The 51546-nt window shown below is 47.5% G+C and overlaps 1 protein-coding gene across 1 annotated transcript; it reads left to right on the top strand.

The window, feature by feature from the left end:
- Positions 1–6560: 6560 nt before the first annotated feature.
- LOC144172723 (trafficking protein particle complex subunit 9-like) lies at positions 6561–47204 on the top strand (the record flags this gene model as incomplete). Its single annotated transcript, XM_077701335.1, has 12 exons — positions 6561–6920; positions 8029–8152; positions 10616–10718; positions 11824–12005; positions 14644–14912; positions 16754–16950; positions 22789–22860; positions 26279–26398; positions 36035–36104; positions 37623–37719; positions 39374–39520; positions 46967–47204. Coding segments are annotated over exons 1-12 (1884 nt in total), but the record flags the coding sequence as incomplete, so codon positions are not given.
- Between the last annotated feature and the right edge of the window lie 4342 nt (positions 47205–51546).

Here is a 51546-nt window from a genome sequence, read left to right as displayed (position 1 = left end):
AGGGTATTGTGTCATTCCATCGTTGGTGCACCAAAAACGACCTTATTTTGAACCCTTCAAAAACTAAAGTTGTCTCCTATAGTAGAAAAACTCAACAGCTGCAATACCCTTATGAAATTGCAGGCACCACACTGCCGAGGGTGACCGAAATTCGGGACTTGGGAGTACTTTTTGATTCTCCTCTGACTTTCTCTTCCCACATTGCACAAATTACCCGTCGGTCTCTTCGTTGTCTGGGTGCTGTTTGCAGGTATTCTAGAGAGTTTAAAGGTCCGCTTCCTTTCTTAAAGTTGTATTCGGCTCTCTGCTTACCTCTTCTTGAATACGGGTCTGTTGTCTGGAATGGAACTTGCAAGTCCAATAGTGACCGTATCGAAAGGGTTCAAAATAAGTTCCTTTCTATCTTTAAGCACCGCTTCCGTCATGTGCAAGACGACGCAAACGGCATCATGTCTCTTCTGAAAAGCATTCCTTCCCTTCGGTGTCGACGAATGCGAGCTGATATTATCTTTCTCTATAAACTTCTTCATGGTAATATTTTGTGTGACGATTTGGTTACACTTATCAATGTCAATTTGCCAAATAAACTTTTCAGAAAATTTCCAGCTTTCAGACCAGTTGCTTTAAATAGCCGACGCTCGTCCATCTGCCGAATACAATGTGCATATAATGAATATTCCTTTCGGCTTGATATATTCCAGAGCTCCTTTACTTTGTTCTCTAATGAGTTGAAAACTGTTGTAGCTTAAGTCCTTTATGTCATTCCAAATTTATGTACCCTATGTATTATGTGCAAACTGTTCTTGCTTGCTTTTCACTTTTTCTTGTTTTGTGTTGCTTGAATATTTGTACGTTTTAGTGTCAGTGTTGGTAATGCTGAAGCTTTTCCCCCTTTTTTTTCGGAACTTCCTAATATGTTGTTAGAAAACCTTGGTTATATACGTATACTCTATGTCATGTTGATTCAATATTTGCTTGTGTAGTTCCTATTTTTCACATCTACTGAACGTTTCGCTGGCCGAGTGGCATGGCTTGCAACTAGACCTGTGCGCCGCCGCGCCACGCCGCCGCCGCCGCCTGTTTTGGTCGCGCCGTCTGCGCCGCCGCCGAAGTCGCGGGAATGAGCACGCCGCCGCCGCCGCCGGACAAAATTTTCGGCGCGCCGCCGGCCTCCCGCTCCGCCTATTATTCTTTTCTTTGAGGGGAGCTGCTGAAGGGCGACTCTTCTGAACAACGAAGGAGTATGAAAGGAAAATATGTCGTTTCGCTGGAAGTTGTCGTTTCTCCCTCTGCAAGAAATGCCTCTCTCAGCGGTGCTGTTCGTCGGGAAATAATAGCAATCCACCATGCATCAACGGATGATTTGTACTTTCTGCCTGTAATCAGCTCATTCTGCTGCTCGTGTGGGGAGACTTCTAGTCCCCTTCCTTCTCCTCCTTCTCCGAATACCTTTTCTTCTCGGCCCGTCCCATACCAATCCTCTTACATTGCATGCATACCGCGACCTTGTTAACAAAGGATAAATGCGTGATTGCCTACCGTCTCGACGCGCTTGACTCGGAATCCTCTTGAAGCACCCCAGCTTCTCTCGCTGCTTTCTTTCTTGTTTTAGCCGCTTTCTCAGAAACTCTAAAATGACCAGGCACCCATGTTGCTACAGGCATCCATGCATAAACAGGCCCACCTAACTCTCTCTGAGTCAATAGCCCCCTTTTTTTCTTCTCCAAAGGGAAGTAGGACGGAGGACAGGAGCGAACGCAAACTTCAGCCCTTCAAGCCATATTCGTTCTGCTGTACAAACATGAGCAAATGTGTTTGAGCACCTTCCTTCTTGATAAAGGCCGGCCTCTTGGCGTATTAATAACAACATCATCCAACGGGGATAAAGGTATACACTGCAAGGAAAATAAAACATTAACATAAAAGTAGCGGTCGCAGAGACTGAAAAGAATACATGCGGATGAAAGGGAACGACCGGAGTACACAAGTCTCCAAAATCAGTGCGCCAGCTCCTCCCACCACTCGTCGATTCTCTCAAGGGGACAAGCCGCTAACATCGAAGAATGAAACCCCATAATCAGAACGGGAACAGCGCACAGGAAACCGCCGCAGTAGCGCGCAAGCTTGAATGGTCAGTGTCATTACGGGAAGAGTGCACGGGAAGTGGGTCAATAAATGAACTGTCCAGGTACGCAGGAAGGGTCAATGAAAGCGCAGCTAGGATCTCCGGAACTGTGAGCCTGGCACAAGCATTCTCAACTCATTAACGTCAGCAATGCATTACTTAAACGAATGTGAAACACAAAATTGGAAGGAAATTCTAATACCCGCACAACTTCAGACAACCAATGTCGTATTCGAGCACTGTGATAAAATAGCGTCCCAGAGGGCAGAGGAGCGTACGTCATGCTGCCCTTTCTCGCTGGAGGCCAGTTAACTAGACGATTTGGAGAAAAAGAATTCAGAAATAATGGTGAAAGGTACCATAAGAAAATCTACATAAAATTCAGAGGGTTGTCTGCCAATGCATTCTTACTCCTCTTGCCTTCATTGTGAGTTCTTTACAGCCGAATTAGGCTATGAGTGCCCAAACAGAGCTTCGACGAGCAATGTCCACGCTTCGCAAGATTCACAAAAGCTATGATTTTGAAACGTAAACGTTGTATATTAATAGCGCGTGCTGCGTGACGTGAACGTGATTGATTGTGGGGTTTAGCGCACCGAAGCTACACATGGGCTATGAGAGCGAGAGAGAGAGAGAGAGAGAGAGAGAGAGAGAGAGAGAGAATAAATTTCGTCTGCACAAGAATTGCGGAGTCGTGTCCTTTTTTCAGGACCCCATTCGTGGTGCCAGCTGCGACGACCATTTCCACCAACCGAAGCTGGTCGTCCGCACTGGATAAAAATTAATCCGAAGCGCCTCATAGGCCATGTGTTTTTTGACACGTGTGAGTAAAAAAAAAACCATGGGCTACAGGCGCGCTGTAGTAGGGGGCTCCGGATTAATTTTGATGCCCTGGGGATTTTTACCGTGCGCCAAAATCTCAACACAATTTGCCTTTCGCTTTTCCACTCAATCTGAAAAGCAGCCACCGTGGCTGTGATGGGTGAACCCCGAAACGGAAAAAATGGTCCCAGTAACCATATAGGAAAAAATGGTCCCATACTCCAGTCGACGTGTTTCCCTTCAAGTTAGATTTGAACTTTTTTGCGGTTTTTATTTTATCCCTTTGCGTTTTAGCCAAAGGGATGAGGAAGAGATTGAATGCTTTAATATTCCTATAGGGGCAGAAATTAACGCCTCTGGAGGCTAAAACCTAACAAACCAAATTGGGTCGACAGACGGACGGGTTGATGAATGGATGGGTGGATGGATGCACGGATGGATGGATGGCTGGTAGGGCTGAGCATCGATAAAAAAATTTAATGCAAGTAATTGGATTAAAACCGCACGAACAACAACTGCGAAGCCAGGAAGCCTGGAACCGTCGGCTTAGTAGCTTAGTCGGACACAGCTACCCATTTCAGTGTCTGGAATGTCATAGAAACTTTACGCTGCGAGGTTTCATCAGTATCGCTGAAAATTGCACTAGAAGCCGTGGGAGCTCCACCAAAGAAGCGCACAGCGTCGTCCCTGGTCTAGGACATTTCGTTGCTGGACATTCTAGTGCAGGACGTTTCGGTGCGGAAATTTTGGTGTACGGTCGACATTTCGGTGTATGGATATATCGGTGCACGGACGTTTCGGTGCACGGCATTTCCTTGCGCGAACATTTCGGCGACCGTCTCATCGGGTGCTTGTTTGTTTGAAACAGCCGTTATATTTTTATTTGCACTTAACATGGGTTTTGGACAACAATCTAGGGCAGAGATTGCATTTTAATATTGATGCCGTGTTCGCGGTTTCTTGCCAGGTATTTTTAGAAACTGAACATTTGTGTATTTTTCTTTGACACCTAGTTCAGGGAACACCTGTTTTGCAGCCAGCTGATTGAATTCTTTTGCACGTGTTTTTTTTTTATTTGCGACAAGACGTTATTTATATTCGCTCTTTTTTGGGGCATGCTAATCAGCAAAGACAATTAGCCGATGTTTACGAAGGGTAACGCATTCTGTATCTAATTTTTTCTAAATAAAATGCACACTCTCACAATCCAAAACTTTACAAACATTCGGTTGCCCCTGAAAATGCCGGCAATCTTATGAAGAGTTTATTTTGACTGCGCTGTCATGTTTAAATGAATTTGAAGACACTGTCCTCGCCAGCTTTTTTTTTTTACGTACAAGTGTAGGATACTGTCGCGGAGGAAGAGCGGGCCTTTTGAAAACAGCTACAGCTTCATTTTGATCAAGCGCGTACAGGTTGTGCGTATACAAATACCACCAATTCTGTTCGGTCAAACCAACCTCCGTTTTAGCTTTACATGCTTACTTCTTTCATTTCATTTTATTCTCCCAGCCCTCCCCCTTCTCCGTCTGTAAGTTTTAACCTCCCCAGATTTCTTTTCAGTAATATTATGTTCAATTTCCCGTGGAAATCTTACAGGCATAGCGGCGATCACCTTCTCCAAAGAGTCACCGCATTGATGCAAGAAAGAGCGATACATTCGGCGTGAGCTCACACAACCTCTGTAGTGCACAACAAAAAGCCACCCGAAAAGCGGCTGAGGACACAATGACCAGGGTCGTTGGCGCCTGTCGCCCCCATCGAGGAAAGCTCGATGGCTGCAATTCTTCCGCGCGTCGTGGCCACACGGAAGGCGCCCCTCTCCGGGAATCGCTGTCTTTCCTTTCAGTCGCCCCACCTGCTATTAACTCTTCAAGTCGCGCATATCATGGACACCGCAGACATTCCTCCATTTATTCCATTGTTAGAGGGGGAAATTTTGAATAGGCTGGTTTTGCGAGAGCCGCGACAGTCGTATGCCCAGTTTACACTTTGAAGAGGCACAAGTGACACCCCCCTGTCTCTACCAAGAGGGCTGGTGCGATCAATGGCTAGTTTTTCAGTAGAACCAACACTGACTGCAAGAATAAATCGATAGAGAAATTTATTAATTATTAAAATGAATGCACGCGCGCTTAAGCTAGCTCGTTTCATTTCTTTTTTATCGAGGCGGTTTGGCGGAAGGGGGGGGGGGGGGGAGATAGGAACGGACTAAAAGCAGCAGCCTCTTGCAGCGGTGGGTGAAGTTAAATCAAAGCCTTTCGGTATAATTGAATTAAAATATTAGAGTTCTTCACATGAATGCTAAAATAAAAAAGAGGTAGAAGGGAAGTAAATTAACATGTAACGTGAATTTTTAACATTTAATATCAAAATTGGGTTTTAGGCGCTAATGCTCCGCTTCGGTTTAGCGTTCTTTTCCTTGCAGTGCAGACGAAACACAACTCTCGAACGTAAAATTATATCACCTGACGAAACTAAATTATTAAAGCTAAAATGTTTAAAGAAATGCCTGGGACATCCCGTGCATCGAAATGCCCGCACCGATACGTGCTACACCGAAATGTCCTACACATAAATGTCCGGATCTCCCACGGTTTTTGCATATTTTCTTTTCCCCCAAATTCCTAACTCTCTCTCTCTCTCTCTCTCTCTCTCTCTCTCTCTCTCTCTCTCGCTCTCTCTCTCTCTCTCGCTCTCTCACCCCCACCACCACCCCCTATTCCGCGCCGCGCCGCCGCCGATCCGGGGACCCCCGCGCCGTTTACACGCCGCCGCCGAAGGTGGGAACACCGGCGCGCCGCCGCCGGCGATTTCTGACCGGCGCACAGGTCTACTTGCAACACTAAGCCTGCCTTTTCTTTTTTGACTTTCTGTTCTTTTTTTTTTTCCTTTTTTGCTTTCTAAGATTTCTGTAACTATTTTTACTTTATTGTTTATGTCATACATATACTTTTTGTGTGTTGTCTTGTCTTAATTGTGGTGTTTTTTTTTTTATGGTGTACCAGTACCAAGACCCTAGGGTTGTTCCTGGGCACCGAAAATAAAGGTTGATTGATTGATTGATTATTATTATTATTATTATTATTATTATTATTATTATTATTATTGCAGTACACAGCCAGAACTGGTGAGAACCGGAGATGCCAACGTTTGGAGATGCCGAGCGGCACAGAGTTACTCGCTACTCGCTAGCAGACGACGCTCGACTCGCAACTCGCAACCGCAGCTCCGCGGTGGCGAGAGTCGTGGTCGCGCGGGGAGTTACGGAACTAGCATTTTCGGCGCGTTTGAGTCGGAACTTCGGTTGAAAGCAACCGATTTGCGTGTTTTATTTAAATACTTATCGTACCCCTAGAAAATCTTATTAATTTGAGTCCTCGCTGTATCCGACCCTTCCTGCCCTCGCGCTCCCGCCTACACCAGTGGGAAGGAATGAGGCGCGCCTAGCGGCGCTTGGTCGAACTAGTACAAACGGCGTGCGGATAAATCCGGATTAAATGGGCAGCCGTATCAATATACCCAGCATCTGTTTTTGATCCCTTTCGGCGTTGCCTCCTCCTACCGTTTGCTTTCGTTTCGTTCACAAACCTACAGGTTCCCCGTTCGTCGAAACTGATACGCGTTACGCGTCGTCCTAAACGCTCGAATCCCGGCGTGTGTCGGGCAGCCGATGCGCATGTCTAGTGCGAGCTGACGGCGGGTGACATGAGCGGGGCCGTGGACTTCGAGGCCCGGCTCGAAGACCACCACTGCCTGCTGGTGCTGGTTCAGCCGCTGGTACCGGCGGGATCGCTGTGGGAGCGGGCGCTGGGCCACATACGTCGTGTCCGCTGGACCCGTCTCAGCGACCAGCAGCAGCCCGACGGCAGTCGCTGCGTCTGGCTGCGGTATGCCACAAGTTACCCTGCCGACGGAAGCCTCTGGGGCGACTTCCAGGCCCACCGGCGGGTCCTGGGAGTGCTCACTGTCGGTGAGGCATTTCGTCTCTTTTTATTTGCCTGTGCGGAGTAGTTACTGGGCATCCCGAAACTGCTCCCGCCGTAGGAATTGAATGGGATCATAAAACGCGGTTTTGGAGCATTTCTGAACAGTGCTGCTCAGAACAAGAAGTTTCCAAATGACGTCTCGCTTATTTGACAAATAAGCGAGACCTCTGATCGGATATGCTTGGCCGTTCGTGCAATATATGTTCATTGGAAGTAACATACAACAGAAAAGGGGGGGGGGGGGGGTCGCTGCATTCGCGACTAGCGAGGGGATGGGTATATACACTTGTGCTTCGTTTTCTGAGGTTTTGTACCAGAGAAGTGGTCTGGTTGCTGGCAAGAGTTTGCATTGTGGCCGTGAAGGCGCATGAATCAAGCTCCATTTTATCACTCCTAGCGACGTCACGAAGTTCAGTGGCAGACCATCGCATGCTGTGTAACACCTCGTTCTGAGAGCTCAGGAGCAGGGGCTGTGCTTGAGCAATGACTTCTTTGTGCGAAGTTAGATTGTCAGTTCTCAGCGTGTCCTCAGCGTTGTTAATGAACACTGCACCACCTCAACGTGAATCATTTGGCAGACCCCACATTGCAGCGCATAGTGGAACACTGCGCTGATGCATCAGCTTTTTCGAGAGACGCTGTCATTTTTGTTTGGACGCCATATACTGACGCTGTGTGGTGCTAGCTTCGCATTCTACCAAAAGTAGAGGGGCAAGTGATCCTTTTAATGTCTGTCGTTTATGCCCTTACCAATTATTCATAGGTAATGAGTGAATTTTGTGAACTATACCCTCATGCATAGCAAATGACGACCCCGCAAGAACAGAAGGATACGGACGTTCGTGGTGCATGGTCTATAGCAACTGAGTCTCGTTCACACCCCATACATCTCGAGTTTAATTCTGATTCACACACCCGAAAGCTCTTGTACGCTTCTATAGTATTAGTTTTGAGATTAATGGCTCACTTGTCTACTTTCTCGTTGTACCTGTACACACTTCGCCCTCACGGCCATTCTTTCAGAGACACCCATTCATTGTGCTCCGTCATTGTGTGGCTGCGTTTTTTCTCTCCCTCTCTCTCCTTATGCAGGTGAGTGCAGTGATTCCCACAGTGTGGAGGCATTGTGCGGCCTCCATGAGCAGCTTCTGCATCAGCATCCGACGGCGATTGACTCCCGCTGCTTCCTCTTTGGGTCCCGTCCCACGCTGTCTGCGTAAGGGACCTCTTTTAAAGGTCTTTCTTGGGCTACTTAACGGCAGAAATTTTGGTCTGTCTGTATGTCTGTGTCTGTGACTCGATTCAGCCACCCGGCCAAGTGAAACAAGAGCTACCGAATAGTCTTGTGTACCCACAGCCAATTGTAAACGTCCAAGTCTGGTGGCAATGTTCATACTTGTCAACAGTGGTGAACAAGAACAAGGGTTTATGCAAATATAAGGAAGAAAATTAATACATGAGTGATATTTGCAATCTTCGTTTATTGAAAAATTCCTGGATGCGTGGTTTTTGCGATAGAAAATGAAATACTGCATCAACTGCAGAAACCCGTCGCCTGCTGTTGCCCACGCTACTATAGCTCCTGGTGAAATTTAAAGGGACCCTGCAACATCCTTCGTGCAGTGCAAGTAAACCTGCGCGACGTTCAGATTAGACGTCCAGGAACACCCGAGCGAAATATTGCACGGGCACGTGAAGCGGTAACCGTGCAGATCGCCATGAAAGTCGCGGAAAAACCAACCGCTCTCTCTTCAATTCGCCTCATTATGCACCCCTGGCATGGCCTCTGCGACGTCAATCGGGCCATGGCTGTCCTGGCTGTCCTATTGGCTGTCGCCGGTCAACTTTGCGGCTAAAATCTGGCAGTTCCTGTGACGATCAGCCGTCGTCGGCGCTGTGTATGAACCTCTTCTATGTCTGAACCTGTCCGCATGCTTTTGGTGTTTCTTTTGTTTTGAGTGCGCGAAGTTTGAGCGACGAAATGAATATTCCACTTTCAACGAGCCCACTCGACAACAAACGTTTTTTGCTCCAAAAACGCCCTACCAGCCTGAGTGCTTGCTTGCGAGCAGGCCACCATGCCTGCTTTTTTTGTGGCACCAGACCGGAAATAGGCCCGTCTACGTTGCGGGGAAAAGGACGAAACTCCCCGGCTTGTGACATATCGAAGGCCGCCGAACAGAACGCCGCGTGCCGCCCCCCTCTCCGGGAGAGAGCGCGCAGCTTTCGTCGCGTTGTCCGCGGTTGAGTTGAGAGGGAACATTTATGCGCGATTTTTCATCGCGCGTAGTTTCAGTGATAGTGAACGGAATTTCATAATTCTTGCGGGAGGAGATTGCTGGGACAATAGACTTTACCCCAAAATACATTCCGAGTAGTCGATGGTAAGTGTTGCAGGGTCCCTTTAAGAAATCAACGGCAACGAAAGATTGCACTAGATAGGTTCCACATTCCGCATGGAACCCTCGTGGAGTAGGGCAATGTGGCTTGGTTCTATAAACGTTGAAGTAGGGTGCCTTGATTCACGTGCGTCTCCGCTGTACGGTGCTGGCATCGAGGCTTCTGACTTGGGGCAGTGGAACGCGGTAAATTTAAATTGACTTGAGCAAACCTCTAGTGTGTAATCTCGGGAGGAATGAGACGGGAGAGGAACAGCATGAGAGGTGAGTGGGAAAGAGAATATTCTTGGCAGGGGTGCCAGTCGACTATCGTCTTTCATTGGAATTTGCAACGAAAGGAGCCGATAAGCGGTATTTTTTACATTTTTGACCGAATCACAACTGTATGCCAACATGTGGGGATTATCATGTTGGAAAGGTGCAGAAATGCGGCCATAATTAATGGAGGGCCATGAAGACAAAGCACAACTTTGTTGTCAATGGACTAGCCTTTGGTAGCTGACTCAACTCCATTCCAGCCACGAAAGATGTTCTTTAGCCGAGAAAAATGCAAGAAATGTCGAGAAACTGTCAAATGTCGCGTTGCACTGACCTAACATAGGCCAGCACTAAAGACGTAGTCATCAGTGTTTTAACTGCACGTTAACATTCATGCAATATGATCAAACGCAACTTGAGGCCTCACTAGAGTGATCGAGTCATGACTCTGCTGCGGAACACGAGGTCGCGAGTTTGATTCCCGGCCACGGCGGCCGCTTTTCTGATGGAGGCGCAAAAGCAAGAAAGCCCGTGTGTACGAGATTTCAGCACACGTTAAAGATCCCCAGGTGGTCAAAATTAACCCGGAGCCCTCCACTACGGCGCGCCTCGTCGCCTGCGTTGCGTCGGCGCATTAAAACCCTACAATCGATGGAGTCATGAGTCTTGGTGGGCAGCTGCATATCGTACAAAAATATTCTGTGACATCGTAGAGAAAGTTTTGGAAGCGGACTTTGCCACTGCTTTGTCTGCTTTCCACTATATCTACGCCATTTTTTTGGAGTTCGCTGCAAAATTGGTGTCATTGTTATGGGGGACAGGGCAGTGTTTTCAGTGGACCAAACTTCTGTTTCCTCTTCGTGGCCCCTGTAATAATTTGCCGAGTGTTCACTTACCGGCTCAAGAGACGCCTTGTAGATGTCTTGTAGACGTCTTGTACAAGCGCCACGGTTGGTGTCATTTTGCTGCACACCCATTGGTGGACGACGCGGCTGTGATGAGTGGGGTGGACGTGTGTGCAGGGGAGATGGAGAGGAGGATGGCTCCACCAAGGGCCAAGAGGAGGGGGAGGAAGCCAGGATGGTGGCGCCCTCCATGGGAAAGCTGCGGAGCACCCAGTGCCTGGTAAGGGGGGCCCAACCAGCCCGCGGTCTGAGTGTGGCCTGTGCTGAGTTGAGGGGAGGCTGTACGTCGACTCTGTCGTAAGATATTAGGAATGCCTCATCTTTGAAGAGTGCATCATTTATTGAAGCGGACGCTTTCATAGTTGGACCGATGGCATCCGGTCAAGAAATGAATGCATTGCCCCACAGACTGGTCAATCAATCGAACATCTCTGATAAGATCTCTGGACACAGGGTGCGTGTTTGAAACCGGGCTTCTGTCGTGTCAAAGCGGTTGCATAAAAGAATCACGAGAAGGGAACAGTTTTAGATAAGCCGATGCACGCATTTGGTTATGGAGGAGGACTGGGGTACTATACCTTCATCTTATAAACCACTAAAAATCGTCACACTAGAAGTTGTTGCATGGGTTCATCCTTCTTTTGCGATTTGGTTCCTCGAAGGTTTGACGATCGATTGGATGCACTTTTAGTGAAGGTTGGACGTACGTTTTGTGGAGGTTCTGACGCAGTTTTGATGCCCGAAAGCCTTCACGCTTGTGTCAACTTTTTTTAGGAAGGGTCAGTGAAGATTTTTGTGTGTAGTAGCTTTCCGCATAAACATTAGACAGGAGGGCCGCTTGCACAGAGGGTGTGCTTAAATGTGAAGCAGCGATTGGTAGTACGTCAGCTGACTTCCTCTTTTAATGGTACAAGAGCATTAGCTTGTATGCATTGTACGATATATGCAGGGAGCAAAGAATGTCAGTTGGGGATGCATAATTGGTAAATCTCAGCTACTGCTTTTTCAAAAGAAAGAAAAGTAAAAGCAAAAAGGGTGCTGTGGCAAAGAAGTTGAAGTGTGTGCTTTGTAAGTTGTGTCCATTTGGTGGAGCAGTTTTGAAAGGTAAGATATTGTTACTTCTTGCTCTACAGGAGTGCATTTTCGAGCCACGAAGCTCTCTGCACTTGCAAAACATTGACTGATGCTCCTTTCAGTGAACTGTGGTTGAAATTTCGTGGGCATGGCAGAATGCTTGCGGGTAACGGGAAAGCAGTTTGAATGGTGTGCGGAGTTACCATGATTAAATGAATTTGAATTTCCCGCCCTTCCTCCTGTGGTGCCAGCTGTACCCGAGCCTGGACGGGGAGCAGGTGGAGCGCGACGTGGCGGAGTTTGCCGCCTCGCTGGCCTGGGTGCTGGAGTCCCGGCGGCTGGAGCGCTCCTTCGACCGGCCCTCCTCTTCCTCCGCCCTGCCTCTGCTCAAGGCGCCCTTCGAGGACTTCGTCGGACTGGACACCGACTCCAGGTGAATGGTCCGGCATTCCTTCGGCGCTGCCGAAACCGGTCCGACGTCCGAGGGAGAAAGAAGCGGCTTCTTTTAAATGGAGACAAAACACAACTGGGCAATTCACTCAATCTGCACCATTTTGAATCCACAAAAGACATTTATTACTAACTAGAAAAGCCCAAGAAATGCTAAAATACTTTCAAATTTTGTGCAGCGGTGAGGCACTAGGGGCATATTTTTTAACCTGAACTGGTGCAGATTAGTGCAGTGTCGTGCAGACCAGTGCCAAGTGCTACTGGGGATATCAATTAGTAAAAAAATGAACGTATGCCGCACTGCTTGCACCAGTGTAGCCAGTTCAGGTAAAAAAAATGCCTCTACTTTGCTGGGAGGGACATAATGTGGGCCAGTGCTGAAAGCCCAGTTATCAGGTTGTTAGTACCTGCGCGGTAGCATTCAAGTGATGCAATCAAACAGAACTGGAGGCCCCACTGAAATTGCCAACTATGTTGATTCGACAGCTATTAATTGGGGAGAATCCAGATCCTGTCATGTTGTTATAGACCTTCCCAGACGGTGGTTGGCGAGTTGCCACTGCTGTGTGTGTTCTGTTTATAGTCTCAATTAGTTGTTTGAGGTTTGTCATACGATTTGTGCCATTGTTGTCGGGACAAAGCAGTGGTTTCGTGGCCTCTTTGATATGGAGCTGGAGGAGCCGTTTCTTGCCCTTTATTTTTCGGTTAAAAAGCCTTCAGTTACAACTCAAGAACGGCACCACCTCATGTAGTGTATCACTCCGCCAAAGCGCCGGACTCGTGACGTCAGTGCGCGTGCGTTTTGAAAGGGGTTTGCTATGAATGCGTGATATCGTCTGCCTTGTCTCACGCAGTCTGCTTGTCGTCACTGGAGTCGTTTATAAGCACATTAAGTCGAAAAAATCATGGGAACGGCTCACGCCATGTTCAAAATATTCCCATTTACGCCCTACTTGCGCCGCGCGGAGAAACATCCGGCTACGGTGATAAGGCACAGCGGCAACTTCCGGCGCCGTTTTTAAGTTGTCATTGAGTATAGCTAACTGAAGCAGACTTGAGTGGGTTAGTTCTCTGAGATTAAACCAGGCTCTACCTTGTCCAAGAAGGCACAGCAATTTATGCTGCCTGGTACATTTTCAATGACAGCAGACAGAAATAGCACAATAGATGGGACCAGAGAGGACAACAGGACGATGCGCTGACTAACAACCAAATGCTTTGTTTCCGTGAATGGCTTATAAGGGCATGAGGAAAAAATGACTGGAACAAACAAAAAGCTTGCAGACATTACCATGCGAGGGAGTCCGATAGATGTCTTATTGCTTGTACTCACTGGCGGGGTGCGCATGCAGGCAACCATGTGAGTGCGCTCACGGCCTCCGCGATCGGCTGCCGGCGGCGCGCCGCCGGCAGCCGATCGCGGAGGCCGTGGTGCGCTGTCACTGGTTACGTCGGGCTCCGCGGGATGGCAGTACTTGTGCGTGCTAAGCACATGACTGTGTTGCACGTTACAAACTCTACCTCACTGAATGCAAAGTAGTGCCTCGAGTACAATGTGAGTGCGATTAATAACATCTATGTTGACACCACCGTTGAGAATCGGGTTGAAGCAGTGCAGACGACGCATGCCGGCTTTTCTTTTTTTTTTTCCAAGTTGCGCCATGCCCGTGGCACATCGGCCATGTCTGTGGCCGTTTCCAGTGTTCCCAAGCGAAGAAATTGACAGCTAAACTTTATAACGAATACCACCTATACCTTCTGATTGTGGCGCCAGTGATGGAATGGTCAAACAGATGTTCGTGAACGCAGTGGGCATCACATATTCCGCAAAGTCCCATCCAGTGTGCTGTTTTGTGCTGTCTTTAAAAATGTACTATTGGCGTCAAATAAACGCAAACACAAAAATATGAACCAGAACGTGCAAAATTGAAAAATACTGTTCGTAGAGTTCATATAATGGCTTGCTATTGGTATGTGTAGACATGCACTTTTCCCAACTTTGTTTTTGTAACTAAGACACGCATCATTTCGGCTTGCATGGAAAATGATCGCGCTATTTGTGTGCACAGGTTCATATTTTTTGTGTTCATGTTTTATTTGACGCCGATAGTACGTTGTCTTCAAGGGCACTTCAAAAAGCCCGCAGTCAGCCCAGCTGCGTGTAATGACTCCCGCTCCCTTGCTTAGGGTGGTGTCACCTATTGTTGAGAGAGAATGTAGTGCAATGATGCTGACGAGGTTTGTCCAGCAGAGAGCCTAACATGCCACGTCAGGTGAAAAAATTAGACATGCGAGGAAAAAAGCAAAGGGAAAAAAGAAAAAAAAAAAGATTGAACAGAGGTGTCATCTAAAGAGCTCCATAGTAAAGTAGTAAAAAGGTGAAACAGTGAGCGCAGCACACACTGACGACTGACTTAGCAGTCATGCTAAACACATACCAAGAAAGGTTCACTGTGACACCCCACGAAGTTTGGACGTTGAAAGATGAGAAACACAGTTCTGCAGGACATGCAGTGTCAACATTGTGGCCGGAACGAGCCGTGGTTGTTGGAATGTGCTTCATGGCGGCAGTTAAAGTGCCTCCTCTTCTCGTCCCCCTCGCCCCCGGATTAATGGCGCAGGCAGTTCCGGCGCCGGTGCCAGGGCCGCCAGCGCAAGCAGCTGGGGGACCTGAGCCTGCAGCTGGGGCTTCCCCGCGAGGCCCAGGCGCTGTACGCCGAGGCCCAGGAGCTGCTGCGGGGGGTGCCCGACTGGCTCTGGCTGGCCGCCACCCTGGAGGGGGCCGTGGCCGCCACCTGCCCACCCTCCTGCCCGCCACCCTCCTCCCTGCCAGCCTCCTCCTCCTCCGCTGCTGCGGGGACGCCACCTGCCACGGCCGACAAGAACGGCGGTGAGCGAGCACGGGTGGTGATGGGCTGTGGGAGGGGGAAGTGTGGGGTTGCGACGCTGATCCCAAGACCTGGGTTTGATCCCAGCCAGGGTAGTTTTCTGTTCTTTTCTTTTTTTGAGTCTGGGGAAAAATTGAAACGCGTCTGTGGTGAAATTTGGCTGTGTGTGGTTGACGTTAGTCTCTCCACGGCAGTGTTGTGCCCCATAGGCAAAGTGTAGCATCAGCACACTACACCCCTTTAATTTGTAAATAGGAAAGTTTGAAGCCGTGGAAACAATCTGCATGGAACAGTTCTTCAGATACAACAAATAAACCTAGTGCTTGTGGTGCCTTACCCGCCGTGGTGGCTCATTGGCTAAGGCGTTGCGCTGCTGAGCACGAGGTCGCGGGTTCGATTCCCAGCCGCAGCGGCCGCTTTTCTGATGTAGGCGAAAAGCAAAAACGCCCCCGCGCGTACGAGATTTCGGCGCACGTTAAAGATCCCAGTTTGGTCAAACTCAATCCGGAGCACTCCACTACGGTGCGCCTCGTCGCCTGCGTTGCGTCAGCGCATTACACCCTACAATCAATCACTTCTAGTGCCTTCACAAGAGCATGAAGATTCACAGGCAGTCAAAACTGACCTGGAGCCCTCCTCGAGAATGCACCTAATAGCCCAGCATGATGTAAACCTGGTTTCAATTCATAGTGGAACAAGGCGTGGAAAAAGACAATGACAGAAAGTACACACCATGCCCCCCCCTGCCCTCTTTTTTTTCTGAATGCATCATTTTGTCTATTTTTCTACTCCGTCTCTTCACACCTTTTTCCCACTGTATTCATACCCCAGGTGTAGCTTCAGTGCACAAAAGCCCCGAAATTTGTGAGCGGGGAGGTTCTTTGTTTGTAAAGGATAAAAAACGCTGCACTTCCGGTGCCCGCACTGCGGAGCAGACCATTTTCTCGGTTGGAGACGGCACATTTTTTGGTCATTCTGTCTGTGAAAGAGCTGATGTTTTATCTACTATTGTTGGCAACGAATCAGTTCATTGGGAATGCAAGAACTTTGGCAGCGTGGTTGCCCTCGCCACTAGATTCCCACGCAAGCATGAGGGCACCAGATATCCGCTCAGAGCGGAAATGAAAACTTGGTTGCAGACACCCAGAGATGTCTGATACAAAACTTTATTCTCTAAACAGCTCTAGTGTGGGCTGTCATGCCGCAGTCTCTTCACTTGAAGACGGCTGGTCCATAGAACTCCCAGAGGCCCTCACTAAGACGATGGCAATGGGCCACCAGAAGTACTTGCATCAACTTCATGTCCATGCCAAAACCCGGGTAGAGCCAGTCCTCCCAGGAAGCCATGCGCCAACACAGGTGTGGTGGTGGGGCTGGTGGATGGCACTTCCAGTAAACGTGTTGCACTGATGGGTAGGAAGGGCGGTTGGGTGCAGGGCAAGTGGGATGTGAGAGTACGCCTGCCAGCTTGTATCTTGCAGTTAAGATTGCAAAGGGTGGTTGCTCAGATATTGCCTGTACTTTGCAAGCAAGCCTGTTGCTGCTGCATCGAAGCCGGTGCTCTCTTGTGGTGGTTGATTTTGAGTGCTGAAAGCGTAATGTGGCTGGCGCCTAACTCTGAACAACTTGTGCAATAGCTTGATAAATTCTGAAGAGAGTACTCTGCAGCCTCTACAGAGTAAGCGTGCTGTGAAGTTGTGCATTTTTTTGCTAAAAAAACCTAGTGCCCTTCTTTTAGCCTTTCGAGGAATCTGTTGTCCGTGGAACTTGATCCTGATCCTTGAGAGCCCTAGTTAGCCGAGCCCCCGCTGTTGTGGCTGCCGCTGAGATTCTTGAATTGCAGGTGAAGAGGGGGAGGCCGTCGCCCCTCCTCCCCCTCCCCCTCCCCCCTCGATGGGGTGCCCCCCGTGGCTGGTGGCCGTGGAGGAGGGCTGGGAGGAGCTGCGGGAGAGCTGCCTGCACTACGCCAAGTACTCGCCCGTGGCACCCATCCTGGCCGAGTGCGCCGTCAAGGCCGCCCGCTGGCTCGCCGCTCACGCGGTCAGTGTACCTCTCTCTCTCAGTGTAGGGCCCGTTGGGCGCGCTTCACAAATTGGGGTGCTCTGCTAGAGGGAAAAACGGCCGCTCAGTTGTTGGGCCATCGTAACAGCTGAAAGTATTTCATTTCTACTTGGCATGGTTCGCAAACGTGGCTTTTTTTACCTACCGTGGTGGCTCAGTGGCTAAGGTGTCGTGCTGCTGAGTGCGAGGACGCGGGTTCTTTTCTCAGCCGCAGCTTTTCTGCAGCTTTTCAGCCGCAGCTTTTCCCAGCGAGCTTTTTCTGATGGAGGCGAAAAGCAAAAACGCTCGGGTGTTAAAGATTTCGGCACATGTTAAAGATCCCCTGCAGGTGGTCAAAATTAATCCGGCGGAGCCATCCACTACGGCGCGTCTCACAGCCTGCGTTGCAATGGCGCATTAAACCCCACAATCAATCAGATCAAGCAAACGTGGCTTTTTGTTACTCTCAACCATAGAGTTTCACACAATACCAACTAGAGGGGAAACTGGCGCTGCGATCGTACGCCTCAGTGGGCGTGATGGGTAGTTCTGGATTCGGATTTGCGCTCGATGGCTTGTGGAAGTTGCTATGGATTGCAGGCAGTTTCGTTTTCGTTTTGGAATTACATGAACGCATTTGCCTACGCGGGTTGTTGGGAGAAGCTATCAAAAATACGTTTCTCCTTAAACTGTATGCCGCCCGCGAGCACTGACGCCGCCCTGAGTGGAATGTGTTATTACCGGAGTTGCGAATTCGGTGCGTTATCAATTCATTGCCGGCACAGCGAGCATGAAAACACAAATGACGGCGCTCTGTGCGGCGAAGTTGTCTGCTAATTAGGAGTTGCGGCGCTGCTCATTCGGCAGAGCAATGTATTGTCGAAGCTGACGACGGTTGTGAATCGCTTGGAACAGCCACACCTTTCGTGCGAACGCCGGCTCCTACGGCGTAGACCAGCACTAACGGCGTCTGACAGGGATGCAGTTTGATGAATGTCACTAATTCAGGCAAGAGTAACTTCTCCAAAGGTAATCAGTTGCTTTTTTTCTTATGAGCACAAAACTTCTCTTACTATCACAAACCACCAGCGCCAAAACTTTTACAAGTAGTTTTTAAAGAAGTCCGCGTCCTGCTGTAGTTGACGGAAATGGCAAACCTGCTCCACAAACCTCCTTGACTCCGTGTCTGGTTTTTATTTAAACGTGCCGTTTTATTTCGTACAGAACCGGCTTTTCGTCACTAACTTTCTTGTTCGCCATGTAATTTGTAAACGGAGAACCGGGCCATAAGAGCTTTTTTTGTCAAAAAACACAATTTGCGCAGCCATAGACCTGTTTCGATCCTAGGCAATCTGGTTCCAGAACTACCCATGATTCCCATTGAAGCGTAAGCGTTGCTGCCATGTTCGCGTTGACACTAGCGCCAGTTTCCCCACGAGTTATTAATTATTATTGTATGAAACTCTATGCTCTCAATGACAGAGGTAGAGTTATACCCCTGTCAAACGTGCCTATTTAAGTGCACTTGGGCCAAGTGCACTTGGGCGCCTCCGCATGGCACTTTGGCTGTGCGCTGCTAAACGCCGAAATAAAATGCTTTTGGCGGTGGTGTCAGTGACGACAGCTGGCGTAAATATTCTGCAAATTTACTTGAAATTCCAGCTTTTTGTTATATGAGAGACTATGTAAACAGTTCGTTGTGTTTACATTGTTCAACAGCACTATCAGCGTCTTTCACAAGTCCATAAAAAATGCCGTTGGGACTGCGACTAAACGCCGACAGTCATATTTTCATTGTTATTTGCTTCGCAGCGAATCGCAGCAGCATTATCGTTGAGGGGAAACTATCAGAGTGCGTGGATTATAACCGAAAAGACTGCAACGGGAGCACCACCTCAAAGCCACAACAAACCACCGCAACTGGCCACTGCAGAGAATGGTAGCCATGGAGCAACACCTTATCAGGCGGCGCTGGCACATTGTCCGGCGAGGGATTATTTTCTTCTTTATCGTCAGTGCTCCGCTTTTCGTAAAAACAAATGAAAAATACATCCATATCTAAATTTTAACATAATTTTTAGACATCTAAACGCTCGCTATTTTATGTTATTTTTCCCGATTTTTGACCCCTGCGGCTGGGACAACTGACTCGGTGAGCCGGCCTGGGTAAAGTGTGTTTGGGGAACACACTCAGCTTAAAGGGACCCTGCAACACTCTTTGAGCTGTGCAAGTAAACCTGCTCGACGTTTAGCTTACACTGCCAGGAATACGTGAACCATATACTCAGGGTTCGTACAGGCTTCAAAAGCAAAAATTAAAGGGTTTTCAAGGACTTTCAAGTACCAAAAACACATTTTCAAGGTCCCCATCTAATGTTTTATCTGGGATTATTTATAACTTTTCCAACACAATGCAAAAGTTTTTTATTGCACAATGCCTAAGCACATTAGTGCACATTTAGATAGGTGCTAACGGGTTTGTAAATGCTCCCCCAGCTTTATTTTTTATCTTATGGCTGGTATTTAGAGGTTTTTCTTTTTTCTTGGTGTTTTGCTGAGGCTGTTTGATTTCAAAACTTAGTTAATGTTGCCTGCATCTCCTGCTTTGTCAACGAGAGTATCAGCTGAAATTAAATCCGCAAGTGTTGCTGCAAGGCAGGATGAACTATGTACACGTCCACCATTTGCACGTAAAAGCAAATGTAGATGGAGCGTATGAGGCACAGTGAACATGCAATGAGCAAGCGTCCACAGACTATATGCAAGATAGAGAACAGAAGCTGGCTTTTACTGGATTGTATCGTGATATGGATTGGATCGACAAGTGCCTGCTCCCAATGTTGCCTTGTAATAATGAAAATCCAACAAACTTGTAATTTCACGCAATACACTGAAACTTGATTGTTACAATGTTTCTTCACATTTGTTAACACCTAAAATCCATGACAAACACTTTAAATTCTTGTAAAAAGACAGGGCCATTGATTCCCTTAGGAAAAATCAAGGGTTTTCAACAAGGACCATTTAAAAATTCCAGGACTTTCCAGGCCTTGAAATTGACACTTCTAAATTCAACGGTTTTCAAGGTTTTCAAGGACCTGTGCGAACCCTGTATACTACACGTGCACGTGAAGCGCTGAGCGCGCAAATCGCTCTGAAAGACTCGGAAAAAACAAGCGCGCTTTCTTCAGTTCTCCTTATTATGCACCCCTGGCATGGCCCAAAGGACGTCATTGAGGCCATGGCTGTCCGATCGGCTGTCACTGGTCAACTTCGCGGCTAATTTCTCACATTTCCTGTGACGATCCGCCGTCGTCATATGCGCTGTGTGCGATCCTCTTGTATGTTGGAACCTGTACGCATAGTTTTGGTGTTTATTTTGTGTTTTGAGTGCGCGCGGAGTTTGAGTGACGGACTCAATACTCCCCGTTCAACGAGACCACTCGACAACAAATGTTTGTTGCTTCAAAAACGCCCTACCAGCCTGAGCGCACGCTTGTGATGAGGCAGCCATGCCTGCTTTTTTGTGGCACCAGACCGGAAATAGACTCCTCCACGTTGCGGAGAAAGGGAGAAAACTGCCCGGCATGTGATATACTGAAGGCCACCGAAGAGAACGCCGCGAGCCGCCCCTCTCTCTGGGAGAGAGCACGCAGCTTTCGTCGCATTGTCCGCGGTTGAGTTGAGAGGGAATAGTTATGTGCGATTTCTCATCGCGCGTAGTTTCGGTGATAGTGAACGGATGTTCATAATAGACTTTACTACGAGTAGGCGATGGTAAGTGCTGCAGGGCCCCTTTAAAGTGCGTTCAGTGGTAAGTATCATTCGCCTTTGCTGTTTAGCTGCGCCTGGATGTCGTTTCAGCTGAGTGCACTCTGTGGAAGTGCACTTAGATGGGCACGTTTGACAGGGGTATTACTCAACAGAAACGAGCGGAGAAACTCCCCAGAGGCCCCATGTGTCAGAGTCTGGACCACGGTTGGCCCCCCTGTTCTGGCGGTCAACAGGCAAGGTGATGAGCCTGCCATCTATGGACAGAAAGTGCAAGTGGTACTCAAGCAGCAACTGCAGGAACCTGGGCTGCCGTTACAGCCTAATTGGTCTGCATGTAGGGTAGCTCCCCGGACGCGGGCAAATCACAAAGCTGTGCTGGCAAACCAAAATATACGACGCCTACCAAGGTTAGGAACTGCAGCGTCTTTGGACCTCCTTTGTCCTGTTGGCTTTCGGGTACCCTCATCTTACTTGGGGAAGTTTTACTTGCCTGTGATAAGTCCTGCACTTTGCGCGATGGGCCGAGGACCAGGTCTGTCTGTTGTGGGACCAGTGCCTGTGCTTAGGTGGCGACTTTCAGTTGACAGTTGAATGCTCTTTTCGAAGTTTGCCCTATGTATTTGGAATAGGGCACTCGGTAGACAGTTGGTTCGAAGGCCTTCACCCGCCGCGGTGGCTCAGTGGCTAAGGCGTTGCGCTGCTGAGCACGAGGTCGCGGGTTCGGTCCCCGGCCGCGGCAGCCGCTTTTCTGATGGAGGCGAAAAGCAAAAACGCCCGTGTGTACGAGATTTCAGCACACGTTAAAGATCCCCAGGTGGTCAAAATTAATTTGGAGCCCTCCACTACGGCGCGCCTCATCACCTGCGTTGCGTCGGCGCGTTAAACTCCACAATCAATCAATCAAATCAATCGAAGGCCTTCGGAAGGCCTTTGAAACGGCCGTGTAGTACAGCTACAATGCTTCTGTCACGTGGTGCCAGCTTAATTCGTTGTTTCATTTGACTGCCTAGCTGCCTCTGAAGGTGCTGTGCTGATTGTGCTCTATCCGCACACTCTTCATAAAAGTTGTTGCAAGTGCACAGGAAGGCTACGTTTCAGTTTGTACGTGTAACCGGCACGAGTGCACTTAAACAGCGAAGCTTTGTTATAACCATTGTTTGCATCTAATGCCAGCTGTCTGTAACGTCCCAGATGAGAATGGAAATTGTATCTGGTTGCAGCCGTTACTTCATTTCAGTCGCTTTGGTTGGGGTGAGATCTAACTGTCCTATGCACAATGACATGTAGAACAGGACTGCTGAAACGAAAGAAGTCACAGTCATTCATGAGGAAAAATAGTAGCTGCGGTTCTACAAAGTGTAAGTAAGTTGTAGTATACAAAGGGTAAGCCTTACTGTAAGTAGATTCTGTGTTTAGAGAATTAAAGAGAGAGTCGACATTGCTACATTCAAAGAAACGTGTTACCGATGCGCTTCTGTGTGTAATCAGTAACATTAACAGACAAAAAAATCCCGGGCCATCTCCACTAGCGGGAAACCTGGTAAGGGACAAAGCATGCAGTGTATAAGTGCATTCTTGGCACCGTGGCATTTTTGCCAACGGAGATGAAACCGTCGGGGGGTCGAGGTATACAGCTTTGCTGTACAAGTCTCGTGCCTTTGAAGCAAGAAGCTGTCAAGTGCAAAGCGTGAACGAGTGTCCCGGTGTCTCTCTCTTTTTTTTTAGTACGCGTTACGAAGTGCTCCAGTGTGAGGCGTAAGCGAGTGTCCCGGTGTTTTAGTACCGTAATTACATGAGATGACGGTTACGGCGACGATGACGACAGGAGACGCCAACAGCCCCATCCCCTACGGGGCTTTGCCCCTAAAATGGCGAAACATTTGTCTAGCAGCTCGTATTGATGTGGACTTCCTGTGTTGTGTGTTTGAGCTGCTACATCGCCGTCCTTGTGTCGCTTGTTACAAGGCATCTGTGGTCATTCTGTACACAGATCCACTTGAGGGTGTTGGAGGGCACCGGAGTGCAGTTTTCCAAGTTGCTGTCCCTTTTTCTCGTCCTGCCCAGAGGCCCCTGGGTGCAGCTGAGTTTGTGCAGAGCGTCGTCTCCATGAACCTGGCCCAGTCTGACCTCGAAAAGGTGAGGCGTGGTGGGGCGAAAATGTCGACAAGTTTACATGTTGGAGTACTTGAAGGAGTACTGGCACGAAGCTTTCGTGTTACGTTGTGTTCACTGCTGTGGATGCCCCGGTAATGATAGATTGGCACGTTAGACAGTCAGTATCAGCATAAGTAATTATTTACAGCATCGTTTATTCGTGTCACTTTCGGTTTCGATGAAACGAGCACCAAGGCGGCCGCCGCCGCCATGACAGGGAGGCGCTTATGATGTCACTGTTCTTGTGATGTCACTGTAGCCAAAGCAGTGCTCTGGCTACATCATGGGAACCCTGACGTTGGCAGTTTGGGGCGAGGCGCACATGGCATCATGCTGATGTCACAGGGGTATTCGTTCCGAGCTTTTTGGGGCATGCAAAGATTAAAATTGATTTAAAATATTTCATACCGAATGATTACAGTTGAAACTTGCTAGGAGATGTCTCCAAATACAAAGAAAGCTTTTTACACCGTTATGTCAGCTTTGAGATTTGGGGCAGTACTCCTTTAAAGGAAAGGCTTTTTTTAAAATGGCGTCTGACCATTGATCATATTACTGATAGGTACGGGTAAGTTGACTAGTCACCATACATTAGGGTTTCGTGTTGTTTGGTCTGGAGCTCACTCATACAGTCAAACCCGGCTATAACGAACCCGGATAGAGCGAATTATGCTATATATCGAACAAATTCAGTTTCCAAAATACATGGGAAACTTATTCCTTATAACGAAGTTCACATCCGATATATCGAACTCTGCGCGCCTAGAATGACCGCAGAAATGCACAGTCTCAGAGCGGCGATTCAGATGTGGATTGGCCGCGACCACGGAGCAAGAGTTGCGACTGAGACAATGCGCCTCGCACGGACAACGTGACGCCACACACTTTCCGTAACTGTTTCCGATGCGCGGGACTCACGTCGGAACCCGCGCAGTCAGCGAGTCCGGACCAAAACAGCAGCATCGGTGAACTGTGGGAAGAGCTCCCTCACGTTCCCGATGATGTCGCGAGTGAAAGCCTTCCGACGCTTATAAAGGAGCGCTTTTGGCAGTCGATGTGCTCCGCCAATGTTTCTTAAATTTTGGAGGACGCAGACTCCAACTTTGGAGGACGCGGACGCGAACTGGTACAAACAATGTTTTGTGTAGAGAATGCTATGCTAGTTGAAGCCGCCTAAACGAAAGTGAAAACAAAAATCACCGCTTTTTTCTTTGCAAAGTAGGCACTTCAGGAGGAAAGTAGCTTTATTACTTGCAATAAATGAACTATTTTGGGTGTGGTAATGGCTACTTTACTGTGTTCTTTTCTGCATTTGGTGATGGTGGATTTGGGCTGGGGGAGGGGGGGGGGTGGTCTCGCGGATTGCGAACTTGTAACAATGAGTTCGTTATAGGCGGGTTTGGCTATATCGAACTATTGGATATATCGAACTGATCGCTGTGCTTTGCAATTCGCTATAAACGGGTTTGACAGTACAGTGCTGCAGCCTATGTGTTATGCCCGTACTTCAATGCGTCCTTGTGCGCATTGCTTAGAGAGGTGGGTAGTAGTGCCAGCTTCCTCCCCTCCCCAGTAGGTCGTAGCAGGACATTGCAAAAATTATTGCAAGATTTTTCAGAGTTTGGGGGGTTGCAGAATACTGTTGGATGAAATTCTAGGCTATCCGTGGCATTGTTAGAGTTGACCATTTGGTGTCCCTTAAAAATTCACCTCTATTGCCTTTTGCCAGAAAGATCATTGTGGCTACTGTGCAACAGTTCACACTTGTGCTAGCTAGTGCAGGCCAGTGGCGCCGCCAGAAATATTTTTTGAAGCTGTTACACGCTGCTGGCAAAAAAAAAAAAAAAGAACCTTTTATACGGAATTTTTGGTCTAAAAGTCGCACTGTTGTACAAGTTGCACCCCCTCAAAACCGCACTTCTTCCGGAAAAAAAAAAAAAAAAAGCTTACCTATATAAGTCACACCGGTGTGCAAAACGCACTTGTTAACCAGGTAAACTCATAGAGGATCAGTTCATTAGAAAGTACGGTGAAAGTACATGGTTGCAGCAGCCACCGCTTCTGAACGCATCCCCCGGTAAGCAGTGCTAGACAGGTGCATCTACCATCCAGAGTCTAGACAGAACTAACTTCTCAACAATGGTTTATTGATACACACAGATGGCATGTACTTGCAGGCGGTGTTTAGGCAAAACCATCAAAGCCTTCTTCCTCCAACTCGCTAACAAATAATTCATTCATTTAGACCGTAGAGCTGTGTCTCTTAAGGTGCACTGAAATCACACACCACACAGGAACCTTTTTGAACGCGAACCACGTGCGGGCGTCACGTACCAAATTTATTCGATACATAAGTCGCACCGGTGGATAAGATGCACCAACGAAAATTTGAGAAAAACTCCAACTTATACACCGGAAAATATGGTAGTCTGCGCGCAAATATCATTTAATTTTCGTTTTCCTATGTAATCCTCTTATTTTGTTTTTGCATAATATACTGATGTGCAGTGTGAACAGTGTGGACAAAAACAAAGGGCCGAAATGTAGAGGGGACAGCGGGGGGAGGGCATAACTGATTTTGGGGGTGAGAAAATTTTGAGAAAATTTCGAAAAAAAACTGAGAAAATTTTTTTGGGGGGGGGGGGGGTGTTCTAACACTGACACCCCCCTCGTTGCACCTCTATCGTAGGCACTCTTAAATTGCTCTCTAGCGCCATTTGTAGTTGTTGGTTTGTTGTTATCGCAGCACTGTCAATATGCAGTCATGGTTTGTGGGGTAGGCATTGTGGCATGGCTCACGGTCCCTCCTGTGTACACAGCTGGGCCTTTACGCTGCCCCGCTTTTACCTCCAGAGCTTTCCGTTGAGGGCACCTGTTGCATACAGCCAGTGTGTAGTAGAGGTTGAGGGCGTGGAGTCCCCAAGGGGTGCGCCTTAGTCCCAGTGCTTTTCAACTGAAGCTTATTACTCCAGGTTGATCCCAGAGAAGGGTACCTTCCTCGTAGCATCAGTCTGGCCTTGAAGCTCAGCCAAGGTCAAACTGGCACCTAAGGGGGGTGGTGCAGATAGGAGGGAAGAGCAAAGGGTTCTTTTCATTAAAATGGTACGAGAAAGCACTCTCTGCATCCAAGTTCACTGCACATCCGCGCCAACAGCGTCGAGCAGCGCCTGTATCTAGCCTTTTGGTGCGATTGTGCATACTTTCACTGCGCACTTTAGGCATGAAAGCCAAGGTTTTGCTTGACCTACTTGGTTTAACCGCGTTCTACCACTGCAAATTTGTACCCAAGTTCAGTGTCGCCTCTTCTGTCGTGTGCGGGTCATCTGCCTATACAGAGTGGAATGGTGCATGTTCTTTTCCTCTTCCCTTTCCTTCCCCTCTGTGGGGGTGGGGGGGGCAGGTGGCGTGGTACGGCTCCCTGGCCCGCCTGTATGCGGAGCTGGGCCTGGTGCGCAAGGCGGCCTTCTACATGCGGGTGGCGGCCCTCAAGTGCATGGTGGGGAAGCCCAACCCCACGCAGGTCGGTGTGGTGCGGCTGGGCTGGGCTCGGCTTGGCTCGTGTGTGCTGTCGTGTGTGGTTAGCCCTTTCAGCCCTGATTTTTTTTATTTCAGGCAAGACAGTGTTTTCTGTGTGTTTGCCTAAATTGTAGTGTCCCGCTAGCCCACAAACAAAAAATAGAGCAGGAAGTAAGAGTATTACCAGATTTATTGATGAGGCAATTAATTAAAATGTCTCGCAATTAAAAATTTTATGTTGAGCAGAGACATCATTTTTGCGCATTTTTTTAAACGTCATGACTACATGAACTCACAAACAACAAATGAGCTTCACAGTGCACATATTTACAGATTTACAAGCTTCAGAATAAAACTGACAGTGCCATTTTTTTTTTAGCCTCACTTTCATAATTTTAACTTCCCCGGAGTTTTGTCTTTTTTTATTTTTTTTTGTAGCGTGCACCTACTCTAAAATGAAACAACAGTGATATACTATATCGCAATAGGCATTATTGAAGAACTATTCCTTCCAAAACTCCTATTGGTTTTGTTCTTTATGCGCTAGAGAAACGTTTATGTGGTGGTGTCAATTGACACCACCACCAGGGTCGAAAAGGTGAATGGGTCCTATCGCAGTCTAGTGATTCGTGAAGTCGTACTCTGTATCACCACCTAGGATGTCAGGGTAGCGAGAGGCAAAAGCCACCTCCTCCATTATTGTAAAAGCAGGTGTGACTATGTCGGTAGATTTGAACACAATGGATACAAATACAGTAGAATCTCAATGATACGATTCTGGGTGATACGAATTTCGGGATGATACGAATTTCTGAAAAGTCCCGGCAAAATTGCATTGTTTGCAATGGGAAAAATTTCGGCTGTTACGAACAGGCCTGCGCGGCCCGGCGGATGATACGAACGAGCCGGCGAGGGGCCCGACTGCCGAACAAGCAAGTGATGGCTCTCTCTCCCCATTTGTCACTCTTCTATCTCCAGAAACGGCCGGGCTGTTGTTTTCTGCTCGCGAAAACGCGCCCCGCACGCCCCATGCGCGCCGCGAAACCTCTCGCACGCTGCGCGCGCCGCGGCCGGCGGCGGCAACATGGCGGCGGCTTCGGCCGCGAAGTGGCACGGCCGCTTGAGCGACTGCGTCTAGCCGCTCTTTAAAATGCCGCTCAAGGGAGACACGAAGTTTCTTGTGCAGTAAAGGAGCTGATAACGTTGGCGAAAACGGTACTATAAAACGCCATCCGCGCCGCTAGTGAAAGCGCCCATAAAATATCTGCCGGAGTGCTAAGCCTAAACATCTCGGGCGGAGCCAGCGGGCTGTCTCGAGTGTTTCGCAAGTCGTCAGCGTCTTTTTCTGACCGAGGTAGGAGATACCGCGGGCGCGAAATCGTCAATGCGGCCGTGAAAATACAGCGCGCGCAAAGCCGAGGCGTGCGAATCGCGTGCAAAAACGCACCATGCGGTTCACGCTTGACTGTTGCGGCGTGTAGCGAGCTTCGACACCGGGAGTGAGGAGACAAACGCGAAGCTAGGCGAAGCGTTATGCGCTTTAGAAAGGACTGCTTTGTGACGTGGGGGTTTAAAAAAAGCAGAAAAAATCACGGATTTGTGCACGCGAAAGTAAGAAAAGAAATAAACGAAAACTTTTTTCAGCGCTCAATTTTTTTGGTCTTTGTTGGTTCGTACGAATTTCGGATGATACGAATATTTTTCGCGGTCCCGCGAGATTCGTATCATCGAGATTCTACTGTATACCACCTGCAATGATAGCTGCTTATCAACGCAGAAAATGCCGAGTGTGGAAACAGGTGTCGCTCTTTCCATTCATTTTCCCCCCCACAACTTGTGGTGTCAAAGGTCATGGATAGCGTAACGGGATTAGTGGAGCTTGCCTACGTGTTTTCCTGGAAAAAATCCTGTGCCAACACCACTAAGGCAAAACCTGGGGAGGGGTGAACCATGCAGTGTACAAGTGTATTCTTGGTGCCTTGGCGTTATCACCAATGGAGATGAAGCCATGGGAGAGTAGAGTTATACAGCTTTGCCGTAAAAGCCTCTTGTCTTTGAAGCACGAAGCCTTGTAGCACGACGCGTAAACGAGTGTCCCGGTGTTTTTTTAGTACCGTGGCTACATGAGAAGACGCTTACAACGATGACAGGAGACGCCAAGAGCCCCAGCCCCTAAGCGGCTTCACCCCTAAAAAGAAAAATAGAAAACACAGAGGCATGAAAATGTAAATGGGAAAATTAATTTTTAAGATCCTTTGGTTGATCTTCAAATCATGCACTGTTTCAACTATCCTCAGCCCTCTAACTGCCTCAGTGGCTGCGTTTGCTCACTGTAGCAGCGACATTGGCTGCCTGTCACTCCTTCTGTTGACTGCCAGTGTCATTTCGTCACAGTCCTTCTTATTCCTTCCTCCTTTCCCGCCAGCGCTGGCTGCAGACTTACCATATTTTTGCGCGTATAACTCACCCCTGCGTATAATCCGCACCGCCACTTTCAGGCCGCCGGGAAAAAAAAGATCCTCGCGTATTGCCCACATATTTGATACAGGAAAGGCTGCACCAAAGCTACTACTCAAGCAACACATCACATACTATGTAGACAGAAAAAAAAACGTATATTTAGCAAGCAGACTACACTGACTGCCACTAATAAAATTCGGTTGTTAGAGTGCGCTCGCCCTTGTTTTTTCTTCCCTGTCCTTGTATGTTTTGCACAATCGCTGCCATGGAAGGCTGTCAGTGTTGCTGCTTAGGAGCTTCACGGCACAACGCGCATTGCCGTGAAGCTGCACTGAAGGAAAAACCCAGCGTTTTATCCGTGCCCCTACTTTGCCGCTGAAATTTTCGTATTTTCGGTGCGGGTTATACGCGTGAAAATACGGTACTTCTACAATGCCTTCGCGCAGTCGTGGTAGTCGCACTGTGCTTTGACTTGTTTCCTCCACGCCAACGTCGCCAGAGTTCCGAAGACAGCTCTCTCCGCGCACTCTCTCTGTCATTCTCTTCTTCTCCGTAGCTCACTCTGTTCCCAGAACAGTGTGAAAGTAAACAGAGCACTGCAGAAATTTTGTCGACAAGTCCTGTTTACTGCTCACATAAAAAAATAAACGTCAGTTAGCAAACATCGTAAAATAGAATGTCTGGCTACAGGCAGCAGGCTAGCTTTTGTTTCAGTTTCGATTTTGTTGAAACGTTCCTTCTTTTGATGCAGGCACGGTTAAAGGGACACTGAAGTGATATGTAAACATTGCGGGATTACTAGCGCAAATTGTAGTCCGGAGTCCCCAGGCCATGTTTCGACCACTCTAGGCACGTTTACGCGATTTTATTTAGTAGAAAAACTAATTCGAAAACGCTGTCCTCCTCTCTTTACGCTCGCCCATTTTCTGTGGCGTTTTCGTGTGACGTCAGGAGGGGATGAGCTGGCAATTGGCTGCGCCACGGCTGCGCTACTGCACGGCTCCCCGGCCGACAGAGTCAGTCGGCCCAGCGCCTCGTCCGCCGGCCGCCGGCGGGTCGTCGCAATCAAGGAGGTTGAAAAAAATTGCTTGGTCGCAATTCGTTCGCTTAGTTGAAACGAAGCCAGGACACGTTTGTGAATGGAAGAATGTGCCTTTCTTTACTTGGTTTGTTTGTACACTGTATCTAGCTCCAAGTCAAGGTCGCTTCACACAAGCGCTGCACATGCGACGCTTCGCTGACTGGTACGCCAGTACGAAAACATAAGGCCTCTTGAAGGCGGGAGAAGAGTCAGCGAAGTCAATATAGGTACTAAGCAAATAAAATCAACTGATATTTTTACCGTACAGCGTAAAACTAGGGCGCGGGAAGCACTTTTTTGCGCTGGGCGAACAAGCACAGCGGTCAGCAGCACGACTACGCATCTGCGAACGCTTTTCCGTCTACAAAATGCAATTGCTAGACGTGAGCAACTGTGGAAACTCGGGCGACGCTTACTGCACGATCGCAGTACAACAAATAGTCACCTAAGCTGCTTGAAATGCCAAAACTAAATAAAAGTGTAAACCGTTTGTACAATATATACCCTATATTAGCAAGGCATTCCCGTCCCGCTCCGTGGCCTAGCAGTCTGGGGCGCTAGGAATTCATCCTGAATGTTTTGCGAGTCACAAGTTCGAATCCCCGCGGGTACGTGCTTTTTTTTTTTTTTTTTTTGTAAGTTAACTTTTTTGTTTTCCGCCGATGTTTTCTATATTGAGTTCACCTTTTTTGGGGCCGCAACGTTCATGGCTACACGAACTAGTTCACAAAACGCGCGCAGGCTGGCACTGGCGCGCTAGCGAGTTCTCGTTGGCGTGCTGTTGCCATAAGCATGCACCGACTGCTTGCAGGCAGTGGGCACAGGCCAGAATGAGCAGACCCTTGGCCTGGTGCGAACACGCTTTTTACGATACAGGCATGAGCGAGGCAAGCTCCAAATATGGGGGAAAAGCGCATGGCCTTTGAGCGTCTGCGGGGGACGCGGAGGGCGTTCATGCACTGCGTAGGCCTCGGGTAGTGCATGCTACGATTCCAAGCCGTCCTGGGAGGCTTATCTTACGCATTTTACATCCGACAGCATGGCAGAAGCGCGGTACGATGATTACTGAGATATTGAGAATGCCCATCCAACAAAGCCATTGGTTATGTTTTACAGAACCGAAACCGAAACCGAAACTTGTGTGATTGCTAACCTTGGGCATCGTCCAATCACGGCGCCCCTCCTCTCAACGTCACAGCCTTAGTTGGTGCGGCCGCCGCAAACCGCGCATGGTAGTTTTTCTTCTTTCGCGCTTTGTAAAATAATTACCGATTTGTCAACCGGATAAACGATGAAAAGTGTGCTAATTTGAGCCAGTCTACGCAGTGCAAGCAAAAACGGGAGCTTGACAAATTCACTTCAGTGTCCCTTTAAGGGGGGACGTGGCAAGTAAAACTATTTTTGTTAATTATGGGCCAAAGTAAGTCAAATGAGGAGATTTTATGTAGTTAACTAATCTTAAACAAATCAGTTTAAAAATACCTTCCATACATTTTGAGTTACCAGGCTAATTACCTTCACAAAGCTGTCGCAAGATTAATAAACTAATTAGCAAGAAGTTAACAAGATTTTTATGTCAGCATCACCTGTAAGGTCCATTCTGTGGAAGAAACCTATCAGGTTACTGCTTTATTTAGTTGAGGTATCAACAAAGAAAGACCAAAGTTTCACTTTCTTTCTGCCATGAGACTGTTTGTGATTTCGGAAGGAAGGTGAAACTTCTCTTGTTCTTTCTTAATGCATAATGGATATAATGCAATAATCTAATAGCTTCCTTGCACAGAATAGACATTTCTGATCACACTGACGTAAAAATCGTGTTGACTCCTTGCCTAGTTAGTTAATTATGCTGAATGCAATTTTCAGGCAATTAGTCTTCTGACTCAGAAAGTATAGAAGATATCTTTAATCTGATTTCAGCATTTTTGTTTGAATGGTTAGCTACATAAATGCTCCTAATTTGATTCGATTTCGTTTGTAAATAAAAAGAGTCGTGTTACTTGCCGCGTCCCCCCTGAAAAGGTGTGCGTGGGAAAATGCATTGGCCCGCCAGACCTGTATTCTGCCCGAGCACGTATATTTACAAGCACAGCAACCAGTGGCAAATGCCAGGCACTACTATTAGTGCAATTGGCTATGCTGCCGGAATGGCTGTCGTCACGTGTACTCATTACCTCACAGTAACGTAATACTCCTTTAGGTCGAGGCTTGGTGGCCAGTTTAGGGTTTCTGTGATGACAGAAAAGCCCTTTTTTTCATTGGCCTTCAACCAACCCTCGTGGTGAAAGTGAAAGTCGATCACAACGCGCTTTCAGGGAAGTAGCATTGATCGAGTAAAGTCCCTGGCTCACTTTGGGCACTTCATGATTTGCTCCTTACTGTCACAACGAAGTAAAAGGGAAACAGGCGAAAGAAATGCCAGCTCTGATTGTTTTTTTCTGTTCGTTGGTAAACAAAGCATCGTTCGTTGTCAAACAAAAGCTGCGAGAGCTTAGATACAGTTCTTATTTGAATTGATGCCAGAAATCATTGAGGTCTTCGATGTCCCTTCAGTTTTCCGAGCACGAGCCATGTCCGCCAGATATGCAAACGACCTAAATACCTGTTATGTGGATGCATCTCCTTATCCGCACCATCCGGCCCACGTAACTTGTGTAGTGAATGGACGGGGCCAAGAGATCACATCCTGCACCGTCAATACCACAGCGATTGATACTGCCGAAGAAGCCGCGATAGCCCACGCCATCATCACTGCCCAATACCCAATCACCATACTTACCGACTCTCAGGCAGCCTGCAGAAATTACTTACAAGGTCGAATTTCTAAAACGGCACTTCGTCTTCTTTTAACAAGACAGAGCATTCCCGAAGTTTATATAGTTTGGGTGCCAGGACACGGATCCCTTGAGGGGAATGAGGCCACGCAATGAGGCCACGCATTCCTGTCGACCACGCAATTACGTGTCTCCCATCGCTCCTAAGCTTCTGTTTGTCGTGTCCTCTCGGTTCTTTTTAGTTTGCCCGTCCCCACCTCTGCCTTTGCATCCCCCTCTCTCACATATTTATGCTTTTCTAGTTTGTGCTTCCTTATTGCTGGCTTTTTCTCTCGTGTTTCAATGCGCTTTTCTCTCTTCCTCCTCGCTTCCAATCTTAAACGTATGTCACCGCCCCGGAACCTCAAGTGCTTGAACTGTATACAAACCGCTTCCATTCTGTAAAATACAGTTAAACCTCGATATAACGAAGTCGTACTTGCGAGCGAAAATTTCGTTAAATCGAGAATTTCGTAAAATCGAGGTTTCGATTTTACAGTTAATTTAACCAGTTATTGAGGTTTCAAAACCTTGCCCATCGCTCAGAAACAACTGCTATGTAGTTACCTCTCCACTTAAACCGAATTTGTACTAAAACTGGCCGCGAAAATTGTGTGAATTAAGAGCTTCAACACTTAGGCAATTGAATTCGGATAGCCGACAGCAGTTCGTATCGTCGTAAAACCGGTTCTTTTTCCGCAACGCCACATTAAATATGATAGCAGACTAGGTTTCCACTTTTCTTTTTTTTCATTTCGGTCACTACTAAACGGCGCTGTTAGTCAATTGAACCCGCGTCCATGCCCCGTGAACTTCACCCCGGCGAAGTGCTGGTTCAAAGTTACGCCTCTTTTTGTCCGTTCAGTGGTAGGCTTAGGCGCGGCGTTGAGGGGTGCGGCGGGCCAACAGCGGAAGGGTGCTATAAAGCTTTCGAAAGACTTTCTTCATGCACAAAGGCTCTGCAGTATGGGCGCGTGATGCAACCACGACACTCGAGATAAAGCCATGACTAAGGCTCTGCAGTATGGGCGCGTGATGCAACCACGACACTCGAGATAAAGCCATGACTAAGGCTCTGCAGTATGGACGCGTGATGCAACCACGACACTCGAGATAAAGCCATGACTAAGGCTCTGCAGTATGGACGCGTGATGCAACCACGACACTCGAGATAAAGCCATGACTAAGGCTCTGCAGTATGGGCGCGTGATGCAACCACGACACTCGAGATAAAGCCATGACTAAGGCTCTGCAGTATGGACGCGTGATGCAACCACGACACTCGAGATAAAGCCATGACTAAGGCTCTGCAGTATGGGCGCGTGATGCAACCACGACACTCGAGATAAAGCCATGACTAAGGCTCTGCAGTATGGACGCGTGATGCAACCACGACACTCGAGATAAAGCCATGACTAAGGCTCTGCAGTATGGGCGCGTGATGCAACCACGACACTCGAGATAAAGCCATGACTAAGGCTCTGCAGTATGGACGCGTGATGCAACCACGACACTCGAGATAAAGCCATGGTTGAGAGTTGAGCGGAGTACACACGGACCGCTTCACTTTGTGGAGCAGCGCTTATGTGCTCCCGCTAAAGCGAAAAGCTTACATTAAATATCTTCTGGCCAAATTTGATTAAGCAATTACTTTTATGCCTGCTGAGCCCTAAAGAAACCGATTTCTCCGCATCGCAGCTGTCTAATGAACACGTTTTGACCACGTTTGGAGAGCAATTTATTGCCACCAGCACTCGATGTTCAAGCCGTAGTGAACCGTAGTGAAGAAGTTCATAAGCAGTGCTTGGCGTTTCTTGACCAGGGTGGGCTTTACGTGACGCTCGTATGCTGACAGTGCTAACAAGGCTTGCTCTTCAACATTCGCGTGCGCCTGCGTGCCTCCGCAGAACGTCGATGGCATCCATCACTTCAATGGCCTTCGGTTTCACCGACACTTCCTCAGGCTCTTGTTTGGAACACTTTTCTTTCCCTTGCTCATGCTGCTTATAAGACTCATCTAATGATGGACGAACAAAATATTAATGTGGCTATCAGCGAGCACAACCTAGAGCAGCAGCACCATGAGCAAGGATGCATAAAAAAAGACACTTGAAGTAGGCTTCGGCCTTCGGCAGCCTAACCATAGAGGGCGCTGGCGTAGGCAATGATGGAGACGTCAAAATGGTGGCTGCACTATGAAACCGTCCATGACCGCAAGCGGTTTCTGAGCAGCTTCTTTCATCGCTTTTAATTGTTGTCAACCGCATAGTTTACCGTTTTTCTTTCATTTTAGCCTTTTAAGAGTTAATGTGAGGTACTGAATGTTTTCAATGTAGGCTCTGAGAGGCAAAATAAAACGTGCCTCGACCAGAATTTCGTTCTTCCTTTCTCGCCATGACTTCGTTAAATCGAAAGCGCCGCACGAAATTACATCGTAAAATCAAGATAAAAATACATGGATTTAGCAAAACTTTGATAGGAAACTTGAACAAATTCGTTATATCGGGAATTTCGTTAAATAGAGGTTCGTTATATCAAGGTTCAACTGTATTACTCTTGATAAAGGACGGTCCCCGTCCGAAACATCGATGTAAAGTTATGTTTTCGAAGTAAACTTGTTATGTTTTTTATTGCGCCCCTTTTTACTATATATATATATATATATATATATATATATATATATATAAAAATCTAGAGAAAGATAAACTCACAAAGCGCGCAGAAATAGTATAAGTAAAGAGTCGGATACACAGCAAGAACAATAACAGACAAGGTTTACTTACGTAGCGGCAACAGGACTTGCCTTCATCAGAGTAAACTTGCATGATTTTGCTTTCCACAAAATCATGTAACTTTACTCTGATGAAGGCAAGTCCTGTTGCCGCTACGTAAGTAAACCTTGTCTGTTATTGTTCTTGCTGTGTATCCGACTCTTTACTTATACTATATATATATATATATATGTGAAACTTTTATTTTTGAATGTTCTTCTCATGTGTCTCTGACTCTACTTATCTTATGTTTTCACGCTCTGTGTGAGTTTTTATGTCTCCAGACTATATATCTATATAGTTGGTATTAGCGCACTGTCTTGTGTATTTCTTTCCTTGGTCAATGTCTTTTCCATGCCTGTTTTTGAGATGCCAAAAGAGGACGCTAATGATGAGAGGTCTTGTGTTTGTCTTAGCCCTTGGTTTAGGGTTGCCTTTAGTGTTCCAGCAAGGTTGACAGGCGTCCCTCCATTTCTCACTCTCTCTCTCTCCCCTCCCCTTCTGTCACACCACAGTGTTACCACCTGTTGTTGAAAAGCCTACCCGGCTACCGGATCAGCATGGATCCAGGCAAGCCGGCCAAGGGTGAGCTTTCCCGGGTCAAAGGTCGCGCAGGGTTTGCTTTCACCGATGAGATAGAGGGAAGCTCTGAGGGAAGAGTGGGGGCTTTCACAACGTCTTAGGACCTTGAGTCACTGTAGACTCAAAGGTCATTGAGGACCTTTGAGTCACTGTAGAAGTGACCTTGGGCACAACGGCCCTGTGGCAGCAGCCTGGAAAGGGAACTGCTTGCCTAAAGGCTAATTACACTGTTCGAATAGAAGGCGAGGTTTTTTTTTCCAAAATCCGTAGTCTCGAAGTCATACCCCCCTTATAATTGCAGCTCAGTATGTATTTTTTTATATTTATTTATTTATTTATTTATTTTTTTACTCTCCAGACTGCACCCTCGTCTTGTAATCATGACCGCCTTATAATCAAATAAATACGGTAGCTCGTTTTTGGGATATCGAGGGTCATTGGAGGAGTTTTAAGCTCTGAAAGGTCACATCTCAACATTCTTGGGGCAGTCTTCCGTAATCTGTGGCAGTTAACTGCTGAGGAATTTACAATTACAGCCTTGGTGGTGCGCAATTTTGGTAGGTGTCTGAAAATGTGGTTTGTTCAGGTCATTGGGTCAGCACTGTCAAACAGGGTAAAAAACAAGAAGGAAGGATTCCAGAAAAGAGGAAGAGCTGTTTTAGAGATGTGACTTGTACATTTAAACGGTGGTTGTAGGTGTCTTTACTGTTTTCTTTTTTTTTAATAGAAGCACCTTTTCATGTAGTCCATCAATGATTCGGGGATGTGCAAATGCGTCAAGAGGTTGCAAAGTTAAGCAACTGTCACACGGCCAACCTGTGACAGGTGTTCATGTGCTGGTACAGTGTTTACACAGCATGACTGTATTCTTGTAAAAGGAAAGAAAAAAAAAGTACACACAGCCTGTGGAACTGTTTTGCGTCTGTTTGTGTCGGTGAATTTACATGAGGTCGGTGAATTTACAAAATTGAAGTGAATTGTGGGGGAAAGCAAGGGCAAAACTAAACCACAGAGAGCATCAATTAGTAGCAGTGTGTCTGTTAGTTGTTGGAGGTTTTCAGTGAATTGAAATAATTATATGAAGTGGTTAGAATCTAATCTATCAACCTAACCGATTGATGTCATTCGGTTAAAACCGTACTAACCAATTGGTAAATTGGTTAGTATGGTTAGAAGGACTTAGTTCTGCTACGTGATACACATAAACTGAGAACAAACACTCTGTCATGTATGCGCATACAAAAAAAAGAAGTGCTTCACAAACTAATGCACAAAAAATCCTTCCAGTTAAACTTCCACAGAGCCACCTTTTCTAGGAAGAAAAAACTGTGATTATGCTCTGTTCAGTAGATGTCAGCTGTTGTTTGGAACAGAGGAGAACATTCGTGTATTTATGTTTGTAGTTCAAATATATGGAGGCACATACTCAGTTCACCCATATGATTTTTTTTCCTCTTCTCTTCAACATTTTGTGGTTGTGAAAAGTAATTTCTTTTTATTGCACGGTGCTACATGGACCAGCGGGTCCGACGGATGGCTGGCCCCGGCTCCAGATCCAGCTGTTGCAAGACCTGCTGGTTACCGCCAAGAAGATGGACAACCTGGGCTTGGCTGTCAGGTATGGCTATCGTATTTCACACCCCTTCTGCTTGTCTCTAGTGAAAAAAAGAAAAAAAAAAGGCTGCACGCTGCAGTAAGGGTTCTCGTGGAGGCCTAGTTCACCCCTTGATGCCTCAGTTGTAGTGCCAGCTCCTCTGCAATGCAGCATATGGGGAAAAACAGACAGGAATGCACAGCAGATGGAAAAATTGGAGGAATTCAATGTTTACCGGACTTGCAATAAAAATAGACCATGCTCTGTGTGGGGTTCCGCACCCCCTTCCTCGACCCACAGGGACAAAAAAAAAAAATCTTTCCGTCTTGAAGTTTTTTTCGTTGCGCTGTTCTTTTGAGTCGGTGCATTACTCCTAGGTGGGGTCCTTGATCGATTGATTGATTTTGCGATTTCATGCGCCGAAGCTGTAGCCAGGCCGTGAGGCGCGCCGTAGTGGACAGCTCTGGATTATTTGTGACCATTTGGGGATCTCTGACAGCCGAAATCTCAACACGTGGGCGTTATTTCAATCTCCATCCGAAAAGCGGCCACTGTAGCTGCGATCTGACCAGCTTGCTTGGGCTCAACAACACCATTCAACCGTGGCAGCTTTGAAATAACAGGGAGCAAATATGTGAAAGTTTATTGATGAAAATACTGCAATATTTGATTTGGCTTTGACACAAATGGCACTATTTCAAAACGTCCAAGTATTTTCGAAGTATTTTGAAATTTTGAAACACTAAGGGACAGTTTTTTTTAATGAACTGGGATGCATAAAATTATGATTCCTCGTTACGGTAGAGAAATTCCCCCCCCAAAAACACATGCAAAATATATTCTTTGCAATGATTTTGAACCAGTTGGTCACCAAGTGTATTGTACTTTAAGTGGCTGCGATCAATTGCCACAAACATGCAGGCCAGTTGCATGCTTGCCAGTTGCAGCACGTTGTCCCACAACTCATTAGTGATCAGCGGCTAACAAGAAATGTTTGCTATCCCCTTCTGCGTTCTTGGCAATAAACCAATTGGGCCGGTGTGCTCCATTTTTCGCATCCTGGATAACATACTTAAATGGCTCCAAGCTACCTCGGTCAACGCTCCCTGGACAAGAAAGCCGAACTGCACGCTGACATCGTTCCCGGTTTCGTGCTCAAGGGACGCGCAAAGCTGATCTTTGTTTTTTATAATGCAATTTTCCTTTCTTTTATCCATGCAGGAGATGTGCAAAATGGTGAACATGTTTAGCTTTGCGCTTTTTGATGCCGAGATAAGCTAAGCTTGTTTGCGAAGACGGCGTTGACGAGGCTGCACTTGCAAATCTGGTTCGGGGATTGCACAAGTTCATTCTTATGCAGTTGTGCTTATTATGATTTCAGCTCATTCTGATTGTTTTTAGGGGACTCCGAATGCGATGAGCGACAGCCGTCTTTAATATTTTGGCTCGCGGGGTGACATTTGCAGCACAGGCGATAACATGCAAGTGCATGGGCTTTTTTGTTCTCATGGACAGGCAGCTGGTATGGTAGTGACCGGTGAAATGCTATGGTACTGACGGAGGACGGACTGGTGTGCAAGTGGAGAGGCAACCCCTTAGCTGTATTTTTTTGGGAAATAACCAGAGTCTGCGGGGATGTCTTCTGAGCTGCTCTCTCTCCCCCCCCCCCCATACACAGCCACCTGTGCCAGCTGCTGGAGTCCCTGCTGGACTGGCTGTCTCCGTCGGAGCGCACCGAGGCCTGCCAGCAGCTCCAGTCGCTGGCCTCCCGGCTCCAGGGTCCGGCCTCTGCCCAGCCCCCACTTCTGCACCTCCCGCTAGTCCGGTGAGTCCAGCGGGTCGGGTGCGTTTCGCTGTCCTGAAGTGCGGAACTTGGCTTTAATTAAAGGGACAGCCAGCCTATTTGTGTGCTGTGCACGGCCTCTAGGTGAAGGCACAGTTAATCGCAAGAACGGGAATCTCAACTTGATCTACGCGCATTCTTTGCTGTGATTATTACTGAAGCCTATTTAAACGAACCGCTTCTGGTGGTGATATCCATTCGTTTTCAACAAGGCTTCTGTGCTGAAATTGAAACAGCAAGAACTATTTTGTTTGGACTGGTCAGCATCTCTTTTTTTTTTCTTTCTAATGTACCCTTTCCGCCAAACGGGATTCCATTATGCTCCTGGCTTGATGACCTCTAGCTTGTATAAAAACCGACATTTTAGAGTACACTCAAATTCAGAAGGGCCCCTGGGCTTTGTTTGAATTATCAGGAGTTCTTATAAATATGGCTCCGGGCAACGTACCAACTCGTGTTGTAATGAAACGTTCAACGTTCACATATATTTAGTAATACAAGAGCCACACGCAATACTAAAGTGCTGTTCACACTTTGAAGAAAAATTGTGAATGGATGACTGGTTCGTTTGTATGAGAGTTCAAAACAAAGATTATGATACCAGCAAGGACAGTCACTTGAAGTGTATGCGGGTAATTGGCTCTATTTGAGACTGTTGGTGATACTATAAGGATGCAAATGTACAGTTAGAAGTGGCCACTAGACGAGATATTTTGTGGCAGGGACAAGCAAAAAGTACGAATTAACCAAATTTGCACAGTGGACCAGTTTGAACTAAGCGGCTTGAAAATACATTGAAAATATAGCGGGGCAACCAAAATTTCTGAATTTGTTGGAAATTACCTAAAGTTTGAATTATCGCACGCCTACCGTATATAGAGAGGTAAGCATGAGGAAGTTCTCAATAAATTGGTGGAAACAGTTCTAATTCTTGGGTAAATTTTCTGGAGTCTAACAGGTGGCAGCTTGTACTGTGTAAACATGACACCGCCATACGTATGCGAACAGTTCCATCTGTTTCAAGCCGCGATTCAAAATTCACATAAAGGAATAAGAAAGGCTGGACGTTATCGTTGTTTCAGTCAGGGACAAGGTTTTAAAGGAGCACTGACACGAAAATTTTATGTTACACTTTTATTGGTTTTATCGATGCTTAATGGTCTGGCGAACCTGAAACAGCACTTCAAATACTTCAGCGCGCGATAGTTAATTACATTTAACGGCCTGAAAATCGTTTGTCTCAAATTCCCACGCTTTCATCCCAAACGGCGCGTATGACAGACTCCCTGCCTGACCTCACCACTTTGTGCGGACGTCAACGGCGCCCGCTTGAGAGGGTGTTGCGCCCGCTCGCCGCTCGTGGGGCCGCATGCGTGAAGTGATGTCACGAGTTTTTGACGAGCGCTGCCGCATCGCTTCTTTTGGCTCTCCCTGGATGATGTCACGCTGATGTCCATTTGCTGAGTGCCGCTCCGCGCGCTGCTCCGTCGGTGCGATAAATGAGATCCAATTGAACTATGTTCTTCACGTCGCAGGCCGCTCATATTTCAGCCAGGGTATTCTGTTGAGTGAAGGAAACGAACTGTGCAATAATATTAATGCCGAAAATTCGTTTCAGTGCTCCTTTAAGCCTCTTTTCATCTCACGTACAGTTAAAGGTGTGTTGCCGCGCAGGTTTCCGTCATAGTTGCCAACAATCGTTTTGGCTGCATAGATCTGAAAATTTCGTTTTTAGTTGTCCTAGGGCCCGGTCAAAAAACCTGTTGCGGATTGAGGTGTTTTAAATAAGGGGTTTCCTTTCACATAAAGAGTACTAGTATATCCCTTTCAGTCACCGTGCCTCCATATGAAGATGCGACTTTCTTCGTCGTTTTCCTCGTGAAAAAGAATCTTCGTCGTTTTCCTCGTGAAAAAGAAAAGAGTTCATGCTGCAGAGTGGTGCGGCTGATGTTCGAAACCTACGGAAGTGAAAGGTCGCACCATGTGATGTGGAATGACGGAACCGCACTCGTAAACATAGTTTCAAAATGGACGCCAGCAAGTTTTGTGGGAGCTCCGGTGTGTTGCCGTCCTAAGTTCTCTTTTACTGCGGTGTAAATCATTTACAAAGGCTAAAAACACCTCTTTCATGTGCAGAAATAATTATTTCACCTCCTTGTTTGTAAACTCCCTCAGGATATTTATTATTTTTTTATAGGGAAAAGCAGGTTTGAATAATGGTGTCTCCGTATGGGGACGCGACGCCATTTGCGTAATAAGTACTCTAGAGAGACTGAACTTTTTTTTTCTTACCTCTAGACACTTGAAACTGCTAAACCTCCAAGTATGGAATTTTTCTGCAGTGAATATAATAATTCGTGACTGAAAGGGATATACTTCGCCAAAGCCAGTTGTCTGTCCATTTAAAAATCAAACCGGGACATTCTTGCAGTGAACGCCAAAAAAGAAAAAGGAAAAAGGAAAGGAAAAGAAAAAAATGGGACAGGGTACATTTCGGACACAACATTCTGTTCCCAGACAGGGGTACTTCCTGTATGTGCGCAGCACCATCTACTCGTTCTTTGGAACTCTGCTCACAGTCTCTTCGGTAACTGGTAAAAGAACTCCCGCTGTTTCGCTTCAGAAGCCAAGGGGTAGAGCTGTGGGTTGTGATACAATTGGCTTGGGTTCAACCCCAGTGGGATTTGTTTTTTTTTATTGTAAAATGTTCTTCAATGTGAATGGCATGCACTGTTAATGTAAATATGACGGTTTGGTGTCTTTTAAGTTCGTGTCGGTGCGGGTTGCAGCTAGGCTTGTGCGAATAGTAATATTTTAGTTTGAAGCAAATTCGAAGAGAATGGTCCTCAGGGTCGAATACTCTCGAAGCAAATTCAAATAGTTGCCAGGTGTCACTGAGTTTCCTGTCACTGAAGCACTGAGCTTTCAGGCCTGGTGGGGCCTTTATAAAAAGTTCTATATCGGGTTGGCACGTGTGGACGCGTTGGCCGTGCAACTTGACTGATTGAAGCAACTGATGTCCACTGAAGTTCAAGTGCGGAGTGCAATCAACACTTGCTCTCTGCACGCGTGCCACACGGTAACCAAACAAATTGTTTCGTTACCGTTTGATTGTTTGAAACAATGGAACGGGAGCCTTGACTGCCTTGACAAACGTGCGCGCGTAATATGGCTACGACGACACTCTGAATGCGGGTTAGCTTGTCTTGGCTCCACATGTAGTCAAGATGCAGGCCTGATGTCTGTGGCACGGCGGCTTGCCTAACAAAACCAAAACTCCTGATAGTACTTGAACGCAGTTGTGATATTTGTTCACCCCGTATAGTTCGAAATATCGGAAATTTTATATTCGGGTCGAAGTGAATTCGAATACTGTAATATTCATTCAAATATTCGAAGTGCTCAAATATTTGCACTAGCCTTGTTGTAGCGTATAAACACATTGATTGAGAGGGGACACAGGTCTTAAAACAGTTTAATTTTCAAGCAAACTCGGTGGAATTGGTCTTTCTTGATGCTTTTTCTCCGATTAGTATTTCAAATATGGCAACATTTTTCAACTTGGTCCATTAGTTCTCAAGATGATTGGAGATAATTAGCCATTTTGGGGGGAAAAATAGACGAAACAGAGTTGATCATAATACTGTAATCTTTATATTTTCCAACGCTACGAACCCTGGTGAACGCAATAAGAGAAGCGGTTTTCTGAGGCACCACTTGGAACCCATGTCACAGCTCATTAAACTTTGCCGGCACCAGTGGCAAGGAACCACTTCAAATGGCCATTTCTTTGAAGCACCATGCTGCCCGTCGCATTCACGCTGCCTTGTAATGGGATTGTTGAAAACGGAATCTTCCACTCCATTCATCTGCGGTGGTATACTGGCGGGGACGGCTGTTTATTTATTGCTGTTGTCCGGTTTCAGTTTGCGCTTTGGAATACATTGCGAAGGTGCTCTTTTTTTACTCTTTTTTTTATTATGGGTGCCAGCTCTATCCCTTCAGCTCGTGCACGAGGTCGCGGGCTCGATTCCCGGCCGCGGCGGCCGCTTTTCTGATGGAGGCGAAAAGCAAACACGCCCCCCGTGTGTACGAGATTTCGCCGCACGTTAAAGATCCCCAGGTGGTCGAAATTATCCATCCATAGGAGCCCTCCACTACGGCGCGCCTCATCGCCTGCGCTGCGTCGGAGTGTTAAAACCCTACAATCAATCAAATCAACCCTTCAGCTCATGCTGCGGAATGCCTGGTGGTATAGAATGGCTCTGGACGAGTCATTTTTCTTTTACTGACGCCACTCTCAGTGAGCTTTTGAAGTCTTTAAAAGTGAAGGCTGGCACAACTGGACAACATAGCATGTGCACAGACCATTTGCTTTGCAGTGCTGACGTATCGGCATGTGTTCAGGTATTTTTGGTGGGTGCTGTTTGAAGACCCTGCTTTACGAGCGACACTGCTCTTAAATAAAAACCTCTTTAATTTTTCAGCAAACTCCGTGAAACTTGTCAGTCCTGCTGCTTTTTCTCCCGCTGATTTCAAATATGGCATTATTTTTTGAGTCAGTCAATTAGTTGCCAAGATAATGAGAGATAATTAGACATTTTTGGAAGAACAATAGACAAGACAATGTTGGTCATAGCACTGTAATCTTTACATTTTTAATACAGTCGAATCCCGCTACAACGAAATTGACGGGACGTGCGAAAAATTTCGTTGAAGCGAAAATTCGTTGAGGCGAAATCTGCCGCAACACACCACGGAAAGGCCAGAAAAATAGCCCCGTATGCTTCCGCATCATTGGCAGCATAATACAATGTTTAGAAAAAGGAGTGACGCGCAATAACGTCATGTTTATTCGGATAACAAACATACCAATGGTTATCTGTTCTTTCACGGCACGCGAAGAACGCGTTGCGGAGTGGGGTGAAGAAATGCAGGCGCAAAACGTATCGCTGTACAACAAGGCGTGCCCACCGAGCTGATTACTTGCAGATAACTGCTAGGCAGTCGGAAGCCCCCCTCTCGCTTGTGGCAGGAGCAGTGCCATTATCTTATCCTCCGACAGGGCACAGCAGCTACTGACCTTCGCAGGTTAGACGCGCGCGCTTGCATTTAACACAACTGCGCGCTCATGACTAAGATAGGATGACTTGGCTTCAAGACCAAACACGCAAACATGATTTTTGCTCTTGGCTATGAACAATGGTAGAAGGAAAACGGCAAGGACAGCTGCTCACAACGCATACTTGACGGCGCCGCGCCAGCAGCGGAGCACATTTGTGCGATTTCAACTGGATACGGATTGGCTGTAGCTCCGTCTTGGCGAACCGGGCCTGCGCCTCATGTAAAGACGGTCAGCCACATCGTTATCACCATCAAAGAATGGCGTCCGCCTATGAGTTTTTTTTTTTTTTTGTGGCGGTGTGGCCGCACCGCGCATGTTTTCGGTGAAACTAAGCGTCCTGAATGTATAAAAAGTTACAGATAGCTGGCGCTATGCTAATTTTATTGTAAAATAATTGTTCAAACCCAACCCAAATCATCGAAAATTTCGTTGAAGCGAAAGCAAGCCTGACAAATGGTTCGTTGTGGCGAGGACTTTGTTGCATGGACTTCTATGGCTGGCTGACGGGGAATTGGAAATATTTCGTTGAAGCGGAAATTTCGTTGTAGCGGGGTTCGACTGTACTATGAACACTGGTGAATGCAATGAGAGAAGAGGTTCCTTGATATACTGCTTGGAATAATTTTACAGCTCATAAGACTTCGGTGTTTGAAATGGACATTCGAAATGGTTCCTTGCCACTGGTGCCGCCACGGTTTATTGAGCTGTAAAATTAGTTCTAAGCAGTGCATCAACAAACCAATTCTCTTATTGCATTCACCAGGGTTCATAGTATTGGAAAACCTAAAGATTAGTGTCTTAACTAACACTGTTTTCTCTATTGTTCCTCCAAAAATGGCTCATTATCTCCAATTATCTTTGGAACTAGTTGACTTACTCAAAAAATAATGGTATATTTGAAATCAGTGGGATAAAAAGCAGCGAGGCTGGCAAGTTTCACAGACTTTACTTAACAATTAGGGGAAGCTGTTTTGAGAGCAGTGTCATGAAATGAGTGTCGTGAGAGCAGTGTCATAAGGGGGCCAAGAAAACAGCATACAAACCTTGCTAATTGTGAAAGAACTAGTCTTTGGTAACTCACTGAGCTTCACTGCAGCTATGATGGAGTTTTTAACCGGAAAAACTCGGGAAATGTCGAAAAACTTGCAAAATTTTCTGCTACACTGACATAATACGGGCAGGAGGGACATAACATGGGCTAACAGTGAAAACATAGTGATTAGTCTGTTGACAACATGTTAGCTTTCAACTGATATACGGTCGAATGTAACTACCGGCCCCCGGTACAATTGTCCAGTCTTGTTTGTTGGCGGTGGCTGAGGTTAATGCCGGCCAATAGCACAAACAAGTTTCTGTAATGTCATAGAGAAATCTTCGAAAAGAGATGGGGGGGTCGCTCGCCACTGCTTCACCTTTTTCCCTAATGTTGCCCTCTATTCCCATATTTTCACACATGTAACCCGCCCCTGCGTATAATCCGCACCCCCACTTTCAGACTGCCGGAAAAGAAAAAAACAGAATCCTCGCGTGTTGCGTGCACATTTGATACAGGAAAGGCTGTACCAAAGCTACTCCTCAAGCAACACATCACATGCTCTGTAGACAGAAAGGCATATATTTAGCAAGTAGAATATACTAACTGCAAGGCGAAAGTCACAATTCACTGATCGTCCTTGTTTTTTCTTCTTTGTCCTTGTATGTTTTGCACAAACGCTGCCATGGAAGGCTTAGTCAGTGTTACTGCGTAGGAGCTTCACAGCACAACGCGCATTGCCGTGAAGCCGCACTAAAGGAAATAAAAACCCCTCTTATTATCCGCCGCACTACTTTGCCACTGAAATTTTAGCATTTTCGGTGCGGGTTATACGTGCAGAAATACGGTATTTCTTTGAGATTTCCGATAAACTTTATGTCATCGTCACAGGAACAGAACAGACTATTCAAAGCAGATATTTGGCCGAGTTGATGATAGGACTTCGACATGGTGAAAAGCGCAGTAGATGGGGACAGAAGACAGTAAACACGAGAGTGACTAGCGCTCATCCCGTGTCACTCTCTCTTCTTCTGTCCCTGTCTATTGTGCTTTTTACCATGTCAAAGGAACAGAGCTGTCTCTTTAACAAACCAAACTTGCTGGTCTAAATGAATTTGGAACCCTTCAGTACAGCATGCCTCCATAGTTCAGCTGTAACTTCTCCACAGTTGATCAGCAGTCAGTTAGCAAAGCAAGCTCCCGTCTTGTCTCGGTGGCCTCTTCAATTTTGAGGGCTGTCTTCCCCCTCCCCCCCTTCTCTTGACCGCAGGCGGTTCCAGCCCCAGGCCCCGGCCCCGCACCTGCGCCCCCTGCGCCTGGGCTCCCACGGGGGCGCCCAGGGTGGCGGGGGTGCGGGGGGCTCCTCCCAGAGCCCCTTCATCTTCTCCCCCCTGCAGCCCCACCGGCGGCCCGGCCGTCCCCCCATGCTGTGGGTGCAGGGGGAGGTGGCCGCCGTGGCCCTCCAGCTGGGGAACCCCCTGCCCTCCGAGCTGGCCGTCCAGCACATGGTGAGGGGGGGAGAGGGGCATCATCATCATCATCATCACTACCACCACCACTACCAGCCTATTTACTACGCCACTGCAGGGCAAAGGCCTCTCCCATTGATCTCCAATTACCCCGGTCCTGTGCTAACTGTGGCCAATTTATCCCCGCAAACCTCTTGATCTCATCTGCCCATCTAACTTTCTGCCGCCCCCTGCCACGCTTGCCTTCTCTAGGGATGCACTCAGTTACCCTTAATGACCAACGGTTATCCTGCCGTCACATTACATGCCCTGCCCACGTCCATTTCTTCCTAATTTCTACCAATTTGTCCTTAACACGCGTTTGTTCCCTGACCCACTCCGCTCTCTTCTTGTCCCGTAATGTTACACACCTTCTATCATCTTTTTATGATGACTCAGCGAGCAATGGAACGGAAGACGGGAGGGAGGCCGGTGGGCTCAAAGGGCAAAGGCACCTCAGTAGAACACACTTTTGGGTGAGTTGGTGCATATTTGGTGAAACCTAGAGCGGGAATCAACGAGGACGACAGAAGGACGCTTGTGTTTGTCGCCTTCCTGTCGTCCTTGTTGATTCATGCCCTAGGTTTTACCAAAGGGCAAAGCATTCAAGTGTTTTTAAAACAAAGCGTTCTCTGCCTCACTGATGGTGTCGGATGTCATGCCAAAACGCACTGCAGGAAAGGCAACAGCTTTACACGATGGGTGTTCCAAAATGATGATGATGATGACGACGATAAGCGGAGGGACATCAAGAACCTCGAGAAGACACTTTTTGATGGTCGGAACTGAATCTGGGGTCCCCAGCGTTACGAAACCCATGGCTATCCGATGGCACCGTTCCGACACTGTCAGAGCAGCTTCGCTTTTTAACCATCCTTCATGTAAAGGCCTACTGAAGCGCTTTTAAAACCGGGTAAAATTCTACTTTTTGCAATTATTACATTGGTCAGTTTGTGCCTGTAAACTTTTTTCGGAATTTTTGGCTTGGGGACAGCGGTATTCGTCGATAAAGTTGACCCTACGCCTCGCCCACCGCTCCCTCCCGCATCGCCAGAAGAGCGAGAAACCGAGAGGCAGCGACCGGAAGTAGCGTCATATTCGGGAGACGGCCAGCGACGTGCGCCGCCGCTTCGCTGTGTCCCAGTTTTCTGGGCGAAGTTCCGAATTAAGCAGGCGTGTAATGTGCACTTTATTAACCTTCATTGTCCTGAGTTGCTTCCGTGTAAATTTTTAACCGTAATGCTACCATGTTTTTAGAGATTCCCTAATGCGACTCCTAGAGACCAAAGATTTCCTACCCAAGCGCCCGTGGCTACTACATTGCCTTCACGAGTAGTCGGGGCCGGACGTGTCGTCGGGGGCTCTGTGCTTCGTACGCGAAGCGACGGGCTCAAACAAATACGGAGGTACCCCAACGTCCTGATCCGTTATTATAAGAGGATTAGAAAATTTTTGGGACTGCAGCGCTCTGGGTTTCCCGAACTTCTTGCTCGTTTTCCCGATCAACGTTGTCGGCAATGACGACAGCTTAGCTGGAAGGCATGATGCATGAAGGTATGGAAGGCATGAAGGCACGAATCGAGCAAGCTGGAAGGCATGAACGGTTTTCGGCGTGCGGAAGCTCTCTGTGCACTCTCCAGAAAATGGCTCGAACCGCACATGCCGCGGCAGCAACCGCTCTTCCCTGCTGTCCATAATCAAAGCCGTCTCAAAAAGCGAGGTAAACGTGCGAGAGAATGGCTGATAGCGTGGTGAAAAATTGTACTAGGGATTGTCATCCAAGGTGATTTTGAAAGAGGTGATCGAATTTGTATCGCGATGCGAAATGCCGACCATCCACGGGGGCTCTTCGACGGCAGCAAATGCGCCTGCCCGAGCACGAGGTGCGGCGAGAGGCCGATGGATGGCGCTACCTGCGCGCAAGAATGAACACAGCACCGATCGCTAGAATGACTATCAACGTGAAAATAAGGTTCCGCATGCGAGAATGGGGATGATAGTGTGGGGGAAAACTGTGTTAAGGATAGTCATTCGCAATTGTAGAGGTAGTGGCGACCAAATATCGGCCTTGGTGCTAAGCCTAAAGTTCCCAACATCCGAGGCGATCTGTGCAACCCAAGCCGGCTCGATCTGTTGGGAAAGGCGTTCTTCTAAAGCTCATTACGGACCAGCGTGCTGCGTTTGGGTTCCTCTACCGTTTGTGGGGCCACCAACGTTCGGTTCCCATATTCTAAAACTGCGTATGTGCAGCAATGCCACACCCTGCGGACCAGCCGCGCAGCGACCCGGCACCAGCCCCTCCACGCGATGCGGTGACCGGCGGTGGCCGCATCGCCAGTTGCTCCTGCCTGTGTGCATCACAGGCCGCTGCACAGAGCTTGTTACCGCCTGTCGAAATGTAAAAACAAAGTTACACATGTGAGGAAGGGGATGACGGTGTGTTGAAAAATTGTGCTAGGAATTGTGACTAGCGCTGGTAGTGAAAGTGGCGAACCAATATCTGCACAACTTCCTTGCATCCGAGAAACAGAAGTCGGCCATGAGCCGTTGGGGGAGAACCCCTTTCCAAAGCTCGCCACGAGGGAACTTGTTGAGTTAATACTTCCTATTCTGAGGAAACATTGTGCGAGCCTTCCATTCACCGGAGGTACTTGTGGCCCGTATCTGAACAGGAACAGAGTAAGCTCCTCGGGTCGAGGAGTCACTGCAGTGCCGGAACATCCAAATATGACGTCATCTGCCGCCAGCCAATCGCAAAAGGCAGCCAGTGCTCTGACCAGCCCCCCCTGGCAGGGGTCGTTTGTTTTGATGAAAAAAGATGGTTTGGGTGTATTTACACATAAAATGAACACGTTTTTCGAATTTAGTGTTGAGAAAACCATAATGTAATGCCCCCAACAAATTTTTTTTCAAAAAGCTCTTCACCAGTCCTTTAAATTAAGAAGAGGGTTGTGATTTTCTGGTGTTCCAAGTGTTCTGGTGTCACATTATTGGTTTCAGGTGCAGGTTATTTGAGTGACCAAACTTTTTGGTGTTGGGATGTTGGTGGGCAGGAATGTTTGAGGACTGCAATGTTCAGAGGTCAGGGTGTTTGAAGGCGAGAGTGTTTGCGGTCTCCTTATGTTAGGCCCAGAGAGTATCAGTTTCAGAGGGCCCAGAAATCTGACGAACGTACCAATGTTCTCCCAACACCGATTGTCACACGAAGAAAATGCGAGACAAAGGAGCACCACAGGAGAACACCACACGAAGGAGAAAAAAAGCAGACTACTGTAGACATGTGATGCCAAGTTCTGTTCTGTTGCCTGACATCGGAAGAAAGCAGTGATGCTTTAAAGGAGCACTGACACCAATTTTCGGCATTAATATTATTGCACAGTTCGCTTCCTTCACTCAACCGAATACCCTGGCTGAAATATGAGCGGCCTGCGATGCGAAGAACATAGTTCAATTGGATCTCATTTATCGCGCCGACGGAGCAGCGCGCGGAGCGGCACTCAGCAAATGGACATCAGTGTGACATCACCCCATGAAGCCAAACGAAGTGACGTGACAGCGCTCGTCAAAAACTCGTGACGTCGCTTCACGCGCGCGGCCCCACGAGCGGCGAGCGGGCGCAACACCCTCTCAAGCGGCCGCCGGTGACGTCCTCACAAAGCGGTGAGGTCAGGCTGGGATTCTGTCATATGCGTCGTTCGGGATGAAAGCGCGGGAATTTTAGACAAACGATTTTCAGGCCGTTAAATGTAATTAACTATCGCGCGCTGAAGTATGTGAAGTGCCGTTTCAGGTTCGCCAGACTATTAAGCACCGCTAAAAGCAATAAAAGTGTAACATAAAATTTTCGTGTCAGTGCTCCTTTAAGAGAGCTGTGTTCGCTACTACGGTGACGGTCTCGGGACGCATTGCGTAACCACGAGCCATGATATGTAATCTTGCCGTGTGACGCCGTCTCGCAATGGCTGTGTGCGCAGGATTTGAGGGGTTATGAACCCGTGCTAGTTACAAACACATACTGTGGCATTTCTCCTTTATTTGGACTCCTGTCATTTTCGCTGAAGCTTAGCCGCGCTCATCCTTTGTTAGTCTTGTATCTGTGTCCGTTATGGTTTGGGTATCCCAAAGCTAACGTCTTGCCTCAAGTGTTCTTTATTCTCTCGAGTATTCTTGATCAGAACCTGGCATTCCCCCTGTAAAAACGCGTTTCGGTGCAAAATAAGCGTGTCAGGCACACTGCAGCTTTACTTTTTCAGCTTTGATGACCACTGGTGTGGGCTGTACGCGGGAAAGTATGGCAGTGAGCAAAGCTTGACTGTGTGTACATGGACACGGGGATTTCAGC

The sequence above is a fragment of the Haemaphysalis longicornis genome, unplaced genomic scaffold, assembly GCF_048455015.1.
Source record: "Haemaphysalis longicornis isolate Haplotype H1 unplaced genomic scaffold, Haemaphysalis longicornis Haplotype H1 scaffold_253, whole genome shotgun sequence".
NCBI classification, from domain to species: Eukaryota; Metazoa; Arthropoda; class Arachnida; order Ixodida; family Ixodidae; genus Haemaphysalis; species Haemaphysalis longicornis.
The sequence above is the reverse complement of the archived record's forward strand: the minus strand, read 5'-3'. Positions and strand labels throughout refer to the sequence as shown.